Raw genomic sequence first — 71,398 nt, forward strand, 5'->3', positions numbered from 1 at the left:
ATTACTGCTTGCTGTGTGCTCCACAATATCTGTGAGAGTAAGGGGGAGACGTTTATGGCGGGGTGGGAGGCTGAGGCAAATCGCCTAGCTGCTGGTTACGCGCAGCCAGACACCAGGGCGGTTAGAAGAGCACAGGAGGGCGCGGTACGCATCAGAGAAGCTTTGAAAACCAGTTTCATGACTGGCCAGGCTACGGTGTGAAAGTTCTGTTTGTTTCTCCTTGATGAAACCCCCCGCCCCTTGGTTCACTCTACTTCCCTGTAAGCTAACCACCCTCCCCTCCTCCCTTTAATCACCGCTTGCAGAGGCAATAAAGTCATTGCTGCTTCACAGTCATGCATTCGTTATTCATTCATCACACAAATAGGGAGATGACTACCAAGGTATCCCAGGAGGGGTGGTGGAGGAGGGAAGGAAAATGCCACACAGCACTTTAAGCACAGCACTTTAAAAGTTGACAAGTTTAAAATTTATTGAATGACAGCCTTCTTTTTTTTGGGCAATCCTCTGTGGTGGAGTGGCTGGTTGGCCGGAGGCCCCCCCACCGCGTTCTTGGGCGTCTGGGTGTGGAGGCTATGGAACTTGGGGAGGAGGGCGGTTGGTTACAGAGGGGCAGCAGTGGCAGTCTGTGCTCCAGCTGCCTTTGCTGCAGCTCAACCATACACTGGAGCATTCTGGTTTGGTCCTGCAGCAGCCTCAGCATTGAATCCTGCCTCCTCTCATCACGCTGCCGCCACATTTGAGCTTCAGCCCTCTCTTCAGCCCGCCACTTACTCTCTTCAGCCCTCCACCTCTCCTCCCGGTCATTTTGTGCTTTCCTGCACTCTGACATTATTTGCCTCCACGCATTCATCTGTGCTCTGTCAGTGGGGGAGGACAGCATGAGCTCGGAGAACATTTCATCGCGAGTGCGTTTTTTTTTCTTTCTAAGCTTCACTAGCCTCTGGGAAGGAGAAGATCCTGTGATCATTGAAACACATGCAGCTGGTGGAGAAAAAAAAAGGGACAGCGGTATTTAAAAAGACACATTTTATAAAACAGTCGCTACACTCTTTCAGGGTAAACCTTGCTGTTAACATTACATACATAGCACATGTGCTTTCGTTACAAGGTCGCATTTTGCCTCCTCCCACCGCGTGACTACCCCCTCAACCTTCCCCCCTCCCTGTGGCTAACAGCGGCGAACATTTCTGTTCAGCCACAGGCAAACAGCACAGCAGGAACGGGCACCTCTGAGTGTCCCTGAAGAAAAGCACTCTATTTCAACCAGGTGACCATGAATTATATCTCACTCTCCTGAGGATAACACAGAGAGATAAAGAACGGATTTTGGTTGAATGCCAGCAAACATACACTGCAATGCTTTGTTCTACAGTGATTCCCGAGTACGTGTTACTGGCCTGGAGTGGTAAAGTGTCCTACCATGAAGGACGAAATAAGGCTGCCCTCCCCAGAAACCTTTTGCAAAGGCTTTAGGACTACATCTAGGAGAACCGCAAATGCCAGGGCAAAGTAATCCTTTCACATGCTTGCTTTTAAACCATGTATAGCATTTTAAAAGGTACACTCACCAGAGGTCCCTTCTCCGCCTGCTGGGTCCAGGAGGCAGCCTTGGGTGGGTTCGGGGGGTACTGGCTCCAGGTCTAGGGTGAGAAACAGTTCCTGGCTGTCGGGAAAACCGGTTTCTCCGCTTGCTTGCTGTGAGCTATCTACAACCTCCTCCTCATCATCATCTTCTTCGTCCCCAAAACCTGCTTCCGTATTGCCTCCATCTCCATTGAAGGAGTCAGACAACACGGCTGGGGTAGTGGTGGCTGAACCCCCTAAAATGGCATGCAGCTCATCATAGAAGCGGCATGTTTGGGGCTCTGACCCAGAGCGGCTGTTCGCCTCTCTGGTTTTCTGGTAGGCTTGCCTCAGCTCCTTCAGTTTCACGCGGCACTGCTTCGGGTCCCTGTTATGGCCTCTGTCCTTCATGCCCTGGGAGATTTTCACAAAGGTTTTGGCATTTCGAAAACTGGAACGGAGTTCTGATAGCACGGATTCCTCTCCCCAAACAGCGATCAGATCCCGTACCTCCCGTTCGGTCCATGCTGGAGCTCTTTTGCGATTCTGGGACTCCATCATGGTCACCTGTGCTGATGAGCTCTGCATGGTCACCTGCAGCTTGCCACGCTGGCCAAACAGGAAATGAGATTCAAAAGTTTGCGGTTCTTTTCCTGTCTACCTGGCCAGTGCATCTGAGTTGAGAGTGCTGTCCAGAGCGGTCAGAATGGAGCACTCTGGGATAGCTCCCGGAGGCCAATACCATCGAATTGTGTCCACAGTACCCCAAATTCGAGCCGGGAACGTCGATTTAAGCGCTAATCCACTTGTCAGGGGTGGAGTAAGGAAATCGATTTTAAGAGCCCTTTAAGTCGAAATAAAGGGCTTCACTGTGTGGACGGGTGCAGGTTTAAATCGATTTAACGTTGCTAAATTCGACCTAAAGTCCTAGTGTAGACCAGGGCTTAGAATCATGAAATCTATCACTTAAAAAAACCCAATGTGGGTTACACCTGGAGTGTACAAAACGTTCAAGATAGGTCAAAGGCATGATGATCAACAGCGGCTGTAGGAAGGACTCTGGCAATTTTCTACGGTTGTTGTTACTGCTGTTGTCAAAACTAAGGTCACTTCTGAACGAGAGCATCCACTCAGAGGTTAAAGGTGCTGTAACTTATGTACATTAACTTCACACTTTTATTGTCATACCATGTAGACAAGCCCTTAATAAGTAGAGATGGACATAAGGAAAATTGAAGGAAGGGGGAAGCCTCTGTATATTCCTTTAATTTAAAATGTTTGAATGGTTTCCCATGACACCCGCTCCAAAGGGGCTGCGGACATTTAGAGGCAAATCTTTCTGATGATAAAGGAACAGTGTGAGCCCAACAATCCATTTCAGAGTCATCAGACCATGAACAATAAATGTTCATTTAACATCAGAGTCAGCCTTATAGACTGTGTCCTCAGTGCTAAGAAAACATGTGTGTTTTTAATGCAGGGTAACTAACATGCATTGATGATCTCACTGTAAAAGCAGAGTGGCAAGAAGGCACATTAGTTTAATCAAAAGGCAAACTAGGTGAAGTTAGCACTATGCCCTCCCACCTGACCCATGCAAAGAATAATTCACTGTAAAAAAAATCTTTGATTTTTGGGAGTACAGAACAAGAAACCTGTCAGAATGAAGAACATCCTCCAAATGTATCAGAACAAAATATGTAGCATACATAAAAGGCTATGAACCTAAAATATGCTATTAGAAGTATAAACTGTGCAGCAGAAAAATCAACTCTTATGCATGCCACAGGTGATGTAACAGAATCATAAAGTGTGTAGTTCAGAGATTGCAGGATGGGGGTTTTCTTGCAGAATCAAGGATTTTTAATACATTTTCAATTACAAATGAGAGAAGGAGAACCACTTTACTGGAAGTCCAAAATGGTATTGAATGTTGTAGGAATGTAAAACCATTTTAGGTATATGGATTCTTTGGGAAATGTAACACAAAAGTACAAAGCTAATTCACCTTAAAGACTCAAACAAAAATGCAAATAAAAAATAACTCATAATTCATTTTGTTTCAGTGTTATGACTTTTGGGTACATAGCTCCATGATTTTTTTAATTCTTGGGGTTGTCAATCTGTTTTGGGGTTGCATATATAAATGTTCAGAAAAATAACAGGACGAATTTTGGCTTTGAAAAAAATTTCACAGAAAACAGTATAGTGCCTTTAGGGCTAGGTTTTTAAAAGGTTTGACGCAACTAATGAGATTTTCAAAAGCACCTAGGGACTTTCAACCTTTAAAAATGTGACCTAAAGTGAATATTGGGAACCAAGCTCTGTTAGTATATAGGCCTATTTGTTAGCCTGAGGTAGAATTTTGGGTTTGACTCTTGATACTGTTACATCCTTACTAATATGTGTGAACAAAGACACTGCATGTTGTGTTTCCCACAAACAGATGGGGCTTACAGCACAATGAGAGAAGATAAGGAATAGAGTTAAAAGTGTTACTGGGTTTGGTGGGAGTGTAATATATGATCATACACTGGAAGGCTGCCTGGCTCCTATCTCAAGCCAAGGTCAAACAACCAGTTAGGAGGGGCAAGTTGGGATGTTTGGGGCGGTGGGTGGAGGGGAGGAAGGGGAGGGAAGGCATAAGACACACTAAAAGCGAAAGAAAGGCCTGGCCTTGGGCAGAGCACAACTTCACTCTTTACCCCTCCCATGGGATACAAAAGAGGTGGTACCAAACCCCCAGACTCATGACCCTCCAAAATAAATATGACCATAAATGGTAAGGGGAGGGACGAGGGGCGTGCACTACTAAGAAGGAGTAGGTGGGAATGGGGACATGGGTAAAGGCTCTGTGGCATCAGAGCTATGGATATGTTTGCTTGAAACTAACCGCAATAAACATCACATTGCCTGCACTTCAGACTTCTGTCTTCTGCTTTCTGCCTGTGTGACCAGAACAAGGGGAGGGGTGAAGGGAAAGCCCCTAACAAGCTCCAAACACAAGTGGTGACACTTTTTGAAAAAGTAGGGTGCTAGCTAAAGAGGAAGTCTATGGACTGGAGTGAATGGGACACATCCTCAGCTGGTGTAAATTGTCCATAGTTGAATTGGAATCAGTAGAGCCAGTCTGATTTACACCAGGTGAATGTCTCTCCATTGGCCTTTTTAAACAGTCCCTGCAGCAGAAATGATATTTAAACCGATTGTGGCCATTTAAACTGCAGCTCTGGAGCCAGTTTCCTGCAGTAGCTCCCAGGGCTCCCCTGGTTCCTGTCACACAGACAGAAAGCCCTTGACATCGATGAGGATGATCTTTTTCTGGGCTTCGTTGGTGACTACCACATCAAGTTGCAGCTGGCTTTCGGTTCTGGGGATGGCACAGTTCACGGCGACGTCCCCCAGGTGCAGTGCGATGGCTTTCACCAGGCGGTTCTGGATGGTGTTGTGGTGCAGCTGCTAGGCTCTGGAGTGGGGCTTGCAGCTGCACAGGACGTGGGGCAGGGTCTTGTTGGAATAGCTGCACTTCCTGCAATGCTTGTCTCGGTTCCTGTGGTGGATGGCTCCGTTGAGTGGAACGCAGTTGAGCCGGGCATGGTGGATGAACCGCCAGTCAGTGAAATGGGTGAAGCCACCCCCGGTGAGGAAGTAGTTGGTGGTGTCCCATTTGCTGGTCAGCTCAAAGGCTTTACCCTGGTCCAGTTTACGCTTCAGGGTTTCCACATACAGTGAGTGGATGGCTGTCCCTTGGGGTGATAATGGTGTTGTCATCAGACCTCATCTGCAGCACCAGGACTCCCAGCTCCTGGCACTCCTCGCACCACTCTGAGTGGCAGCCGATGCGCTTCCCCAGGTGACACGTGGCGTTGCAAGCGTGGGACCACAGTGAAGCAATGTCGCACCCATCCCGTCCAAATTCGCCATCCAGGGAGCCATTCAGGAAGGTGACAATGTCTTGGTTGGAGGGGGCTCTGCTGATCTGCTTCTTTGTCACGTCACGGAGGGCGTTCACTGCAATGTTCCTTACTGTGGAGTCGGGACACGTCAGCAGGTGGAAGGTGTGGGTGATCATCGGAACGTCGCACAGGTCGCCCTTAAGGGGGACGTTGGCACCTCCATGCCTGTGGGCTATGTAGACTAGCTCGTTGCTGGCTCTCTGGGGAAGGAAAAGCCACTTCTTCACCAGCTGCCAGATGATCTTGTCTGCCTTGTTGAGGGGTACCTTCGCCACGGCAGATTCACTTAGGACAAACGAGATGCAGAGGATCAGAAAGGTGTTCAGCGTGTTTATCTTCTGCCACAGTGCCAGCAGGGAGGTGTCTATCTTGGCGGTATTCTGCAAGATCTCCTGGATGGCGTCCTCGGGTGTCTGCCGGACAGGGAAACCCGTCAGCAAGCCGAGGTGCTGGTATGGCTGTCCATCTACCAGGGGGATGACAGCCTCAACCTGGATCTGGAAACCCATCTCCCTTTTGCTGTCATCGATGTGGAGAGTTGTGCACTTCTTTGCATTGAAGTGGAGCCCCATCCAGTCAGCAGCTCGACTGGTGGCATCTAGCATACCGTGGAGGCTCTCTGGATTGTTTGAGGTCAGGACCGGGTCATCCGTGTAAGCCAGGATGCTCACCCTCTCACGGTGGAGGTTGAAGCCATCTGTACCATTGGAGATCGCTCACAGCAACGGCTCCATGTGAGGTTAAAGATGATGGGGCTGAGGGGACAGCCATGCTTAACTCCACTCCGGATCAGGATCTCGGTGGTCTCCCCTTCGACTGAGCAAATGGTGGTGCTGCATCCCTCGTACAGCTCTCGGATCACATGAAGGAAGTTCTCTGGCATCCCAAATTCCTGGAGTGTGGCAAAGTTGTGATGGTGGGGCATGGACCCAAAGGTGTTAGCCAGGTCAAGCCACTCTACTGCGCACTGCCTCCACTCCCTTCTGGCCGTTTGGATGGCAGTTTGGAGGATGAAGTTGTGTTCATAGCAGCCCTCGCAGGACATGAAGGCTTTCTGGATGGAGCTGATGGGTCCCCTGCTCACCGACCACTCCATGATCCTCGATGCCAGGCAACTGGCATACAGCTTGTACATTGTGGAGCAGAGGGAGATGGGCCTCCAGTTGCTGGGGTCATCCGGCTCGCCCTTCTTGTACACCAGCACCATCATGGCCTTCTTCCAGGTGCTGGGAGTCCAGCAGAATCGCTTGCACTGGTTGAAGAGCGTGGCGAGGACCAGGCAGCCAGAATCTTGCTTTTTCAGGAGGCTGTAGGGGATGCCGTCTTTCCCAGGAGTTGTGTTTTTTGTTTTTGAGAGTCTGGCCATCACTTCCTTGGGTGTATAGTCAGTCTGCAGGACACCTGCTTCGTCAACACGGGGCAGGGGGCGGAGGCACTCTGGGTGCTGCATGTCATTTCGGGCTATGCGGTCAAATACATCATTGAAGTAGCTGTAGAGACGCTCAGATGAGATCGTGCAGTAGGGCGAGGGCCCATCTAAGATCTCCCTCATGGCCTTGGAGTGGTTCGCCCTGTACAGCTTTCGGATCCTGGAAGCTGCTTCTGGATCGTAGCGGCGGCTGGTGTCTCTACTTCTGGCTCCCCTGGTGGTGGTGGTGTTGTGGTTCACAGCTGGCATTCTGTGGGCAGGCGAGGCGTTCTCCTGGTTCATACTCCTCCCTGGGATCAATTTCCAAGGACAGTTCTCAGGTGAGCCTGTTTACAAGGAGGTCAAAGCCGTCAAAGGAAGCCGTTGCTTGTAGCTCCTCGGTCCAGGCAGTCTCCCACAGCGTGGCAGCCCTCACCATTGACCGCTGGTCCTCAGGGTCCTCGACCTCGTCCGGTGCAGGCTTTGAGCCTGCTGCATGGTTGGCCTGCGGTCTCTCTTGTGGGTCAGGATTCCCATCGGTTGGGTGCTGGGGCAGGATCTCTGGCGGGATGCTGGTAGTGGTCAGAGAGATGCGGTCCGACTCGGGGGTTGCTGGGACACCGCCGGTCCTTCTATGAGTGGCTGCTGCCTGGGAGGTTGCTGCTGGAGCGTGAGATCTCCTGTAGGCCGTGTCCCGCAGAATGGACTTGGGGCCATGCTGGTCTGTCTGCAATGAAGACCTGGTGCTTTGGTGTGGCGGTGGGGCTGGTTCCTCCAGTGATGCCTGGAGTTTGTAGGGCAGTCTGGGGCATGGCTCTGGCTCCTCCGGTGGTTGGAATTCACAGCGTGGTCCGAGGGGCGGCGCTGGCTCTTCCAGCGACAAGATCTCGAGCAGCTATGCGTGGTGGGGCGCTGATCCTTCTGGGGACGGAGACATACTGGACAGGTGGCAAGGCAGCACTGAGTCGTCTTAGCATGGAGATCTGCTTGGCGATATGCAAGGGTGAGACAGGCCTCCTGCTGGCAAGGACCTGGGTAATGTTCCCCGAGGCAGCAGGTACTTTCTCAATCACAGCATCCCGTTCTGTGGGCCTGGCGATGGGGCTTCTTGATGGCAGCTTATGAGGTTGGCTTTCTTTGTTGAGGCTCAGGAGAAGCGGGTCAGCAGGCAACAGGAGGGCTGGGAGCTGGGGCAGGAGACTGTGTTCCCTTGAGGTGTTTCCTGCAGGTGACTTGGTGCATCTTGCATTGCTTCTGCGTCTCAAAGGGCAGGCTGCAGAGGGTACAGCTGAAGGCGACCCGCTTGCTGTGGCATCTCTTCAGGTACCTGGTGATGCCACCAAGGAGGTGGAAGCTTCAGGGCAGAGAGCAGATGGGGCAGATGAGCATGTCCGCAGCAAGGGGGTACAACAGGTAGATGGTGTGCTCAAAGTAGCAGTAGCTCCAAAGTAGCAGCAGTGGAATCCATCTTCACAGCAACATCAATTTTTTCAAAAATGGCAGCAGCAGAATCCATCTTCAGAGCAGGTGTTGTAGACATCCATCAAATAAAAAATTAAACTGATAAGAGCAGGTACTACACTCGATCTGAGCTCCAAGGAGCCGAGAAGCTTGAGAGAGGAGGTAGGCAGCCTGCCAGTGTATGCTCATATATTACACTCCCACCATACCCTCTAAAACTTTCGTTTTATCTCTTATCTCTTTCCATTATACTAACAAACCCATCTGGCCAGGCAGAAGCAACACACACAAGTGTCTTGTCCTTTGGTCAAACATATTAGGATAATATAAGAATATCTAGATAAGAGTATCTAAAATCAAATGGGCAAACAAGATGCAAAATTCTATCTCAGGCAGGGCTGGCCTTACCATGAGGTGAACTGAGGTGGCCACCTCAGGTGCCAGACTGTGGGGGGAGGGGGGGAGCGCCACAAGGACCCAGAGTGTAGAAAATTGTCTGCTGCTGGTGCATCTGTATTCTCTCTGCTCTAGATGCCCAGAGATGGGGGAGTGCTGTGCTGGGGGAAGGACGGCACAAGAGACATAACAGGCAGGCAGGAGAAAAGGTGAGAGGGAATAACAGAAAGCAGCAGGGGCTGCAGGGAGAGAGAGGAGGGGGAGCAGGCTTGTCCCCTTGTCTGCCCCAGCCCAGCGCCTGGAGCAACAGCTTGGATGTACTTCCCTCACTACCTGATCCTGCACCGCAACCAGTACTATGGGGAAACTTTGGTTCCTGAGTTCCTACTAGCGCTATATTGCCTTCAAAATCAACTACACACGGGTTACAATTTAGCTGCATTTCAACTTTTTTATTTAACTGCATCAGTTTAATTAAGCATCACTCAATCTAATCTGAATCCCAAATAATCCAGAGCAATTCATTTGTGTATCTGGCCGGTGGTCTTATTACTCTATCTTCAGAGGCAGTCCCATGGCCCCATGCTATTGTTTTCCGACTGACCACTTGAGATTCAGTTGTGGCGTCTGGTATTGTTAGCATTTCTGGGTTGGATGTTGACACTCTTGCTGTTTGTATTGTCTTTTCAGGTTTTAGACCTTCTTCTGTCAAGTGATGCACCACATATTTTATCTCTGTTAGAGCCAATTTGCATCTCCTTTTGTTCAGTTTCAGGTTCCTTTCACAACGCTTGTCAAGTAGTCTCTTGAGTCTTTCATCACGTTCTCATATGGTGTTCCCCCACACCAGAATGGCATCTGTATTATAACATTCAACACCCTCCAGATCTTCACAGGTCTGTTGGGTCACTGTTGGGTATTCTTCAGGAGCGGAACAGATGCCAGAAAGGAATTTTGGTAAATCTGTACCTGTCAAATGGTATGTCAAATATACAAAGTCTAGAACATTTTTTCATCCAGCTGCACTTGTCGAAATCTACTACGGCATCTAAAATAGTGAAAACGGTAGCTTTTACTAGCTTGCTGGCAATTTCTTCTACTTTAGGGAATTGAAAATGTTCCCTTCTTATTGTTTTGTTCATATCTACATGTCTACAACCCCCCGCCTCTTTCCCGATGCTCCCCGCACAAGCCGCCCCAGCAGCGCCAGGGGCCGGTTTCTCGGGGACTCTCTCGGCTTCGGTCGCGCCGGGGGTGTCACTGGGCTCCGGACGGGGAGCAGGGCGAGGCTTGTGGCTGGTCTCTGGCAGCGGAGGGGTTAACCCTGTGGCCCGCTGCTGAGGGCGGGGAAGTTGCTCTGGCTCTTGCTGCTCCGCAGCTCCGGGGCTGAGCTTCCCGGGTCAGACGCTGCCGCCGCCTCCATCGTGAGCCGGAGCCCGGGCTAAGCCGCTGCCGCTGCCCAGCGGGGTGTGTGCGGGGAGAGCCCTTCCCCAGCGCCCCTCGGGGCCCAGCCGGGGGGACTTTCTCCGGGGGCTGGAACCAGCCCCGGGCTCTGCCGACACCAGCCCCTGAGCCGGAGCCTGCAGGGGAGGGTGCAGGGCGGGTGGGATGTTACAGAAGCACAGAATCCCTGATCAGCTTGTAAAAAGAAAAGGAGGACTTGTGGCACCTTAGAGACTAACCAATTTAGTAGAGCATAAGCTTTCCTGAGCTACAGCTCACTTCATCGGATGCATATCGTGGAAACTGCAGCAGGCTTTATATACACAGAGAATATGAAACAATACCTCCTCCCGGGGTGGGAGGAGGTATTGTTTCATATTCTCTGTGTATATATAAAGCCTGCTGCAGTTTCCACGATATGCATCTGAGGAAGTGAGCTGTAGCTCAGGAAAGCTTATGCTCTAATAAATTGGTTAGTCTCTAAGGTGCCACAAACACTCCTTTTCTTTTTGCGAATACAGACTAACACGGCTGTTACTCTGAAACCTGATCAGCTTGTGTGTCCGCACAAAGTGGCCTCAGATGTGCCCGAGCTGCTGTTCTCATGGCCTGGCTTGCGCTGCCTTCTTGTCCTGAGCCCTGTAAAGTCGTTTCGCTCCTTAAGTCATTTACTTTTCAAACTGTTTTTATTGCTCTGAGACTTTCATCCTTTCCCTTCATTAACATTGTGCAGAGGGCTGTTCTTATGCATCATTCTGTGTATTTTTAATAGCAAGAGATCACTGAAAATATTCTGGTGCTGGTCGTTACAGCAATCCCATCACACACTGTTTCTAGTGTAGCACTTCCTGTTGGTACTGCAATTGTAGTTTTTCATTATAGTTTTTTGTTCTTTTTTTCCTACACAAGTTTATTCTTTGGGACCACGTGATATCAAGGCTGACAGATTTCTTGGGTTAGTGTCAGAACACTCCCCCCCCCCCATAATAGCTCACCTTAGCTCACTGATCACTCTCTTTATAGTGGGTATGGCAACACCCATTTTTTCATGTTCTCTGTGTGTGAATCATAGAATGTCAGGGTTGGAAGGGACCTCAGGAGGTCATCTAGTCCAACCCCCTGCTCAAAGCAGGACCAATCCCCAACTAAATCATCTCAGCTAGGACTTTGTTAAGCCTGACCTTAAAAACTTCTAAGGAAGGAGATTCCACCACCTCCCTAGGTAATGCATTCCAGTATTTCACCATCCTCTTAGTGAAAAAGTTTTTCCTAATATCCAACCTAAACCTCCCCCACTGCAACTTGAGACCATTACTCCTTGTTCTGTCATCTGCTACCATTGAGAACAGTCTAGAGCCATCCTCTTTGGAACCCCCTTTCAGATAGTTGAAAGCAGCTATCAAATCCCCCCTCATTCTTCTCTTCTGTAGACTAAACAATCCCAGTTCCCTCAGCCTCTCCTCATAAATCATCTGTTCCAGTCCCCTAATCATTTTTGTTGCCCTCCGCTGGACTCTTTCCAATTTTTCCACATCCTTCTTGTAGTGTGGGGCCCAAAACTGGACACAGTACTCCAGAGGAGGCCCCACCAATGTTAAATAGAGGGGAACGATCATGTCCCTCGATCTGCAGGCAGTGCCCCTACTCATACATCCCAAAATGCCATTGGTCTTCTTGGCAACAAGGGCACACTGCTGACTCATATCCAGCTTCTTGTCCACTGTAACCTCTAGGTCCTTTTCTGCAGAACTGCTGCCGAGCCATTCGGTCCTTAGTCTGTAGCGGTGCATGGGATTCTTTCGTCCTAAGTGCAGGACTCGGCACTTGTTGAACCTCATCAGATTTCTTTTGGCCCAATCCTCCAATTTGTCTAGGGCCCTCTGTATCCTATCTCTACCCTCCAGCGTATCTACCTCTCCTCCCAGTTTAGTGTCATCTACAAACTTGCTGAGAGTGCAATCCACACCATCCTCCAGATCATTAATGAAGATATTGAACAAAACCAGCCTGAGGACTGACCCTTGGGGCACTCCATTTGATACTGGCTGCCAACTAGACATGGAGCCATTGATCACTACCCGTTAAGCCCGACAATCTAGCCAACTTTCTACCCACCTTATAGTGCATTCATCCAGCCCATACTTCTTTAACTTGCTGACAAGAATACTGTGGGAGACCATGTCAAAAGCTTTGCTAAAGTCAAGGAACAATACGTCCACCGCTTTCCCCTCATCCACAGAGCCAGTTATCTTGTCATACAAGGCAATTAGATTAGTCAGGCGTGACTTGCCCTTGGTGAATCCATGCTGACTGTTCCTGATCACTTTCCTCTCCACTAAGTGCTTCAGAATTGATTCCTTGAGGACCTGCTCCATGATTTTTCCAGGGACTGAGGTGAGGCTGACTGGCCTGTAGTTCCCAGGATCCTCCTTCTTCCCTTTTTTAAAGATGGGCACTACATTAGCCTTTTTCCAGTCATCCGGGACTTCCCCCAATCGCCATGAGTTTTCAAAGATAATGGCCAATGGCTCTGCAATCACATCCACCAACTCCTTTAGCACTCTCGGATGCAGCGCATCCAGCCCCATGGACTTGTGCTCATCCAGCTTTTCTAAATAGTCCCGAACCACTTCTTTCTCCACAGAGGGCTGGTCACTTCCTCCCCATGCTGTGCTGCCCAGTGCAGTGGTCTGGGAGCTGACCTTGTTCGTGAAGACAGAGGCAAAAAAAGCATAGAGTACATTAGCTTTTTCCACATCCTCTGTCACTAGGTCGCCTCCCTCATTCAGTAAGGGGCCCACACTTTCCTTGACTTTCTTCTTGTTGCTAATATACCTGAAGAAACCCTTCTTGTTACTCTTAACATCTCTTACTAGCTGCAACTCCAGGTGTGATTTGGCCTTCCTGATTTCACTCCTGCATGTCCGAGCAATATTTTTATACTCCTCCCTGGTCATTTGTCCAATCTTCCACTTCTTGTAAGCTTCTTTTTTGTTTAAGATTAGCAAGGATTTCACTGTTAAGCCAAGCTGGTCGCCTGCCATATTTACTATTCCATCTACACATCGGGATTGTTTGTCCCTGTAACCTCAATAAGGATTCTTTAAAATACAGCCGGCTCTCCTGGACTCCTTTCCCTCCCATGCTAGTCAAAGTCTGCTTTTCTGAAGTCCAGGGTCCATATTCTGCTGCTCTCCTTTCTCCCTTGTGTCAGGATCCTGAACTCGACCATCTCATGGTCACTGCCTCCCAGGCCTCCATTTGAGAAGCATTTCCAGCTGGGGGCAAGCCAACAGACAGCCTGTGCAGATGGAAACTACAGGCTTTTTCTTTGCCAGGATGTAGATTTTTGTCCCGCCCTGTTTCTTGCCAAAGAATGGCCATGTAGCAGGTAATGATCCAGCCTTGTTTTCACCTGGCGGAGGCATCAGTTTGCTCTTTGTCTCTGAGGAACTGGTTTGGCCATTTCAAACTTACTTGTAAAGCATATTTTTAGTTATGATTGCAGCTTATGTTTATAACTTCACATACAATGCAGCTACTTGCATTTTGCCATGATGATGATATTGATCAGCAAATGATGAGTTTTTCAATGATACCTCACAAGGCATACCTTGTCATCAGTTGTTGGCTACGTGTATGTTCTCTCTGTGTTCTGCACCAGCTCTGTGCAGATATCTGACGCAGGAGACCTCGCTGAAACTGCCCAAAAACATCACAGACTCAGGTCATGGGAAGGTGCTCAGCCAGGTTTATTGCCAACAAAGCACTGTAGTATTGCCCTGGTTACATGTACACTAATACATGAATGCCCATGACAATGGACCAGCTCAGTGAGTGTTGGGACTTTCTGCTTTCCCCTTGGCTAAAAACACCCCTCTGTGACCTCTCTTTTATACACTGAGACAAACAAGCTATGTATTGCCCCTCTGACATGGTTAGTTACCACCCTTTACCTGGCATCTGTAGGCTCAATCAAAACATCCCTATCCATCACCTTGTCATGCTGACCTTATTCTTAGGAGGGGTCAGTGTGTCCCTGTATCATCTTCAGGGAGTGTGTTTACACCATAACCTTGTATCTGAGCAGCAATAGTGAGTGCCAACTCCTCAGGGCTTGGAGGTCCCTCTTCTCCAGCAGCAGGGAGAGCACAGCCCACCTGAATGACAGGAGGAGCACCATGCTGCCCAGGGGCTCTGCCCAGATGATGGCAAGGTCTGCGGCAAGGACATCCCAGAATGTGCAGTAAAACTGCATGGTCAGCCATTGATGCCTGCAGATTTGTTAGTGGGCATCAAACAGAGGGCTTCTGAGAGCTTGGCCAGAGTGAGAGGAAGCTGTAGTCAGTCTCGGTCACCCAGGCCGACCTTCAGGAGCTCATCCCACAGGGCCACTCCAATGTCAGTATTGGTTGATCCAGAGAGAATGTTGGTGTAGAAAGCTCTCACCCTTTATCACATGTGCTCCAGATCCACAAGAGGGGTGCCATCTTCTGCTAGGAGATAGGTGATATGGTTTTTTTGCTCTTCTGCTCTTCTCCAGAGCACAGAAGAAGCAGGAGCCACAATACATCTCCTAAAGGGGTCCGATACATGACCAGACAAAAGCAACTTGGACCTAGTGTTTCTCCCAACACACACTGTGCAGGGACAGATTTTCAGGGTTGGTAGCCATGCATCTCTCCACCTCCATGACCTTCCATTCCAACTTATCAATCATGGTTTCCATCACTGCTCCATCCCTTCTTCAGCTGCTTGTCAGTGGACCAGTTCATAGAAGGTCAGATCTTGTGGTCGGAATGGGAGTCAGGCCTAGTCATTGGAATCCAAATGCCAGAGCCAAAGGTCGAGACGGTTGGAGTGAGGAATCAGAGCCGAGGGTTGGAACTGGATTACCAGGAGTCAGGGAAGGCAGGACCAGGGCTGGTTCTGATCAGGAGAGGAACAAGACTGGGTGCAGGGTAAAAGCTGGACTGGAGCTGTGGAGGAGTGAAGCAGGAGTAGGGCTTGGAGAGATGAGCACAAGGAGGCAGACAGTCCATGGCCATGTGCCTTGAGCAGTGAGTGAGATACTACTGCTGCTGTGCTTAAGAACCGGCTTTCTAGCTTCCTCAGCCAGTCAGGCAGGGCAGGTCATCAGGCAGCCTAGCCAACTCGTTAGGGTGTCAAGAGCACAGAGCAAGTGCAGCTGCAGGGTCCTACTCCTGACACTGGTCTGGTGGGGTAGTCTCAGCAAAACAGCTTGACACTCACCTTGACCACTTCCCAACATCTCTGTGCCTCTACAGTCACCAGTCCAGCCAAACCTCCCAGAAGGACTCCACAAAGCCAACATCCTCTTACATGGTATTATTACAATGCCAGTAAGCTGGCCTGAGCTGCTCAGCTATGAGGGGGTGTCACCGTGCCTCAGTGGGTCACAACTGAGAATACCAAATTCAGGACAAACGGCTAAGCAATAGGGCAGACACCCCCCAAAACTGGTGATTATTCTTCCATAAGATATACCAAACCAGCAACAAAAGTAAACTTCTGTCTCACCATACTGGCTAACAAGAAGTCAGAAATGCAGCCTCCTTTGATATTCCAGTCCTCCTTTCAACACGCAGACTCTAGACTTATTGATGAGTGCTTATTTAAAACCAATTTAATCAACCAGAGGGTTCTTCTGTTTCCCAAGGACAAGCCATGTACCCAGGTCAATATATAACTCAGATCTTACCCAATAATCATGCTGTTGCCAATCCTTTAGTATCTAATATCTAAAGGTTTATTTATCAGAGAAGAGAAAGAGGGCAGAATTAAAATCGGTTAAAGGAATCAAATACATATGCACATTGCAAAGTTTTTGTATCAGGTTTGAGGCAGTAATGACATAAACTACTGGCTTGTTAAGTCTCTGCTTCCTTCCAAAAGATTGGAAGGTCAGAATGCTCCCATTAGTATAAGTCTATAGTCCAGAGATCAGAGCAGGGAAGACACAAAATGGAGATGTTTCCATTGTGTTTGTTGATGGGCCATCAATTGAATACTCCATTCACAATGTGCAGGCTAGACTAGATGTAAACTACCTTGAGGGTGTTACCACAGGAGCAAACATATTTGAAATACAGGTACATAGTCAATATTAATAACTGGAAATACAAAAAATGATATACACATACAAACAGGATAAACATAGTCAGCAAATCATAACTTTTCCCTTGATACCTCACATTACATTTTGCACAAGATTTGGTAGCAACAATGATGTACATGGTCCTATTTTAATCATGTAATGTCACAGGGGGACCTTCCCAAGGACTAAATGATGGTCCAAGAAGGGGTCTGGCTGAATGTGTGAGGAATGGGCCCACAAGATATAAAAATGTGAAAGGTAGATTCTTTCCAACCGAGGGGTGTGACTGAGCCACCTGCACCCAGAAAAAGGTGAAGGAGGTGGAGGACTGGGCACCTGAGGAAGGTTGGGAAACAACATAAAGAGGCTGCTGCTGGCAGAGTAGAACCAAGGCAGCAGAAGGAGAGCTCAGCTGTAGCCATAGCCACACACGCCCCCGGAGGATCAGCACAGCCAAATGCCACCATGGCCAGCTGCAGGAGCAGAAGCTAATTTGGGCAGCCTGAAGGCCCGCATAGGCAGTAAGGTATCAGGAGCGTCGGAAGGGCCTGAAGCAGCCAACCAAGGATTCACCTAGTTGCTCAGAGAACTTTCTCTGTCTCCTTCTGGATTAAGTAGTGCATCCAAGCCAAATAGTAAGGTTAGCCGTCGCCTCCACTCAGGAGCTTTGTGAACAGAGCCCTTGGGGAGCTACAACTCTGCTAGATCCTTTCTCTACAAGCTCTAAGTGACCTGCCAGGCAGCAGCTGCAATCTGAGCACTGCCTCTGGGCCTTGGTTTCAGACCTGCAAGCCCTCACAAGAGCTCACGTTTTAAGTAATGTGTTCCTGTTCTGGCGTGGGATGCGGGGAATGGAACTGGCCATGATGGAGATTTAGTTGTACCCTGGAGAGTGAAGCAGAATGCTCAACTCCCCTGGGCAATAAGCTGGGCCATTCCCGAGGCAGAGGTAATGCACCTTTACTCCAGATGAGTGTCATGGGATCTTGTATGGTCTATAGCCCAGTCTCTGTAAGATTGGGAAGAAGCCTCTCTGGGTGGGTGTCAGGGTTCCCTCTCCATTCTGAACTCTAGGGTACAGATGTGGGGACCTGCATGAAAGACCCCCTAAGCTTATTTCTACCAGCTTAGGTTAAAAACTTCCTCAAGGCACAAATCCTTCCTTGTCCTTGGACAGGTACTGCCGCCACCACCAAGTGATTTAACAAAGAATCAGGGAAAGGACCACTTGGAGTTCCTATTCCCACAAAATATTCCCCCAAGCCCTTACAACCCCCTTTCCTGGGGAGGCTTGAGAATAATATCCTAACCAATTGGTTACAAAGTGATCACAGACCCAAACCCCTGGGTCTTAGGACAATAGAGAAATCAGTCAGGTTCTTAAAAGAAGGATTTTATTTTATTTTTTTTTTAAAGGTAAAAATCCCCTCTGTAAAATCAGGATGGAAAATAACTTTACAGGGTAACAAAAGATTCAAAAACACAGCAGAACTTCCTTTAGGCTTAGTTTCAAAGTTACAAAAAACAGGAATATACCTCCCTCTAGCAAAGGAAAAATTCACAAGCAAAACAAAAGATAATCTAAGATGCCTTGCCTTGCTTTTACTTACAATTTTTGTCAACCTTTTAGGATGGTTTATAGGAGAAGGAGTTTTCTGACCTGATGCTTCTCTGCTTCCCGAGAGAACACGCACCACAAAGCCTTCCCCCACCAAGATTTAAAAGTATCTTCTTTCCCCATTGGTCCTTTTGGTCAGGTGTCAGCCAGGTTATTTGAGCTTCTTAATCCCTTACAGGTAAGGAGGAATTCTAGGCTACCCTTAGCTGTATTGTTATGACAGTGGGTGACTCAGATCCTGGGTCCTGAAGTAGTAATAGGGCTGACCTTAATAAACAAGATCAACACATGATAAATTGTTTCCCAAGCAGGATTTCCAATTTCCAAACCTAATGTGAACTCCTGGATGAAGCGAGGGGAGGAGCTGCACGTCCCGAATCTCCAAGGCTATGAGGAAGAGGCGATCATCAGCGACACCCACACAGATGAGGAATCAGCTAAACTGACTCAGAAACCAATTACTGTATCCTCATAGCAGATGTCACTTAGACTTGATGAAAATGCCCATCTGACCCTTCAGCCTGTCTTCATCTCCAGTGAGAGGATGTGGAGGAAGGATGGATTCTCTCTTCTGGGGAGGGGTTGTGAGGAAGGAGGATGAACTCAGCTCATGATATTTCAACTTCCCCAGCTATTATATGGGTGTGTTTTCCCCTTTTCCTGTTTCCCTTTCAGAGTTTTCCTTTCCCCCCAGCACAGAGAATGACTCCTGTCTGGATTATCTCTCTATCCCACAGGGGATGGGACGGTGAGTGAGAACAGCGAGAAGAGTCTTCAGCAGGAAGGTCCTGAGCAAATGGCACCACATGGGATGTTATGGGGAAGATCTGAAGGGAATGTTTCCCAGAATCCTGAGCAGAGAGAAACTTGTGAGAGTCGGCACAGGTCAGATAGGCAGCAGGGAAACCATCCAGGAGAGGGACATAGTAAATCCACCCACAGGAGCAGAGTGGTCAAAAGAAACTGATCAACAGAGAATACACGATCAAGAGGGAGCCTACACTTGCAGTGACTTTGGGAAAAGCTTCCAATGGAGACCAGTCCTTATATTACACCATAGAATCAACACAGGCAAGAAACCCTTCAACTGCTGTGATTGTAGGAAGAACTTCAATGAGAACTCAAACCTTATTATCCATCAGGGAATACGTACAACTGAGAATCTGTAACTGCCCTGACTGCGGGAAAAGCTTCCCTTGGTGCTTAAGTCTTATTGAACATCAGAGAATCCACACAGGAGAGAAGCCCTTCAACTGCTGTGACTGTGGGAAAAGCTTCAATCGGTGCTCAAATCTTAACATTCATCATGGAATCCACACAGGAGAAAAACTCTTTAACTACTCTGACTGCAGGAAATGCTTCAGGGAAAGCTCACACCTTGTCACACATCAGAGAATTCATTCAGGAAAGAAACCCTGTAAGTGCTCTAACTGCGGGAAAAGCTTCAGTCAGAGCTCAGACCTTATTAAACATATAAGAAAGAGACCCTATAACTGCTCTGATTGCGGAAAAAGCTTCCATCGGCGCTCAAGGCTTATTGATCATCAGAGAATCCACACAGGAGAGAAGCCCTTCAACTGCTCTGACTGCAGGAAAAGATTCAGGGAATGCTCAAACCTTAATGCACATCAGAGAATTCACACAGGAGAGAAACCCTATAACTGCTCTGACTGCAGGAAAAGCTTCGGTCAGAGTTCATACCTGTGACGAAGTGGGACTGTTCTTAATGTTTCCTCTGAATAGTGTGGGGGTGCCTCAGTTTCCCCTAGGCAGCTGTTAAGTATCTAGGTGGTGGGATAAGGGTGTATGATCATTGCAGAGCCCTAGAGGGCACGTGTGTGCAGGGGTCTGGACACAGAGAATGGCCGACACCCTGTTTCCTGGCAACTGATGGCCTGGGCCCTTTCCCCCCTGCAAGGTGAGAGCTAAACGGTTGGAGAACAAAGGAATCAGGTGACCTCATGGCCCAGAAAAGGGACAAAGCCCAGGGGAGGAGGGGCTGGAGGGAGTTTCAGTTTTGGGGCTGGCTGGAGACATGGAGTGAAGGGCAGACGTGGTTGTCTGGCTCACAGCCCCCCAAAATGGACCCAGCTGAGGGGTCTGGTTCTCTGCACCTACAAGCTCTGTGTTAGACCATGTTCCTGTTGTCTAATAAACCTTCTTTTTTACTGGCTGGCTGAGAGTCACGTCTGACTGCGAAGTTGGGGTGCAGGACCCTCTGCCTTCCCCAGGAGCCCCGCCTGAGCGGACTTGCTGTGGGAAGCGCATGGAGAGGCAGAGGATGCTGAATGCCCCGAGGTCAGACCAAGGAAGGTGGAAGCTGTGTGAGCTTTGTGTCCTGAAGACAGGCTGTTCACAGAAAGGCAACTGCCCCAGAGTCCTGACTGGCTTCATAGGGAGCAGTTCCGGAGCATTGCCCAGGGACTCCATGACAATACCTTATTAAACATCAGATACTACATACAAGAGAGAGACCCTATAATTGCTCTGACTGTGGGAAAAGCTTCCCTTGGCACTCAAATCTTCACAATCATCATAGAATCCACACAGGAGAGAAACTCTTTAACTGCTCTGACTGCGGGAAGAGCTTCAGGGATCGCTCATACCTTATTGCACATCAGAGAATTCACACAGCACAGAAACGCTATAGCTGCCCTGACTGCAGGAAAAGCTTCAATCAGAGCTTACACATTCTATCAGATCAGAGAACCTAAAGGGGAGAGAGACCCCATAAATTCCCAAGGACAAGAAAAGCCTCAGTTGGAAGTCAATCCTTGTTGCCCATCAGAGAATCCACCCAGGGAAGAACGCTTTAAATGCCCAGAATTTGGGAAATGTTCAATGAGAGCTCAGCCCTTAATAAACCTCAGAGAAGCTATGGGGAAGAGTGCCCAAGAGCAGAAATGCCTTTCAGCATAACTCATCTTCCATGAGATGTAAGAGAATCCACCCAGGATACACCCCGTAAAAGTGTGCTGGCTAGGGATGGGCAAAGAGAATAACATTTTTGCTTATTCCTACAAATCTTAGCGGGTCCAGCATGGCTACAGTGGCCATGTAGTGAGGACATACAACCTTATTGAAGCAGAGAATGAAATCTCCTCCCTAGAACAGAGCCATGCAGAACAAGAGGCTGAGATAAGATTCCCACATTATGATGGGACTTGATTATGACTTCTTGGCAAATGTGAATGTTTTGTGTTCAGCCACTTCATTTAAGTGTGATGTTATACACCTAACCCCCTCTTTTTCTTGTCTGCTGTGACTTCTCATTCATCCCTGATAGTGTTTTTAGGCTAGAATCCATCAAAGGACTTAAGAGTTGTGACGAAGTGTTCCAAATGCCAAACTTTTGGGTACATAGAATATCGGAGGAACAGCAGTGGGATCCACAAAGACTGAGTTATGTGACCAAGCCCCTTATAAAATGAATGAGGAGAGATGGGTGCCTTAGAATGGAATCCCCAAATCCCCACACATTACATGGGGAGCTATGTAAGCTACCTAGTGTGGCATCCTGACAAGAGTGTATGACCTAAGCCCGTTCCTTTTATGGGAATAGGCGTATATCTCTGCTTCCAGTTCATGAGTCATGGAAGTGAGACGATGCTATGATGATAGGGCCCAGTCCAATAGACATTTTCAGAGGCTGCCTAACTCTTCAGTGAGGGAATCTCCCTCATAATCTTTTGGTCAGAGGTTAGGGTACTCACCTAGGATGTGGGAGACCAATTCAAGTCCCCTCCGCACCTAATAAAGCCAAGAGTTTAGAACAGGGATCTGCCACCTCTCAGGGGAGTGCCCTAGCCTCTCAGCTCTCAGATATTCTGAGGTGGGTGTCTCAATATATCCTAGAACCAAGAGTTGGGTCAAGACAGAGAGTGAAAATGACCATATAGACTGGTGGTTAGGGCACCCATGTGTGAGGTGGATATCTCTGAGTCCAGTCCCCTGGCTCCAATTACTCTTTAAGTGTGCCTGAAGACAAAATCCTAAATCCTGCCGCGAAGAAGATTGTGAACTTCATAGCAGCTGGAATTTCTGTAAAGGTTTAAGAAATCAATTGTTGTTGCTAAAATTCTATAGGGAATTTCTCTTCTTTAGGGAAGTTGGAATTTGGCCTTGGAGAGCATAATTATTGCTTCCCATTGGAGTTCAGTTCTGTTCCCTAAAACTGGACTCTTGGGCTGGTAGGTGCTGCTAACTGAAAAGTACCCAGTTCATATAAACCCAACAACTTCCATCCAATTCTGAAAAAGATCCTAATTTCAAATGGTATGAAAGAAAAGAATTCTGCTAGAAATAGTAAAAAGTAAGCCTTAAAACTGCTTCAGATTGCGGAAAATTCTTCTAAAACAAAACTGGAATGGGTTATAGGATTTGAATGTGACACTATTGTAACTAAAACTGACTTAGTGCTGATTGAAACTGCATGCTTTCACATGTAACGTCCACATCCTGGGTAAGCACCCTAACCACTGGGCTAAAAGCTATGAGGGAAACCATCTCCTTTCACCCTCCCCCAGCCTCCTGCCTGTTTTGTGTGGAGCAAGGCAGCCTCTGATCATGCTTACCAGATTGGGCCTCCACCTACCTTCCCCTGGTTTGTGAGTTGCACTGTGGCTTAGAGGAGAGACAAGGGCTTGGGTGCCTAGAATGAGGCAGCTGGGTGCATGCCTAGAAGCAGGAACATAGGCATCTAGAGGATTTTTACCACAAAAACGTAGGTGCTGAGTGAGGTTAAGAGCCTACAGGGATAGATGGAACCTGAGTGGGAGTGCTGTTACCACAGGGGTGCCTAGTAAGGAGTCTAAGAACCTTTGTGAATCCCCCACCCCACCTTTAGTACAATGGATACATACAGATAAAGAGATGGGCTCCTTTGGATTGTCAGTGTGATGTCCTGACTTGTCTCTGGGCACTGAGGTAGGAGAATGGTTTATTTGTGACTTTCTTGCTTTGAACCAGGAAGAATTGGTGATTCATGTACCCCAACTTTTGTATGTATTATTCTAACCATTTTCAGCTAGAGACATGTCTAAATGCTGCTGCATTTCAAGCTGTAGTAATCATATGACTCTGAATTTCATTTAAGAATCATGCTGTGCCTAAGATTACTTCCTTCTTAAGACAAAGTAAGAGAAGTATTAAAGATTTTGCTAGATTTTGTTAATTTGACACTGATTTAAACTTGATTGTCCCATTCAACCTATTAGATTTGTCTAATTTCATTTTTTGTTTGAAAGTTTTAATACCAAGTCAAATTATAGTTTTAAATCGAGTTACTTCATTGAATTTATAGTTGGTCATTTGATACTAAAGCCATGTTTACATTAAAAACTTTCATCAGTGCAAGTTAAATCAACAGAAAGATGCCCCAGTTAGCATATCACTTGTACACATGCAAACTTGGCTCCCTGCATCAGTGCTGCACATATTCACCAACATGGCACTTTTCACTATCCACCATCTTTGACAGAAGCATGGAGCTTGCACAGCTCCGCACTGTTGTCATGAATGTTGCAAGCACAGGATGAATAATCCTATAGTATTTGCAGACCCACAAGAAGAACTGCAGCAATGGGGGCCATGACGATTTCCAATACCTCCTGTCTACTCTAGGCAGGATCATGTCTAGTTTATGTAATTAGCATGAGCAGTTGCATACAACGACTGAGAGCTGCTAGGAGTGTTTATCAATCTGGGCAATTAGAAAAAAGCATTTCAAAAATATGTGGGGTTTTAAAAGGTTATGTCTGGCATCTGGTCTCCAAGATTCCTGGGCTGTGGAGTTCACAGCTGTGACCAGAGAAGTCAGTGTTGGACATTATGGGACTGCTGATGGAGGACTCTTAGGATGGACATGGGTAACACGGTGTCTACACTCGCACTGCAGCGACCAAACCGGGTCGCCCATGGCTCAACACCATACAAGGAGATGGTGTTATTGTGTCCCTGTAATTACTCCTGGGGGAATTCTGTGCTACTGCGCATGCGCATAATTATTGAGTCGCACATATTTTTAATTTTTTGAGCAGAAAAAAGCTTCTGCTAGAAGCTGCCATAATGGGAGCAAGACCTCTGTACGGATCCTATGTAAGGAGCTGTGTCTCCAGACGGACAATGGTGCCCTTAAGGTCTTGGAGTTAAGGCAGGTCACGGGAGGTGATGTGCCCCAGATGCTCCTTTCAGACAGGAGGCAACTGAGGTTACCTCCCTGTCTGGCCATCTGTGTATTGTGTGCCTGATGTTGGATGTCTCTTTGCCACTGAGCCAGGTGTAAAATTAGAGTGCAAAATCCACAAAAAAGGGAAATCTACAGGAAGAAACTAAGAGCAGGGGGCTGTGTGTGTGTCCATCTGTGGTGTTGAAGCATAAAGACAAAGGATCGGTCTGATCTCTCTCGGTGTGCAGAGACCTACTGGATCCTTCCCCTTGGAGACAAACTGACCGTACGCATGTCTCATGAAAGAAGGGTCTGAGCCTGCCTGGCTGTGAAGTGCTGCAAGGATTTCGGGTGAGCTGTACTTGGTTAGACAGGAGAATATCTTGTTAGTTCAGTCTCAGCTCTAGAACGCATGTTATGACTTTGTTATATGTAACCGTTTGTTTCCAACACTTCCACTTGACTCTTGGCTTTGTTGAACCGAGGCATGATTTCGCTGGGAGCCTATGGAAGTGCTGTGTGTTAAGTGGAGCAGTGATCTGAGCTAGAGCTGGTAAGCTGGGGCAGAGGATGTTACTGTTCCTTTGGAAATAGTGAATCTGTGAATCCTGCCAGTGCCCAGGGGACCAGGGGCTGGAAGCTCCAGACTGATGCTCAGAGGGCTTGAGGGCAGAGTGGGCCTGTTCCTACCCTGCAGTGACTGCAGGCCCAGCAGCAAGTGCGTGTGGCCAGTGGAATTGGGGAGCTGACCCCTGGCAGGCACAGACAAGGCTCCCTCAGGCAAAGGGCAGGTGGTGGCGAGGTGCCTCCCAGCCCTGGGTACCCTGGGAAGCATTGCAGGGTATTAACTTACTGCAGGTTTGGGGCAGTTAAAAATGACACCCCAAGGCCCCAGCCCAGTGAGGAGGACCGAGGAGAGGAACTGTGACTGCGCGGGGCACCTGAGTCCCAGCCCCGCCCAGAGTTCTGCTCTGCCTAAAGCCCCAGTCCTGCCCCGTGAGTAGGGCTTTACCAAATTCATGACCATGAAAAATGCATCTCAGCCTGTGAAATCTGGTCTCCCCTGTGTAATCTGTCTGGGGGGGCGGGAAATATGTCCCAGAACTGCCCCCCTTACGTCTACGCTGCCTTCAGAGCTGGGCGGCCAGAGAGCAGCAGCTGCTGGTCTGGTGCCCAGCTCTGAAGGCAGTGCTGCTGCCAGCAACAGTGCAGAAGTGAGGGTGGCATGGTGGATTGGGGGGGGGGAGGGCCAGCCTTATGCATGGGTGATGCGGGCAACTGCCCCGAGAGCGGTGGTCAGGAGGGAACCCCGCCACCCGCCAGCTCCAGGCCCTTTTAACCTCTGAGTGCTGGACCCTGGAACGGGGGAGGGGAAGGGCTGGGAGTGTCCCGGGCAGGGGCTCCTACCGTGTGCCAGGCTCTAGCTGCAAGTTTGGGCTGGGCTGGGGAGGAACAGGACCTCATCCCCTGCATGGGCTGCTCCCAGGGCCAGATCAGAGCCACCGCCAGGAACCTCCCCCAGCAGCAGAAAGCTCCATGGCTGCCGGCCGGGAGCCCAGCTCTGAAGGTCGCACCACTGCCAGGAGCAGTGCCGATGTAAGGGGAGCAATACCGTGACACCCCTCCCCCAATAGCCTTGAGACCCCCCATGACCCTCTTCTGGGATGGGATCCACACAGTTACAACAGGGTGACATTTAAGATTGAAATAGCTAAAACTGTGAAATTTAAAAGACTTTTAAAAATCTCATGACCATGAAATTTACCAAACTGGATGGGTGAATTTGATAGGGCCGTACCCAGGAAACTAAACAGGGGGTACTTCACATTACAGCTACACAAATGTGGATCCTCAGTTGCACTGTTTCTATCACAGCCGCTTCTTTCTGGCAGATCCATTTGAGCTCTGCGGCACACGTCTCAGACAGAACCTGGCTGCCTTTTATCCACCCGCAGCTGTTCCCATCAGCAGAGCCTGAGAAGCTGCAGAGTGAGAGAGAGTCCGTGTCACTGTGGGTCTGTGTAACAAGGAAAGGCCCAGGGGTGAGTCTTTCCTCCCCCTCCCCGTAATGGGGAGCTTGGCTCTGGTGTTGTCCTTCATCTCTAACTTCCCTGCGGAGCATCAGTCGAGAAGATGTCCCAGGCTGTGAGATGACTTAGGGCAGTGGCTCTCAACCTTTCCAGACCACTGCACCCCTTTCAGGAGTCTGATTTGTCTTGCGTACCCCAAGTTTCTCCTGACTTAAAAATGACTTGCTTAGGGTATGTCTATACTACGGAATAAGGTTGAATTTTCAGAAGTCGGTTTTTTAGAAATTGGTTTTATGTATTCGAGTGTGTGTGTCCCCACAGAAAATGCTCTAAGTGCATTAAGTGCATTAACTCGGCGGAGCGCTTCCACAGTACCGAGGCTAGAGTCGACTTCCGGAGCGTTGCACTGTGGATAGCTATCCCACAGTTCCCGCAGTCTCCGCTGCCCATTGGAATTCTGGGTTGAGATCCCAATGCCTGATGGGGCTAAAACATTGTCGCGGGTGGTTCTGGGTACATATCGTCAGGCCCCCTTCCCTCCCTCCCTCCCTCCCTCCGTGAAAGCAAGGGCAGACAATCGTTTCGCGCCTTTTTTCCTGAGTTACCTGTGCAGATGCCGTACCATGGCAAGCATTGAGCCCACTCAGGTAACCGTCACCATATTTCTCCTGGGTGCTGGCAGACGCGGTACGGCATTGCTACACAGTAGCAGCAACCCATTGCCTTGTGGCAGCAGACGGTACAGTACGACTGGTAGCCGTCCTCGTCATGTCCGAGGTGCTCCTGGCCACGTCGGCTGGGAGCGCCTGGGCAGACATGGGCGCAGGGACTAAATTTGGAGTGACTTGACCAGGTCATTCTCTTTAGTCCCGCAGTCAGTCCTATTGAACTGTCTTATGGTGAGCAGGCAGGCGATACGGATTGCTAGCAGTCCTATTGCATCATCTTCTGCCGGGCGGGCAGGAGAAGAGGATGGCTAGCAGTCCTACTGCACCATCTTCTGCTGAGCAGCCATGAGATGCGGATGGCATGCAGTCCTTCTGCACCGTCTGCTGCCAGCCAAAGATGTAAAAGACAGATGGAGTGGATCAAAACAAGAAATAGACCAGATTTGTTTTGTACTCATTTGCCTCCTCCCCCGTCTAGGGGACTCATTCCTCTAGGTCACACTGCAGTCACTCACAGAGAAGCTGTAGCGACGTAAATCTAGCCATGTATCAATCAGAGGCCAGGCTAACCTCCTTGTTCCAATAAGAACAATAACTTAGGTGCACCATTTCTTATTGGAACCCTCCGTGAAGTCCTGCCTGAAATACTCCTTGATGTAAAGCCACCCCCTTTGTTGATTTTAGCTCCCTGAAGCCAACTCTGTAAGCCATATTGTCAGTCACCCCTCCCTCCGTCAGAGCAACGGCAGACAATCGTTCCGCGCCTTTTTTCTGTGCGGACACCATACCAAGGCAAGCATGGAGGCCGCTCAGCTCACTTTGGCAATTAGGAGCACATTAAACACCACACGCATTATCCAGCAGTATATGCAGCACCAGAACCTGGCAAAGCGATACCGGGTGAGGAGGCGACGTCAGCGCGGTCATGTGAGTGATCAGGACATGGACACAGATTTCTCTGAAAGCATGGGCCCTGCCAATGCATGCATCATGGTGCTAATGGGGCAGGTTCATGCTTTGGAACGCCGATTCTGGGCTCGGGAAACAAGCACAGACTGGTGGGACCTCATAGTGTTGCAGGTCTGGGACGATTCCCAGTGGCTGCGAAACTTTCACATGCGTAAGGGCACTTTCATGGAACTTTGTGACTTGCTTTCCCCTGCCCTGAGGCGCATGAATACCAAGATGAGAGCAGCCCTCACAGTTGAGAAGCGAGTGGCGATAGCCCTGTGGAAGCTTGCAGCGCCAGACAGCTACCGGTCAGTTGGGAATCAATTTGGAGTGGGCAAATCTACTGTTGGGTCTGCTGTGATGCAAGTAGCCCACACAATCAAAGATCTGCTGATATCAAGGGTAGTGACCCTGGGAAAAGTGCAGGTCATAGTGGATGGCTTTGCTGCAATGGGATTCCCTAACAGTGGTGGGGCCATAGACGGAACCCATATCCCTATCTAGGCACAGGAGCACCAAGCCGGCGAGTACATAAACCGCAAGGGGTACTTTTCAATAGTGCTACAAGCTCTGGTGGATCACAAGGGACATTTCACCAACATCAACGTGGGAAGGCCGGGAAAGGTACATGACGCTCGCATCTTCAGGAACTCTGGTCTGTTTCAAAAGCTGCAGGAAGGGACTTTATTCCCAGACCAGAAAATAACTGTTGGGGATGTTGAAATGCCTATATGTATCCTTGGGGACCCAGCCTACCCCTTAATGCCATGGCTCATGAAGCCGTACACAGGCAGCCTGGACAGTAGTCAGGAGCTGTTCAACTACAGGCTGAGCAAGTGCAGAATGGTGGTAGAATGTGCATTTGGACGTTTAAAGGCGCGCTGGCGCAGTTTACTGACTCGCTTAGACCTCAGCAAAACCAATATTCCCACTGTTATTACTGCTTGCTGTGTGTTCCATGATATCTGTGAGAGTAAGGGGGAGACGTTTATGGCGAGGTGGGAGGTTGAGGCAAATCGCCTGGCTTCTGGTTACGCGCAGCCAGACACCAGGGCGGTTAGAAGAGTACAGGAGGGCGTGGTATGCATCAGAGAAGCTTTGAAAACCAGTTTCATGACTGGCCAGGCTACGGTGTGAAAGTTCTGTTTGTTTCTCCTTGATGAAACCCCCCGCCCCTTGGTTCACTCTACTTCCCTGTAAGCTAACCACCCTCCCCTCCTCCCTTCGATCACCGCTTGCAGAGGCAATAAAGTCATTGTTGCTTCACATTCATGCATTCTTTATTCATTCATCACACAAATAGGGGGATGACTACCAAGCTAGCCCAGGAGGGGTGGTGGAGGAGGGAAGGAAAATGCCACACAGCACTTTAAAAGTTTACAACTTTAAAATTTATTGAAGGCCAGCCTTCTTTTTTTTGGGCAATCTTCTGTGGCGGAGTGGCTGGTTGGCCGGTGGCCCCCCCACCGCGTTCTTGGGCGTCTGGGTGTGGAGGCTATGGAACTTGGGGAGGAGGGAGGTTGGTTACACAGGGGCTGTAGTGGCAGTCTGTGCTCCGGCTGCCTTTGCTGCAGCTCAACCATACACTGGAGCATACTGGTTTGGTCCTCCAACAGCCTCAGCATTGAATCCTGCCTCCTCTCATCACGCTGCCGCCACATTTGAGCTTCAGCCCTCTCTTCAGCCCGCCACTTACTCTCTTCAGCCCACCACCTCTCCTCCCGGTCATTTTGTGCTTTCCTGCACTCTGACATTATTTGCCTCCATGCATTCGTCTGTGCTCTATCAGTGTGGGAGGACAGCATGAGCTCAGAGAACATTTCATCACGAGTGCGTTTTTTTTTCTTTCTAAGCTTCACTAGCCTCTGGGAAGGAGAAGATCCTGTGATCATTGAAACACATGCAGCTGGTGGAGAAAAAAAAAGGGACAGCGGTATTTAAAAAGACACATTTTATAAAACATGTAATACTCTTTCAGGGTAAACCTTGCTGTTAACATTACATACATAGCACATGTCCTTTCGTTACAAGGTCGCATTTTGCCTCCCCCCACCGCGTGGCTACCCTCTCAACCCTCCCCCCTCCCTGTGGCTAACAGCAGGGAACATTTCTGTTTTTAGCCACAGGCAAACAGCCCAGCAGGAATGGGCTCGTCTGAGTGTCCCCTGAAGAAAAGCACTCTATTTCAACCAGGTGACCATGAATGATATCTCTCTCTCCTGAGGGTAACACAGAGAGATAAAGAACAGATGTTGTCTGAACGCCAGCAAACATACACTGCAATGCTTTGTTGTACAATGATTCCCGAGTACGTGTTACTGGGCTGGAGTGGTAAAGTGTCCTACCATGAAGGACGCAATAAGGCTGCCCTCCCCAGAAACCTTTTGCAAAGGCTTTGGGAGTACATCCAGGAGAACCGTGAATGCCAGGGCAAAGTAATCCTTTCACATGCTTGCTTTTAAACCATGTATAGTATTTTAAAAGGTACACTCACCGGAGGTCCCTTCTCCGCCTGCTGGGTCCAGGAGGCAGCCTTGGGTGGGTTCGGGGGGTACTGGCTCCAGGTCCAGGATGAGAAACAGTTCCTGGCTGTCGGAAAACCGGTTTCTCCGCTTGCTTGCTGTGAGCTATCTACAACCTCATCATCATCATCATCTTCTTTGTCCCCAAAACCTGTTTCCGTATTGCCTCCATCTCCATTGAAGGAGTCAAACAACACGGCTGGGGTAGTGGTGGCTGAACCCCCTAAAGTGGCATGCAGCTCATCATAGAAGCGGCATGTTTGGGGCTCTGACCTGGAACGGCCGTTCGCCTCTCTGGTTTTCTGGTAGGCTTGCCTCAGCTCCTTCAGTTTCACGTGGCACTGCTTCGGGCCTCTGTCCTTCGTGCCTGGGAGATTTTGACAAAGGTTTTGGCATTTCGAAAACTGGAACGGAGTTCTGATAGCACGGATTCCTCTCCCCAAACAGCGATCAGATCCCGTACCTCCTGTTCGGTCCATGCTGGAGCTCTTTTGCGATTCTGGGACTCCATCATGGTCACCTCTGCTGATGAGCTCTGCATGGTCACCTGCAGCTTGCCACGCTGGCCAAACAGGAAATGAGATTCAAAAGTTCGCGGTTCTTTTCCTGTCTACCTGGCCAGTGCATCTGAGTTGAGAGTGCTGTCCAGAGCGGTCAGAATGGAGCACTCTGGGATAGCTCCCGGAGGCCAATACCGTCGAATTGTGTCCACAGTACCCCAAATTCGAGCCGGCAAGGCCGATTTAAGCACTAATCCACTTGTCAGGGGTGGAGTAAGGAAATCGATTTTAAGAGCCCTTTAAGTCGAAATAAAGGGTTTTATCGTGTGGACGGGTGCAGGTTTACAGCGATTTAATGCTGCTAAATTCGACCTGAAGTCCTAGTGTAGACCAGGGCTAAGACTTTTCAGTGGAGACCAGGCCTCAAACAGAAGTTGGACATTTAACATGAGCAAGTTATACAATGGGAGCTTTCCCCAAACATCTCAAAGAGTAAACGTCAAGCAGCACTCACCGCACTGGATCTAATGGGGAACCGTCCACCCAGGTCCATTTCCCCCCTGGGGGTGTCACTTTAAGGCCAATCCAGATGTAGTTTGCATCTTGTAGAACATCTTGTATGAAATCCTGTGATGTGCAAAGCAGAGGGGGTGGGGATGAGTATCCTGTAACATGCTAGAATTCCCTTAGTGATCCCTGTCACGGAGTGTGGGGGAGTCCAGGCCCTGCACCCCTCTTCTTGGGATTCACTGAGACTCTCAGCCAGCCAGTAAAACAGAAGGTTTATTGGACAACAGGAACACAGTCCAAAACAGAGCTTGTGGGTATAACCAGGACCCCTCAGTCAAGTCCTTCTGGGGGAGCAGGGAGCTTAGACCCCAGCCCTGGGGTTCCCTGTGTTCCTCCACCCAGCCCCAAACTGAAAACTAAACCCTCCTAGCAGCTCTCTCCTGCAGCCTGTCTTCACATTCCTGGGCAGAGGTGTTACCTCCCCCTCACACTCCTGGCTCCGGTTACAGGCTCTCAGGTCTCCCATTCCCAGGACACATTCCCAGGTCAACACTTCACCCCTCCCTGGTGTGTCACATCCTCACAATCCCATGAAGTGCCTGCTCTCTCCTTCAGTAGCTCCGCCCATAATGCCAGCAGGAGACCCCACCAGCCCCTGAGTTAGTTCACCCTCTCCCCTGGGTGGGCAGGGTCCCAGTGCAGGTAAACGTGGCTCTCTCTATGCAGACATGGTAACATCAGCACCAGTCCTTGGTGGCACAGGGTGAGCTGGCCCTTTAAGGGAGTCCTGGGTTGAGCCTCACCTGTGACTAGGTGCCCCTGGACTCAGAGGCAAAGGTGATGGAAGCAGGTGACCAGGAGCCAGGCCTGGTGGGGCTACAAGGGCAGCCAGTCTGGGCAGGGAGAGATTTGATGGGGTAGGTGGTTTGTGTGAGTAGCTCTATGCAGAAGGGCTCTGCTGAGCTCTCAGACAGAGAGCCTGGGAGTGAAACGCCTACAGGAGCCAGCTGGGCAGTCTGGGGTGGGAAAGCTGTGGGGTTCTTGTTCTGAACTGTATGTTAATAAGCCAGACCCCTAGAAGGGGAGAAAACACCCCAGTGTGGAGTTTGATTTGCGGGGGGGGTGGTAGAGTCAGGCTACACTGGGACTGTAACTAGTGACATACGTCTTTCTCCAGCTGGATTTGGATGAGCCTGTATTTTATGTTACCATCTCCTCCCGGTTCTGGATCACGAGCATGCGAGAGCTCTTCCCCGAGCAGTCGTCACGGCTCCCAGTCCAGTCTTTACGCTCCTTAGACAGCCAGTAGCACTTGTCCCCATGCAGCAGCCAGTCCCTGGGGCAGAGTTTGCACCCGGATCCCTCTGGAGGGAGAGATGGGAACCGAGGTGTCATTAATTCTGAACCTTCAAACTACAGCTGGATGAAAACTCTTGTTCAAAGTTGTTTTTTAATGGAAAATGCCATTTTGAGCCAAATGAAAGGTTTTATTTTGATTGCCATTTTTCATTTTTTGATGGGGGAGTGGACTTTGAATGGAAATACTGGTTTTGAGGGTGGGAGGGAGGATTTCATTCAGTTTTGGAGGGGAAATAAACATTTACTCTTAACAGTTCCCTCCATTTGAAAAGTGGCGGAGGACTTTCACTTTTCTACTTCCTTCAAAGGACATCAAACTGTCATTTCTTTTCACCTTTTTCATGAACTAGGCTTACACTGTATCAGCTCTAGTTCTAGACATTGCTGAAGTTTCCCCTACAGTTGTGTAAAAAGCAGGGCTGTCAATTAATCACCGTTAACTCACGTGATTAACTGAAAAAATTAACTGTGATTAAAAAAATTAATCGTGATTAATCACACTGTTAAACAATAGAATACCAATTGAAATTGATTAAATATTTTTGGATGTTTTTCTACATTTGCAAATATATTGATTGCTATTACAACACAGAACACAAAAGGCACAGTGCTCACTTTACATGATTATTTTTGATTACAAATATTTGCACTGTAAAAATGATAAAAGAAATAGTATTTTTCAATTCACCTCATACAAGTCCTATAGCGCAATCTCTTTATCGTGAAAGTGTAACTTACAGATGTGGATTTTTTTCTTACATAACTGCACTCAAAAACCAAACAACGTAAAACTTTAGAGCCTACAAGTCCAGTCAGTCCTACTTCTTGTTCAGCCAATCGCTAAGACAAACAAGTTTTGTTTACATTGACAGGAGATACTGCTGCCCCCTTCTTATTTACAATGTCACCTGAAAGTGAGAACAGGCATTTGCATGGCACTTTTGTAGCTGGCATTGCAAGGTATTTATGTGACAGATATGCTAAACATTCATCTGCCCCTTCATGCTTCGGCCACCATTCCAGAGGACATGCTTCCATGCTGATAATGCTCGTTAAAAAAAAAAAATGCGTTAATTAAATTTGTGACTGAACTCCTTGGGGGAGAATTGTAGGTTTCCTGTTCTGTTTTACCCACATTCTGCCCTATATTTCATGCTATAGCAGTCTCAGATGATGATCCAACACATGTTCATTTTAAGAACACTTTCACAGCAGATTTGACAAAATGCAAAGGAGGTACCAGTGTGAGCTTTCTAAAGATAGATTCAGCACTCAACCCAAGGTTTAAGAATCTGAAGTGCCTTCCAAAATGTGATCGGGACGGGGTGTGGAGCATGCTGTCAGATGTCTTCAAAGAGCAACACTCTGATACGGAAACTACAGAACCCAAACCACCAAAAAAGAAAATCAGCCCTCTGCTGGTGGCACCTGACTCAGATGATGAAAATGAACATGCCTCGGTCCGCTCTGCCATGGATCGTTATTGAGCAGAACCCATCATCAGCATGGACGCATGGCCTCCGGAATGGTGGTTTAAGCATGGAGGGACATATGAATCTTTAGCGCATCTGGCACATAAATATCTTGTGATGCCGGCTACAACAGTGCCATGCGAACGTCTGTTCCCACTTTCAGGTCATATTGTAAATAAGAAGTGGGCAACATTATCTCCTGCAAATTGTAACCAAACTTGTTTGTCTGAGCGATTGGCTGAAGTAGGACTGAGTGGACTTGTAGGCTTGAAAGTTTTACATTGTTTTATTTTTGAATGCAGTTATTTTTTGTACATAATGCTACATTTGTAAGTTCAACTTTCATGATAAAGAGATTCATAGAATCATAGAATCATAGAATATCAGGGTTGGAAGGGACCCCAGAAGGTCATCTAGTCCAACCCCCTGCTTGAAGCAGGACCAATTCCCAGTTAAATCATCCCAGCCAGGGCTTTGTCAAGCCTGACCTTAAAAACCTCTAAGGAAGGAGATTCTACCACCTCCCTAGGTAAAGCATTCCAGTGTTTCACCACCTTCTTAGTGAAAAAGTTTTTCCTAATATCCAATCTAAACCTCCCCCACTGCAACTTGAGACCATTACTCCTCGTTCTGTCATCTGCTACCATTGAGAACAGTCTAGAGCCATCCTCTTTGGAACCCCCTTTCAGGTAGTTGAAAGCAGCTATCAAATCCCCCCTCATTCTTCTCTTCTGCAGGCTAAACAATCCCAGCTCCCTCAGCCTCTCCTCATAACTCATGTGTTCCAGTCCCCTAATCATTTTTGTTGCCCTTCGCTGGACTCTCTCCAATTTATCCACATCCTTCTTGAAGTGTGGGGCCCAAAACTGGACACAGTACTCCAGATGAGGCCTCACCAATGTCGAATAGAGGGGAACGATCACGTCCCTCGATCTGCTGGCTATGCCCCTACTTATACATCCCAAAATGCCGTTGGCCTTCTTGGCAACAAGGGCACACTGCTGACTCATATCCAGCTTCTCGTCCACTGTCACCCCTAGGTCCTTTTCTGCAGAACTGCTGCCTAGCCATTCGGTCCCTAGTCTGTAGCTGTGCATTGGGTTCTTCCGTCCTAAGTGCAGGACCCTGCACTTATCCTTATTGAACCTCATCAGATTGCACTCTAGTACTTGTATTAGGTGAATTGAAATATTCTCTTTCTTTTGTTTTTTACAGTACAAATATTTATAACCAAAAATATGAAGTGAGCACCGTACACTTTGTATTCTGTTGTAATTGAAATCAATATATTTGAAAATGTAGAAACCATCCAAAATATTTAAATAAATGATATTCTCTTATTGTTTAACAGTGCGATTAAGCTCGATTATTTTTTTTAATCGCTTGCCAGCCCTAGTAAAAAGCCTTCAGGCTCAATGTATTAGTGAGGGCTTTTCTCAGGGTCAGCACTCAAACAGCCGGGCATGCTGTAGGTCAGGAAAGCAAGGTGCTGGGAGGCCAGAGAGGAGAGAATTCACTCCAAGTCTTTACACGGAGTTGCTCTCTTACGAATGATCTGCTCTAACTCAGTCACAAGTTCTGGGCTCGATGTAGGAATCACTGGCTGGGAGAAATCTCTGGCTTGGTGCATTCCAATGTAATTCCTGAGGTTTGACGGTGTGAGCTTATAAAAGCTGAACAGGGACAGACCCAGGCTGTTTCCCAATGGGAAACCTCAAGGGAAACTCAGTGTTGAAACAAATAAGATGGATGACACCCCCGACAAAGGCAGAACTGAACCCAGAGACTCAACCTGGCCGCTGTACCTCTGCAGGTGTCAGGATTCAGCTGGGAGTTAAAAGCAAGGTCCCATTATGGTCATTACAAATCCTATGGCTCTTCTTTAATGGGGGAGATCTGAGTCGGTTCAAATGACAGTTCGGGGGACTACAATTTGCCTCTCTCAAATGCCCTGTGAAATTCCAATAGGTGAGTGGATTCTGCTTCAACCATTCCCCTAAGACATCGTCTGCCCGTGTTGTGTGCTGCTGAACAGTTGTGGAGTTTCACTCCAGAGGTGGCTGCATGTCAGTAGTGGGGGGAAAGGATTCCCATAAGTACAACGTGGTTGGTAAAGACCTTTGGGATCCAACCTCTAGAGCAGTTGTATTCTTTATTACACTATTGGAGGATGGTGTGGATTTCACTCTCAGCAAATTTGCGGATGATACTAAACTGGGAGGAGTGGTAGATACGCTGGAGGGCAGGGATAGGATACAGAAGGACCTAGACAAATTGGAGGATTGGGCCAAAAGAAATCTGATGAGGTTCAATAAGGATAAGTGCAGGGTCCTGCACTTAGGACGGAAGAACCCAATGCACAGCTACAGACTAGGGACCGAATGGCTAGGCAGCAGTTCTGCGGAAAAGGACCTAGGGGTGACAGTGGACGAGAAGCTGGATATGAGTCAGCAGTGTGCCCTTGTTGCCAAGAAGGCCAATGGCATTTTGGGATGTATAAGTAGGGGCATAGCGAGCAGATCGAGGGACGTGATCGTTCCCCTCTATTTGACATTGCTGAGGCCTCATCTGGAGTACTGTGTCCAGTTTTGGGCCCCACACTTCAAGAAGGATGTGGATAAATTGGAGAGAGTCCAGCGAAGGGCAACAAAAATGATTAGGGGACTGGAACACATGAGTTATGAGGAGAGGCTGAGGGAGCTGGGATTGTTTAGCCTGCAGAAGAGAAGAATGAGGGGGGATTTGATAGCTGCTTTCAACTACCTGAAAGGGGGTTCCAAAGAGGATGGCTCTAGACTGTTCTCAATGGTAGCAGATGACAGAACGAGGAGTAATGGTCTCAAGTTGCAGTGGGGGAGGTTTAGATTGGATATTAGGAAAATCTTTTTCACTAAGAGGGTGGTGAAACACTGGAATGCGTTACCTAGGGAGGTGGTAGAATCTCCTTCCTTAGAGGTTTTTAAGGTCAGGCTTGACAAAGCCCTGGCTGGGATGATTTAACTGGGAATTGGTCCTGCTTTGAGCAGGGGGTTGGACTAGATGACCTTCTGGGGTCCCTTCCAACCCTGATATTCTATGATTCTATGATTCTATTGTCATGATTGTCTGTGCTCCAGCAATGGGAATTCCTCTTCCCACTAGAGGTCACTGCTGCTCCTCTGCACAAGCGGCTGAGAATTACTTATTATGCTTCTCCTGCACACTCCCTGGGGAAAGGATTGTCTTTCTGTGATGTGTTTTTTATGGCATCTGGCACAATGGTGCCTCCATCCCTGAGGCAGGACTGCAGTGGAAAGAAATAGGGTAGAGCTGAGAGGTTCCTGTCCTGGATCGGGTTAGAGGTTGGTCTAGGGATGCTGCGCACAGATAGTAAGACAATCTCTGCCACAAAGAGCTCCCAGCCTGAACATCTGATGTGAAACGGGTGGAGAGAAAGAGGAGGACGGCAACAAGGAAAGAGAGAGACCAGCTGGGTAATTCCTGTTCCTGGACTAACTTCCACTGGTGGAAGATACAAACTCGGAGCTCCACAGAGCTCTTCTTCAGGGCTGGGGGAGGACATCAGAGGAAACCCGAAGCAGAGCTCTGTGGAGCTCCAGAGTTTGTACCTTTCACCACCAGAAGTTGGTCCAAGAAAAGCTATCAGCTCCCCGCCTTGTCTCTCTCACATTCTGGGACCAGCCCGGCCACAACACCGCTGCCCCCGAGAAAGAAGAGGAACCCGGCCATCGGGGTACAGACAAAGGCAGCCACAGCCTGGGTCTTGCACCCACCACCTGGGAGAGATGAAGTGAAAGAAGACAGGGGCGCTGGGGGTGACAGCGCATCACAACGACACCCAGAGCATTCAAGCAGATTTAAAGGTGTCTCTTCCCCCGCCCCCCCACCTCAACTTTAACATCACCCTGGCGGCGGAACATTGTTCTCCCGCTGGAGTTACGAGCCGAGCGAGTGGCCAATGCAGGGTCAGACACCGCCTGCCCTTCACCCGGAGATCTCCCCGGCCACACGGCCTGTTCGCGGCTCCTGCTCGCAGCCCCCGAGGGGCTGAGCTTCTCTCGCGAAGGCTCCTGCAAAGACCCCAGCTACCCTGTCCCCCAGGAGCCTGCCCGCCCCCCCAGCTGCCGTGACCCCCCCCCCAGCCGCGAGCATGGGACCCCAGAGGTTGGAGGGACCGGGGCAGGAGGCCAAGCGATGCGTGCTGCGCTCTCGGCCAGGCTCCTCGGGAAGGGAGAAGTGACGTCTGCACACGGGGTTGATTTGTCCCCCGAAGGGAGGATTTGCCAGAGAACAGGAGCCCTTTCTGAAAGGCAGGACGTCTCGCCGCCTTGGGAGCAATTCTGGGTGTTTTACTGGGTTTTCTGGCACGTCTAAAAGCTACTGTTCATTTCCTGGAAACCCCCCCGCCCCCAATCTCCCCTTAACCCAACACCTCACTTTGGGGGAAACGAAAATATTCAAGCTCAATTTGTGGCCGAAGAATGGACACACAATTCAACAGCGGCTGCTGTACAAATCGTACGTCATTCACAGACACTGAGACACCCTGCAGCCTGCCTGTGGGGGCTGTAACAATAATCACAGGGCTGCGATGACACTGGGATCTTCAGAATAAGCCCCCATCTCCACCCTAACCCCAGTCCCTCCATTGCAGAGCGGGGGGGTGGGAGTCAGGTTCCCAGGGCACTGCTCTGGAGGAAGATCACAGCTTACCTCCTCCAGGGACTCCATGGTTGCAGCATCCTTTGCAAGGCAGGTCCCTGCTCCATCTCCCCCTCTCTGCGCATTAGCTGAGCGGGAAGCCCCAACTCCCCCCTTCACACACATCATGTCTTCCCCCATTGCTCGTGCAAGGGAAAGCGCCCGAAAAAGCCAGCCGCGAGGAGAATGAAACTACACAACACGGGGGAGATCATACGCCTTATTAGCATATTGCTTCTGATTGGACAAGGGGTGGGAGCCCCGGAGGGGGAGGAGGGTCCACTTGCTCTGGCCCAGGGCCCCAGGAAACCCTCGTCCGCCTCTGCTCGTCTCGCTATTGGCCTAGTTTTACCAGGGGCTGCCTAAAAGCACTGGTGACCTCAGTGCAAACCAACATTCCAGACAGTGACGTCTTCATCTTGCTCTATGGAGTGTACACCGACATGTACATTTCCAGCTGATTTCTTTTATAATTATATGGTAACAAGGAGAGAGTCAGCAATTTTTCCATAATAGTGGCTGTGTGACACTTTTGTATTTTTATGTCTGGCTTTGTAAGCGAATGGTTTTTAAGTGAAGTGTAACTTGGGGTCTGTAAATCAGACTCCTGAAAGGGGTACAGCAGTATGGAAAAGTTGAGAGCCACTGCAATCCTTGGGCGAGCAGGGGCAGAGACTGGTGGGACGGGGGGAGAAGGGGCAAAGAAGGGCCTCTCTGCCCCGGGCACAGACTGGGGGAGGGTTGGAACTGTGACAGAATGGGAATTTTTTGTACTATTTTGTATGAATACTATGTGCCTCAGTTTCCCCTATGTGCTGCATTGGTTAAGTAGGTGGTGGGAAAAGGTTGTTTATCCTTTGTAGAGACCCAGAGATACAGACGTGGCCGACACCTAGATGCCTGGGTCCTGGGGCCCCATGCCCACGGAGACGCCCAGAAGACAATGGCCACTCCAATTGCCCAGACATTTGGCACCCAGCAACTAATGACCATGGATGGCCCACTCTCTGCAGGAAGCCAGTGGGATGGGATCAGCTGGAGAACAAAGGGCTGAGGAGGAAGGCCAGGGGACAAGGTTTGCCCAGGAACAAAAAGAAAGGGCTGAAGAGGAGCCACGTTGGGGGTTGTTCAGTGTGGGGCCACTGGAATCGGGGACGCTCTCCTGAACTGGGACAACAAAGGGGTCAAAGGGCTCTCGGTTGACGCGGAGGGACCATGCCGGAACTCTCAGTTCTAACCAAGGACTCTCTATACTGTGTTCCAGACAGCTAATAAACCCTCCTGCTTTTACAACAGTGGCTGAGAGCCACATCAGTTTAAGGAAGTTGGGGGTACATTGCTCCCTTTGGGGGTACAAGTCTCCCTGATGTAAGGCGACTGTTGTCCACTTACTAAAACTCAGTGGGGGTGTTTGGGTTAGCTTGCTCCCAGTACCAAAAGGAAGGGGAAGGGTCAATGGGAAATCAGGACCCTGAGACTGCCAGTCCCCAGGAACAATGGGGAGAGGCCAATGCGCCAGGTCAGCCTGATTGACAGGGCGGGCAGGTTACTCAGGGAGTCAGGAGGCCAGGGGTGTCCCATCCTCTGTGTGAGCCAGAACTGCCTGGGTCAGAGAGAGAGGGGCCGAGCTAAGGAGAAAGCAGAGGTCCAAGCTGAGCTGGGGAACAGGGTCGTGCCAGCCAGGGGGGCCAGAAAAGCAGCCCAGGGAGCACGTCAGTGCTGGGAACGGAGCCAAGAAGCAGCCAGCCACAAACCCAAGGGAACAAAGTTTCCCTGGAAAATTGTGGAATGTAACTATCACTTGCCATTCATTCTCAACTCTGCCACACGCCTCTCTCCAGAATGGGGCCTCGGAGAGACAGCCCCATAGACATCTGGGGGCAGGGAGAGACCCAGGGGTGCAGGGAAAATGGGGGTAGGATGGAAGGAGCTGGAGAAAAGTAGAGATACATGGGGGGGTGTTATGTGTTGGGACAGGGACTGACCAAGTCTCAGTACATGCTGGGGGGGGGGTGCTGGGGTGCCATTTCAGATGGGGGGCAACTTTAACAGGTACTACTTAGGCATCTGAAAAATCTAGGGGTTTTTTTGCAGATAACTTGGAAATTAGCTGACAGGAGCACTGTATCTAATTCCTAAGTAACTGTAACCCTTCTGCACGTCAGAGTTAGCAGGAACAAGGGCCAGGTTGAGTATCTAGGGGTTTCAATAATGCAATACAAAACCAGCTCAAGCCCCCACCCAGAGACCTGGGAGAATTACAAACCACCCCCGGGTGCCTCCAAGAGGCAATACATCCCCTCTCGCAAGCACAGAGTCTGAATGTAGCAAAAGCCTTTTAATAAAGGAGGGAAACAATGCGGCATTATGCTTAGGAAACACCACCCACGGGATTCATAACACAACCCATGAGCAAAAGACCCACCCCCAAGTAAATCTGGCAGGGTCCTTTTCCCCTCAGGGTCTTGAGCCGGTGAGAAACGTGCAACCCACGCCGGGCTCGCTGGGGGAGCTCCGGGACACTGGGGGGCAGGGGCTGGAACCCCCCCCTCCAGAGCCCCCCCCGCCGGAACCCCGACTCATGGGCTGGGCATCGCCGTTTGGCGACTGCTCCCCCTAAGGGGCCCCCTCCCCCTCTTCGAGCTGGGGGGGGCCTCTGTCTCCCCTTTCCCCTCCTCTTCCCCCTCTCCGGGCTGGGGGGGCGGTGGGCCCTCTGTCCCTCGCCTCTAATTCCCAGGTTTCTGATGCTTGAGTTTTGCTGATGCCCACGTTCTGGAAGGGAAGGAGCTGTCCCTGCCCGGCAAGCCGGACCTCAGCCTGCATGAAGTCTCTGCTGTTTAACTGATTTCAGATTCCTGCCCCTGGATGGAGCTTAATTCACACTGCTGCGGGGTGGTGTGTGTGGGGGGACAGTCTCTCAGAGCCCCACAAGTCTTGTCCATCCCAGCGGCCTTTCAACCCTCTGGCTCTCTTTCTGTGCATGCGCAGTGTAGTCCAGGAGTCCTCAAACTGGGGGTCATGAGGTTATTATGTGGGGGTCATGAGCTGTCAGCCTCCACCCCCAAACCCTGCTTCATCCCCAGCCATTATAACAGTGTTAAATATATTAAAGTGGTTTTTAATTTATAACGGGGGGTTGCACTCAGAGGCTTGCTGTGTGGAAGGGGTCACCAGGACAAAAGTTTGAGAACCACTGAAATGGTTCAATTAATTTTTTTTTTTTCAGAAAAATTGGGTGTTTGATTCAAGGCAACCTTTTGTGGAAAGTGTCGGCTTTAATAGAAAACATTCACTGTCTTCTTGGAAAATTCAAAAACCAAAAATTGTTCTGTTTTCAATCATTCTGGATTAATTTTTTCTGATTCTGGTAGAAGATTTTCGCGGGGTTGGCCATTTTTGTCAGAAGTTTTTCTTGTTCTAGCCCTCCTGGATGGGGAGAAAAGCTTGAAAAGGTGACCCCTAAAGGCTCCACCACCAGGAGATCAAGAACAGAACCCACAGTTGTTTTCAAAATCTCCTCTTGTTTAAGCCAATCTGATGGTTTTGGGGGGCTCTGACTTGTGATTTTTGGTCACTGGGGGTTGGCCACATGGGCTAGAACCAGCTTGGCCAGGATCCAGAAGTTAACTCCAGTGTAGAGGACCCTGGCAGTGGCCCAAACCCATCAGCTGTGGGGGACAGGAGAGAGATTTGATGTGTTCCCTGAGGTTCAAATTAGCAAGAGAAGCGGCCGGGGAGACGCATTCTAAACTGGAGTACTTGTGGCACCTTAGAGACTAACCAATTTAGTTGAGCATAAGCTTTCGTGAGCTACAGCTCACTTCATCAGATGCATTCAGTGGAAAATACAGTGAGGAGATTTATATACACACAGAATGTGAAAAAATGGGTGTTATCATACACACTCACTTCAGATGAGCTATTACCAGCAGGAGAGTGGAGGAGGGGAAAGAAAACCGTTTGTAGTGATAATCAAGGTGGGCCATTTCACTCTCACAAATCTTGGGAGACAGGCCAGTCCTTGACTACAGACAGCCCCCCAACCTGAAGCAAATACTCACCAGCAACCACACACCACACAACAGAACCACAAACCCAGGAACCTATCCTTGCAACAAAGCCTGTTGCCAACTGTGTCCACATATCTATTCAGGGGACACCATCATAGGGCCTAATCACAACAGCCACACTGTCAGAGGCTCGTTCACCTGCACATCTACCAATGTGATATATACCATCATGTGCCAGCAATGTCCCCTGCCATGTACATTGGCGAAACCGGACAGTCTCTACGTGAAAGAATAAATGGACACAAATCAGATGTCAAGAATTATAACGTTCATAAACCAGTCGGAGAACACTTCAATCTCTCTGGTCACTCGATCTCTGACCTAAAAGTTGCTATATTACAAGAAAAAGACTTCAAAAACAGACTCCAACGAGAGACTGCTGAATTGGAGTTAATTTGCAAACTGGATACAATTAATTTAGGCTTGAATAAAGACTTGGAATGGATGAGTCATTACACAAAGTAAAACTATTTCCCCATGTTTATTCCCCCATCCCCACCCCCGACTGTTCCTCAGACGTTCTTGTTAACTGCTGGAAATGGCCCACCTCGATTATCACTACAAAATGTTTTCTCACCCCGCCCCTCCTGCTGGTAATAGCTCATCTGAAGTGAGTGTGTATGATAACACCCATTGTTTCACGTTCTGTGCGTATATAAATCTCCTCACTGTATTTTCCACTGAATGCATCCAATGAAGTTAAGTGAAGTGCATCCAACTATACTCTTAGCCCAGCAGAAGAATCTGTCCTATCTCGGGGCCTCTCCTTCTGCCCCTGCACTTATTCCCTTCACCTGGGGATAGGTTCAGTTCAGCTACTACCCCTTTCATGGCCATCTCACCCTGGGACAGCCTGAAACTGGTAACCTGTGCTCGAACAGGAACTGTTTGCAAGGAAAGGTGCTGAAGACACAATGGAAGAGGAAATCCTTTGGACTGGATTGAAATTATTCCAAAGGAAAGTGAATGAGAGAAAATGTCCAGCGTTACCCTCCTAGCGAAAGAAAACAATTAAGGTCAGAAAGGACCATTCTGTCCATCTTCTTTGTAACACAGGCCCTAGAACGTCACCGAGCACTTCCTCCAGAAAACCTACGACATGGGACTGAGGCAGAGCACGTCTTCTGGAAAGACATCTCCATGCATTAGAGCCAGCTGGTCAGAAACAATCTTTCTTCTGCAGTGACGTGAAGTTAAAGGACATGGAGACGAAGAAAACCTCGACTTGGGTTGTTGCTGGAGCTGAAGCAGAGAGGCCAGGACAAACACGGCTAGGGCCCAGGACTGACTATCAGCAGATCTGCCGTTTTCTATTCCTGGATTTTTGACCATGAGCGAATCTCTTTGCTTCTCTGTGCCTCAGTTTCCATGACTATAAAATAAAGCTAATCAAGGTTCTATATTTTTCTCTACTCTTTTTCAAGGCGGGACACTTAGATACATTTGGGGCCTGTCTACGCTACCGGTCTAGTATTTGTAAGCTGATGACCCCCACATGTTGTTCAGAAGCTATGGATGACACAAGCTCCTAAGGTTGTTCTGTGCTTAGCCCCTATGGCACAGCTGGGCGGGCGGCCTTTTCTCACTGTGCTGTGTGGAGCAGGTTCCAGGCACTAGGGATATGAAGAGGCTCTCAAGGACTAATTCTTGAAAATCAATATCAATGAACTGCAACCCAAATAAAAAATCACTGCTGCTAACATTGGTGGGTGATAAAATAGTAGCAGAGTGGTAACTAATGATGAGGACAGGGCAGTGACACAGAGAAATCTGATCCCTTGATAAGCTGGACCCATTCAAAAAATCAAGTTTGAAAATAACCAAAGGAAGGGTCCTATAGCTAGCAACAAAGCATGGAGGCCACACCTACAGAGTGGGGAAGTGTATCCAGGAAAGCACTGACTGTGAAGAGGATTTCGGGGCCATGCTGGGCAAGCCATTCAACATGAGCACCCAGGGTGATGCTGTGGTGAACGGGGCTAAAGCCATCATTAGATGTATGAAAAGAGGAGTGAGGCGTATAGGGAGGTGACACACCATGAGGAAGACTGATCATGGAATACTGCATCCAGTTTTGGTGTCCACCTTTGAAAAAAGATTTTGAAATATTGGAGATGGGGCAGCAAAAAGCAATGAAACATTTTGAGTGCTGGAGAAAAATGACTGCGAATGAGCTATTGAAAGAGCTCATCCTGTTTAGATGATAAAAAAGATCGGGAGGTGATGTCATTGAAGTGTTGAAGTGACTTCATGGAGAGAAAATATCGGGTATTAAAGGGCTCATTAATCTAGCAGAGAAAAGCATAACAAGACCCAGTGGCTGGAAACTCAAAAGAGACCAATTCATATGAGAAAGAGGGCACACATATTCAACACTGAGAATGAATCACCAAAGGAACAAACTAGAAAGGGAAGTGGTGGGAATTCCCCACCTCTTGATGTCTTCTAATGAAGACTAAATGCCTTTCTGGAACGTGTGTAGTCAAATATAATTGTATAAGTAGGGGCATAGCGAGCAGATCGAGGGACGTGATCGTCCCCCTCTATTCGACATTGGTGAGGCCTCATCTGGAGTACTGTGTCCAGTTTTGGGCCCCACACTACAAGAAGGATGTGGATAAATTGGAGAGAGTCCAGTGAAGGGCAACAAAAATGATTAGGGGTCTGGAACACATGACTTATGAGGAGAGGCTGAGGGAACTGGGATTGTTTAGTCTGCAGAAGAGAAGAATGAGGGGGGATTTGATAGCTGCTTTCAACTACCTGAGAGGTGGTTCCAGAGAGGATGGTTCTAGATTATTCTCAGTGGTAGAAGAGGACAGGACAAGGAGTAATGGTCTCAAGTTGCAGTGGGGGAGGTTTAGGTTGGATATTAGGAAAAATTTTTTCACTAGGAGGGTGGTGAAACTCTGGAATGCGTTACCTAGGGAGGTGGTAGAATCGCCTTCCTTAGAAGTTTTTAAGGTCAGGCTTGACAAAGCCCTGGCTGGGATGATTTAATTGGGTATTGGTCCTGCTTTGAGCAGGGGGTTGGACTAGATGACCTCCGAGGTCCGTTCCAACCCTGATATTCTATGATTCTATGATTCTATGAAAAACTAGGTCCTATGCTCTACAGAAAGCATGTGATATGCAGGGGGTCGGATGACATGCTCTAATTGTGTCTTCTGTCCATAAAGTCTGTTATTTTATGAAAAACTGAGCGTAGCATGGGGAGAAGCCTCTGATGTTTTACTGTGTTTGGCTTGAGCCCACAATGAACGCTCATTGAGAGGGGTGATCCAGGGGAAGCAGCTCAAACATCCAATGTAGCTGGACAGGGACAGGACATCAGCACTGCAGGGGAGGGGTAGGTGTGGCAGTGACATCACAAGGGCCTTTGGCAGGACCTCAGCCTATTGGACAAAGGTGGTGGGGAGGCGATGACCTCACAGAGAAATCTTGACATCAGCCAGGCAGGACAGGGGTGCAGGACAGGGGCAACCTTGGAGATCCCTGTGGCTTTGCTTCAGCACGTCTCCTTCTCGAGGTCTCTCCTGGAGGACTGAGAGAGCATTGACTTTCACATTCGTGAGCGCAAGGAGGACCCTCTTCGGAGTTTTCTCCTTTTCTTTTAGTGGTTTTGCTTGAAAACAGACGTCCCTGTATAGAAGGTAAGAGCCTCGGAGAGGTTTGGAACCTGTTCAGTCTGATCCATGAGGTGCCGGCTGATTTTTAAGAATGGAAAACACTAGATTGTGGGGGCAGCATTTTATTTACAACCTAGGACTTTGTCCCTTAGAATTACTGGGGACATTGGGGTTTCTCCTTTTTGTTTTCCCTTTCCTGTCTCTTCCTCCTTTCTCGTCTTCTCTTGCACCTTTGTCCTTTTCCCCTGCTTTCCTTTCACCACCAGGACCTGTCTGTGTGTCTGGAGTTGGGGACGGAGGGGGGGGCGGGGGAGGTTGCACTCCAACTCTCATTGCGGGAGGCCCTCCCAAAGACATGTGGCTGGAATGGTGCTCTAAGAGTGACTCCCTCCGGTGGTGACCCGGGACATCTGGTGAGAACTCTCAGCTTTCTCCTTCTCAGAGTCTCAATGCTGATTGGGGGAGCTTGGGGCTATTGTGAGGGAGGAGGCTCAGGTCCTTGTTACCCTCTTTTCAGACCAAGGAAATAGGCCATAACCAAATATGTATTTGATTGCTCTTGCCGCTTTTCTCATTCATTGTCTTTGAGTAATTCATGATTCTCTCTCTAATGGGCTAGTTCTTCTAAAATACTTACTAAATAATTAGGTTTTAATCAAGCCAAATGCAACCCCATACCTCCAGTAACAAAGGAGTCAGGCGGCACCCTACAGAATTGGGGACAATCCGCTGGAAAGCAGTGACCCTGAAAAGGATTTTGGGGCCATAGTGGATGAGCTGCTCAACATGAGCTGTCAATGTGAAACTGTGTTTCATAGATTCATAGATATTTAGGTCAGAAGGGACCATTATGATCATCTAGTCTGACCTCCTGCACAATGCAGGCCACAGAATTTCACCCACCACTCCTAAAAAAGACCTCACACCTATATCTGTGCTATTGAAGTCCTCAAATTGTAGTTTGAAGACCTCAAGGAGCAGAGAATCCTCCAGCAAGTGACCCGTGCCCCATGCTACAGAGGAAGGCGAAAAACCTCCAGGGCCTTCCAATCTGCCCTGGAGGAAAATTCCTTCCCGACCCCAAATATGGCGATCAGCTAAACCCTGAGCATATGGGCAAGATTCATCAGCCAGATACTACAGAAAATTCTTTCCCGGGTAACTTGGATCTTACCCCATCTAAAAACCCATCACAGGCCATTGGGCCTATTTACCATGAATATTTAATTACCAAAACCATGTTATCCCATCATACCATCTCCTCCATAAACTTATCGAGTTTAATCTTAAAGCAAGATAGATCTTTTGCCCCCACTACTTCCCTCGGAAGGCTATTCCAAAACTTCACTCCTCTGATGGTTAGAAACCTTCGTCTAATTTCTAATCTAAATTTCCTAGTGGCCAGTTTATATCCATTTGTTCTTGTGTCCACATTGGTATTGAGTTTAAATAATTCCTCTCCCTCTCTGGTATTTATCCCTCTGATATATTTATAGAGAGCAATCATATCTCCCCTCAACCTTCTTTTAGTTAGGCTAAACAAGCCAAGCTCCCTGAGTCTCCTTTCATAAGACAAGTTTTCCATTCCTCGGATCATCCTAGTAGCCCTTCTCTGTACCTGTTCCAGTTTGAATTCATCCTTCTTAAACATGGGAGACCAGAACTGCACACAGTATTCCAGGTGAGGTCTCACCAGTGCCTTATATAACGGTACTAAAACCTCCTTATCCCTACTGGAAATACCTCTCCTGATGCATCCCAAGACGACATTAGCTTTTTTCACAGCCATATCACATTGGCAGCTCATAGTCATCCTATGATCAACCAATACTCCAAGGTCCTTTTCCTCCTCCGTTACTTCTAGTTGATGCGTCCCTAGCTTATAACTAAAATTCTTGTTATTAATCCCTAAATGCATGACCTTACACTTCTCACTATTAAATTTCATCCTATTCCTATTACTCCAGTTTACAAGGTCATCCAGATCCTCCTGTAGGGTATCCCTGTCCTTCTCTAAATTAGCAATACCTCCCAGCTTTGTATCATCTGCAAACTTTATTAGCACACTCCCACTTTTTGTGCCCAGGTCAGTAATAAAAAGATTAAATAAGATTGGTCCCAAAACTGATCCTTGAGGAACTCCACTGGTAACCTCCCTCCAACTTGACAGTTCACCTTTCAGTAGGACCCGTTGTAGTCTCCCCTTTAACCAATTCCCTATCCACCTTTCAATTTTCCTATTGATGCCCATCTTATCCAATTTAACTAATAATTCCCCATGTGGCACAGTATCAAACGCCTTACTAAAATCTAAATAAATTAGATCCACTGCGTTTCCTTTATCTAAAAAATCTGTTACTCTCTCAAAGAAGGAAATCAGGTTGGTTTGGCACGATCTACCTTTTGTAAAACCATGTTGTATTTTGTCCCATTTACCATTGACTTCAATGTCCTTAACTACCTTCTCCTTCAAAATTTTTTCCAAGACCTTGCATACTACAGATGTCAAACTAACAGGCCTATAATTACTTGGATCACTTTTTTTCCCTTTCTTAAAAATAGGAACTATGTTAGCAATTCTCCAATCATATGGTACAACCCCTGAATTTACAGATTCATTAAAAATTCTTGCTAATGGGCTTGCAATTTCTTGTGCCAATTCTTTTAATATTCTTGGATGAAGATTATCTGGGCCCCCCGATTTAGCCCCATTAAGCTGTTTGAGTTTCGCTTCTACCTCAGATATGGTGATGTCTACCTCCATATCCTCATTCCCATTTATCATGCTACCATTATCCCTAAGATCCTCTTTAGTCTTATTAAAGACTGAGGCAAAGTATTTGTTTAGATATTGGGCCATGCCTAGATTATCCTTGACCTCCACTCCATCCTCAGTTTTTAGCGGTCCCACTTCTTCTTTCTTTGTTTTTTTCCTATTTATATGACTATAGAACCTTTTACTATTGGTTTTAATTCCCTTTGCAAGGTCCAACTCTACTTGACTTTTAGCCTGTCTCACTTTATCCCTACATATTCTGACCTCAATAAGGTAGCTTTCCTTACTGATCCCTCCCTTCTTCCACTCCCTATATGCTTTCTGCTTTTTCTTAATTACCTCTCTAAGATGCTTGCTCATCCAGCTTGGTCTACAACTCCTGCCTATGAATTTTTTCCCCTTTCTTGGGATGCAGGCTTCCGATAGCTTCTGCAGCTTTAATTTAAAATAATCCCAGGCCTCCTCTACCTTTAAACCCATAAATTCTTCAGTCCAATCCACTTCCCTAACTAATTTCCTTAATTTTTGAAAGTCAGCCCTTTTGAAATCAAAAACCCTAGTTGCAGATTTATTTTTGTTAATCCTTCCATTCAATTTGAACTGAATTAGCTCATGATCACTTGAGCCAAGATTATCCCCTACAACCATTTCCTCTATGAGATCCTCATTACTCGCCAAGACCAGATCTAAAATGGCATCCCCTCTAGTCGGTTCAGCAACTACTTGTTGAAGGAATCCATCAGCTATCGCATCTAGGAAAATCTGAGCCCTATTATTATTACTAGCACTCATCCTCCAGTCTATATCTGGGAAGTTAAAGTCTCCCATGATCACACAGTTTCCATTCGTATTTACTTTATTAAAAACATTAAAAAGGGCTCTATCCATATCCAAATTAGATCCCGGTGGTCTATAGCACACCCCAAGCACTATCCTAGGGGAGGCTCTAATAGTTTTCTTCCCCAATTTAATTATTGCCCAGACAGACTCAGTCATATCCATTTCATCGCTTCTTATTTCTTTACATTCTATCTCATCATTGATATACAGTGCTACTCCACCACCTTTACCTTTATTTCGGTCTTTCCTAAACAGCACATACCCTTCAATACCTGTAGCCCAATCATGACTACTATTCCACCAGGTCTCTGTTATACCTATAATATCTGGTTTCACTTCCTGCACCAGTAACTCTAGTTCCTCCATTTTGTTACCTAGGCTCCTTGCATTAGTGTACAAACATCTTAATTTTTGCTGTTTGGCCTCACTCACATTCTGTACCCTATTAGGCACGGTTATTTTACTACCAGTATAACCTATTAGACTTGTATCTACACTGCCCTTCCTCCTACCTACAGCTGTATCCACTCTTACTTCATTTTCTTTCCACTCTATGCTAAATTCTGGCGTGGAGATTACCTGGACATCTCCCAACCATCTCCCCCAAATTCCTAGTTTAAAGCTCTCTTAATCAGTTGTGCCAGCCTCCATCCTAGAAGTCTATTTCCTTCCCTACTCAGATGAAGTCCATCCCGAGAGAACTGTCCTCTATCCATGAATGCCTCCCAATGGCCATACATCCCAAAGCCCTCCTTATAGCACCACTGCCTAAGCCATCTATTGATAGTCATAATCTTGTCACACCTTTGTTGCCCTTCTCTAGGAACAGGCAAAATCCCACTAAAGATCACCTGAGCCTCAATTTCCTTAAGCGTCCTCCCCAGCCTAACATAGTCTCCCTTAATACTTTCCAGTGAGAATCTAGCCGTATCATTTGTTCCCACATGAAGGATAATTAGGGGATTCTTTCCCGCTCCCTTTAGAATCCTTTTTAACCTCAGGTCTACATCCCGTATCTTAGCACCTGGAAGACAGCACACCCTCCTATTTTCTGGATCAGCTCTGGTTACAGGCCTATCTATTCTTCTCAATAAAGAGTCCCCAATCACATAGACCTGCCTTTTCCTAGTGACGGTGCTATTCTCCAGTCTATCCCTGTTCCCTCTGGCTGCAAGTTTTTTCCATTCCCATTCTCCCTTGTAATCCTTTTTAACCCATCCTGTATCCTCCTGGGGCTCATATTTGGTGTAATCTCCATTAACTCTTCCCCTTTTCCTATAGGACTAACCGCTCTTCTCTTCTTCCTTGCCCTGTCACCTTCAGTGACTACCTGCTGAGCCCCTTCTTCATTTTCCAACTCTGCAAACCTATTCTGAAGCTCTATTTCTCCTTAAAAAAGGTTAAAGCCATTCTTGGCTGGATAGAGTAGTGCAGATGGAAAGGGAAGTGAAAGAGCATTGGTGAGACTGATGTTGGAATGTTGAATCCAGTTCTTGTGTCCACATTTTGAATATTAAGTTAAAACAATTGGAGAGGGTGCAGAAAAGATTCATAACTGAGTGATGGGGATGATGCCCTATAATGAGACATTGAAAAAGCTCAATCTGTTTAGTATATACAAGAGAAGAATGAGAAGTGAGTTGCTTGACTTCATGGAGAAAAAAATGTTGAGTATAAAAGGGCTCTTTTATGTCGCAGAGAAAGGCATGACAAGACCCCATGGATGGAAGCAGAAATCAGAAAAAGTATAATGACAATAAAACCCAGATTTGTAAGAGGGTGGTTCATTATTGGCACAAAGAACCAAGAGAAATGATGGTTTCTCCATCTCTTCGAATGAAGACTAGATGCCTTTCTGGAAAATGTTTGAGTAAAAGAAAAGCCCAGCTCTTCTGACATACAGGAGGCCTTAGGATACGCAGGGGATCAGATTAAATGCTCGAACGGTTCCTTCTGGCCATAAAGTCGACTAACTTGTGAAACCTAATTGCAGCCTGGGGAAGAACCTCTGTGTTCAACTGTGTAGTCGGTGTCACCTCACAAGGAAGAGTCATTGAGTGGGGTGATGCAGGGGAAGCAGCTCAAACATCCAATGTAGCTGGACAGGGGCAGGACATCAGCACTGCAGGGGAGGGGTGGGTGTGGCAGTCACATCACAAGGGCCTTTGGCAGGACCTCAGCCTATTGGACAAAGGTGGTGGGGAGGCGATGACCTCACAGAGATCTTGACATCAGCCAGGCAGGACAGGGGAGCAGGACAGGGGCAACCTCGGAGATCCCTGTGGCTTTGCTTCAGCACGTCTCCTTCTCGAGGTCTCTCCTGGAGGACTGAGAGAGCATTCACTTGCACGTACGTGAGCGCAAGGAGGACCCTCTTCGGAGTTTTCTCCTTTTCTTTTAGTGGTTTTGCTCGAAAACAGACGTCCCTGTATAGAAGGTAAGAGCCTCGGAGAGGTTTGGAACCTGTTCAGTCTGATCCATCAGGTGCCGGCGGATTTTTAGGAAAGGAAAACATTAGATTGTGGGGGCAGTATTTTATTTCCGACCTAGGACTTTGTCCCTTAGAATTACTGGGGACATTGGGGTTTCTCCTTTTTGTTTTCCCTTTTGCTCTGTCCCTCCTACCTTTCTCTTCTTGCTTCCTTTGTCCTTTTCCTCTGCTCTCCTCCCACCACCAGGAGCTCTGTGGGTGGAGCGGGGGCCGGGGGGGGGGGTTGTGGGAGGCCCTCACAGAGAGGTGAGATTGGACTAGTGCTCCGAGAGTGATCCCCTCGGTGGTGACCAGGGCCATTCTTTGGGCTATTTGATGAGAACCCTTAGCCTCCCACCCCTCAAAGTCTCAACCTTGATTGGCTGAGGAGGGGGCTATTGACAGGAAGGAAACTCTGGTCTTTGTTGTTCTCTTTTATGACCAAGCAAATAAGTCACAACCAGTTATATGTGTGACCAATGTTGACGCTGCTCTCCATTCATTGTCTCGGAGTAGTTCATGATCCTCTCGAACATTCCAATTCTTCTGAAATAATTGCTGAATAATTACTAGGAACAATTCTTGGTCTGAAGCTCATTTGAGAGCAACTTTGCTACTGACTGGCGGCATCAGCCAAGACAAGTCACTGCTCCTTTCTCAGCCTTCGTTTCTCATTCTGTCAAGTACAAATAACAATCCTCTCCCACCTACCTCGCCATGGGTGGATGCTGGGGATCCACTGAAGAGTGTCACTCGGAGCAGTGCAGACTAAGGGGTGTCCTATCACACTGAGCCATAGCAGATTATGACCTAATATTCAATCTCATTTGTATTTTATTGTTTTGAAATTGTGAAGAACAGCAACTACTTAGCTCAGACTGAAGCATCTCATCTAATTTTCTAGAGCATAGTGTCTCCCCTTTGTGTACGATGAGATAGTTTAATGTGCTGTGATGGACAGGAGATGCTCTTGTTTTGCAAACAAATATTTTTGCAAAGAATTTTCCTCCTACTTGTTACGATTTCAAGAAACAAAGTGGTTTCGTCTGAATGGATTTTCTGACAGAAAACGGTTTCCATGCAAATGTTCACACCTTATTTCCTGGGCTTTATCCCTGCCTCCGCGGGGGGTTGTTGTCTGTTAGAACAGGAGTCAGGACTGTTGTCTTCTCTTTCTGGCTCCGTCACCGCTTTGCTGTGTGACACCTTGGGTAGGTCCAATGGGAACAGGGTCAATTCTCTAACTCCAGGCAGCAGGGAGCCTGGGTGAGATAAGGGATCTTAAGGCCGTCTGCGAAGGAGAAAGGGATGTTTCCAGGTGCTGAATGTCAAGAACTCTGAACTTTGCTAAAATGGCTAGTCTAGAGAAACAAGAATTAGTTGGGTCCAAACTTTAACCATTGTCTTTTTTAAAGCCCATTCAGGGATGTGAGTCCCAGAGAGCCATAGAGAGGAGGAGCAACTTGCTCAAAGTCCCACATATCAATAGGCAGCCATGGAAGCAGGAGTGACCCTCCCTTTCAAAGGCAGGGGGACCAGCCATTAGGGCTTGGTTGCAATTGCCAGCTGTGGGAGGGAGTGTGCGGCAGTGGTTAGTGAAGGGGTCCATCCATGGCTGTGACACCCAGTGTGACCGTGAGCTGGTAGCTGAGGCCCGTTTGCCTAGAGTAGGGTTGGGGTCCCATCGCTCCAGCCCAGCGGGGTTGGGAGGCTCCAGGAAGGTGTGTAAAGTGCTGGGATGTCAGGATCCTGGAGGCGCTGTCATCTCAGCACGAGGGCAGTGCTCTGCACCCCCCTGTTGCTGGCTGAGTTTCTCTGTCCCTTGGCAATAAGACAGACTCTTGTTTTCACAGCCAGTCGATCGCCCTCGTGTCATCACCCTGCCTGCTGGCTGGGCAGGGTAACTCCTGAGGTCACCACCCTCTCCAGCCTGCCTTGGGCTTGGAGAGTGAGGAGGAGGGCGAGGGACGTCTGCTGACCCTGAACATCCGCCATCCATCATATCATCACTGAGAGCAAGTGAGTGGCATTCGGGTTCCTCCGTGTCTTCCCCTGTCTGTCTGGGGAGAGGAGAAACAGGGGGAGAGACTATCTCCAAAGGGGGATTTCATTTGCAAAAAGCCCCCAAGAGCCCCTCACTCTTAGGCCAGGCAGGAGCTTCTCCAGAGCCGTCTCCAGTGTGTTTGGAAAGGTTCCAGCAATGGGGCTCCCAGCCCTTCCCTTGTGGGACACTGTTCCGCAGGCTGACAGTCTCTGAGCTGGGCCAGACCCTGTGAGCTCCTGAGACTGGAAATCAATGGGGAACAAGGAGGGCCCTGGTCTTCCTCTGCTTAGGGTCTTTGTGACTTTGACGTGGAGAATGGTTTCGCAGGAGAAGTCCGGGCTCCTGGGTTCTGTTCCTTCTCTAGCCTGGGCGGGAGAGTGGCCTGGGACGACAGGAGGGGGCTGCATGTCCAGAGTAACCGATGGTCTTTGGGACTGACCCCATTGCTGGAAAAGGATGAGACTTCCTGGCTATTGCAACAGCAGGGATTACGAGGGGGAACGTTGGGAGCAGATCATGCAATGAACTCCTGCCCGTGTGTGTAGATGGCACTCCCTGCACTCCTGTGGGGGCAGAGGGGGCAGCTGTGGTTGGAGCAGGGAGGAGGAGGGACGGAAAAGGGCCAGGAGTGAAAGGCTGCTTTGAGCCCAGACTCACCCCTGCTCCCCGCTCGGTTCCAGGATGGCCAGGCTCCTGCGGATGTTGCGGAGGAAGGCTCTGCAGGTGGCCCCAGAGCCTGAGGGAAGCAGCTGCCGTCTTCCCAAGGGGCAGAGCAAGCCCTGCGTCCCCGCTGGCGGGGAAGCAGCTCCCGTCCAGGCCAGACGGCGGAAGTGCCCGGCCTTCTGGAAAAGGACCCCGGCTCCCGGCGCAGGCGCCGAGCTGGGAGAGGCCCCGACCAGGCCCCAGTGGAGCTGGCCCAGGCTGCGGTTTGGCAGACGGGACCCAGCCCAGGAGGGGCGCCGGGCAGGGTGGCTCTGGGGCTTGTTGTGTGGGCAGCAGCGGCCCCAGGAGCCCAGCCCTCCTTCCCATCAGGAGGCCTCGCCCTGCCCGGTCTCTGAGGCCCTTCCAGCCCCCGCCGGCCAGGAGGAGGAAGGTCCCTGTCCCAGCACCGGCAGCTCAGCCTGGGACAGCGGCAACACCTGGGCCTCTGGCAGCAGCCAGGCCGATGGAGGCCACTGCTTTGTTCCAGGTGAGGAGCCAGGCTGGACTCCGGGAGGGCTGAGGACGGGATGTGAACACCCTGGGCCCAGACGCTCTCCCAGGGATCCGGGGGGGGGGTCCCCAGCCCAGGTGTCTGGCCTGAGCCCCGCGAACCCCACGGACAGCAGCAGCCGTCACACAGCTGCCCCTTCCGCACGGGGACCTGGGGGTGGGGGCGTGAAGAGCTGCTGCCAGTTGGTCCTTGCTGCTCCGGGCGGGGGGAACAAGCACCTCCCCTGGAGTCCTGGGCAGGGGAGGGGGGCTCTGCTCTGGGCTTCGGCAGCTGTTGGGGGCTGAAGGCATCCCTGAGAGGGAGGTTTGGGGCCCGATCTGCCCTGGGGGCCTGAGGTGGGAAGGGGGGTCTTGAATCCTGCTCTGCCCACCATGCCCCTGTCCTTCCCTCCCTGCTGCAGGGACCCCCCTGGATTCGGAGCAGGAGGAAGGGGTGGACATGGCCAAAGATGAAGATGATCTCAAGGTCATCCGAGAGCAGCTCCAGTGCAGAGATAAGGTACAAATGTTCCCCACCTGGGCTGGAACCAAGATTGCCCTGTCCCTTCCCAGCATCCCCACCCCCTGCCGAGGGTCTTGTCCCTCCTGATCCACCACCCCTAATGGGGCCCTTTTACATCCATGATGTGGGACCCCCAGATGGGGGTCTTTGTCCCACAACAGCCGAGGTCGTTTCCCCCCACAGCCACTGTCCTGGTTCCTGATCCTGCTTGCGTAGGAGTGGTGGGGGATTTGGACAATCGGCGGGTCCCCACAATCCCCCATTGAGGCCTGAGCCCTGGAGCTGGTGTGGGTGGGGCAGGAAGGTCCCTCGCTAACAGGTTCTCTCTCACTATACCCCACTTCTGGTGGGTCCAGGATGAGGGGCAGCAGCTCCTGTTCCTTCAGGCCATCTACCCCGCATGTCTGGCTGCACGGGAGAGAGGGGAGGACACACTGGAGCCGCGCTGCTGCAAGGCGGCTGTGGTGAAGAGGATCATGGTGAGTGAGACACGCCATACGGCAGCTGGAGGGAGGAGAGAGCCATGGGATTGGCAGGGGTATGGCCGGGCTAATGGGTGGGGGCTGGGTGGTGTGGGAGGGGGCAGCAGAGGGCAGGGATTGCTGGGGCTCAAGACTTGGGAGAAGAGAAGGGAGAAATTGTGAGATTGGTCAGTAGTGGGCAGGGGGGGAATTGTGCGGCTGGAGGGCAGCTGAGAGTGGGGGACAAGGAATCACATGGTCCCAGCTCGGTCGTTGGGGTGGGGCTGAATGGGGGCAGTTTTGACAGGGAGGAGGAGAGAAGGGGATTGGGAGTGAGCTGGGCAGGAATCCGGGAAGGGGGACAAGTCTGAGGGCAGGAAGGAATGGGAGGAGCGGGAGGTGGTGGGGGATTCTGCTGGCCATGTGGGGCACTGGCTGTGTCATCTCCTCACTGGGAGGTGTCAGTCGGGCCTGAATCTTACACGCTCCTTTGTCTCCTTCACGTCTCACAGGAGCTCATCGAGGAGCTTCCCGATGACTCGTCACCCAGCGCCATCCTCGCCCACTCCCTGGCTGCAGTGGGCAACCTCTGGTACCGAGACAGCCCCACTCCCACACCCCGCCGGCTCCCCTCACCCCAGTGCTGCTCAGGCCCAAGGCTGGGAATCACTGTCACTGTCCCGCCCAGGTCGCCTCCCAAGAGTGGCGCCTCTGGCAGAGATGGTGGGGTGGGAAGGGTCACTCTCTCCTGGCGGGGCTCTTCTTTTCACTCCCATAACATGACAGGGGCCTTGGGGAGGGCGTTACTCCCGGGCTCAGATACAGGATGGGCAGCAGGCTCCAGGGAATAGGAGCTATTCCTGTCCTGCCACTGTCTGTCTAGGATGCCTTGGCCTTGTCATTCCCTAGCTAAGTGCCTCAGTTTCCATTCTCGCCAGCCTGTGCCTCTATCCCTGTGGGTTGGTGTCCGTGTTGGCGACAGTCCCACCCCCGTACTGCACAGTCTAATAGCAGCTCCTCTCTCTTGCCAGCACCATGAAACCTGCCCTGGAGCCAGCCCTAGAGACCCACCTCTTGCGAGCTGCCCTTCACTCCGTCTTCACCCTGGGCACGGAGAAGGACACCACCGACATCCAGGTACATCCTCCTCCTCCATCCTCCTCCTCTTCCAGAGTGCTCCTTGGTCCTGCTCCCTTGATTCGCTGGAGCTCCAGCTTTAGGGGTGGGGTAGCGGAGATGGAACAAGCTGCAGGGTTAGATCCTTCCCTCCAGCAGTGAAGAGATTACCCCTCCCTGGGGAATTTCTTTCTTTCTTTCTTTCTTTCTTTCTTTCTTTCTTTCTTTCTTTCTTTCTTTCTTTCTTTCTTTCTTTCTTTCTTTCTTTCTTTCTTTCTTTCTTTCTTTCTTTCATAAGCCGTGTTTTGCCCAAAAGCCCAGCTTCCATCCATAGCAACTTGGCTGTTTCATACTCTTCTGCCTACAAGGCCCTCTGCAGAGACCTGCTAAGTTCATGGATCAAAGGTCCAGGGGTCATCAATTCTTGCGAATTGCCTGCCGTGGGATGTGAAGGAGAGAGGCCAGGAGATGTGTTTTTGGGAGTCTCCCCAATGCTTCCCAGAGACCCCTCTTCCCATCCTGTGGCAGGTGTAGACTCAGGTTCCCTAACTCTGACCCATGCTTTGCAGGCTCTGCACAAAGTCATCCCAGAGGTCCTGGATGCCATGCTGGGGAACCTGCTGGCAGAGTCCCCAGACACAGACAGGCTCCACTTCATCTTGGAGGTGAGCCCCATTTCACCTGACCTCTTTGGGGGACTGGTAAGTTGAGACTGGAAGATCCATTTTCTACTCTATCCTCCCAGCTGGGTCCCCAGTGGGCCGTCCTTGGTTGGGGAGGTCAGTGCAATGCAGTGTCAGGTCCTTCCTTCTTGAGGGACAGAGGAAGGAGCTGGGACTTGAAGCCAGAGCTCTGCCTGGTTCTGCTGAGCACTAACCACAGGGCTCCTGGCTATCTTGGGGAGTGAGAGTCTGAAAACCCACCCTTCCCCCACCCCTCCAACACACACACCCCATGAGATTCGGGAGATGGTTCTCAGAGAAGAGGTACATGCTCCTTCCTAGAGAAACAGGAGGAGCCCAGGGAATCAGTCCTTCCCTCTGATCTGCTCTGAAATTCCTGGGGGGATTGTGTTCTCAGTCACTCCCTCCATCCCCGCAAGGATTTTCGTAGCAGGGAAGGGCCGAGGGTTCAGTCTCCTTTCTGGTGAACTGTTCAGGAATCAGGAGTTCTGGGAGGAGGGGACCAGCCCTGACCCTGAACATTGTCCCAATCTAGAGAGACGCTGACAAGTTGTGACCTGCAGGGTACAAGCTGCATCCTGGGGGAAAGAATCCCCTTCTAAAGCTCTGCCATCAAGGCCTCAGCTATTCCACCCTGCGCAGAATGTCTCAGGCCCCTGGGGCTGGGGGCGTGGGGGGCTCATTTGCAAAGCAGGTGCACCTGGCCACTGAGTCTGACCTGCCTCCTTTCCCCACAGGATATCAACTTGTGGGTCGTGTCCAGGGTGTCGCAGGAGCGAGCCAGGGCCATCAGGAGCAGCACAGCCCTGCTGAGATACACAGTCACCCTCCCTGAGTTCGACTTAAGTGACCTCCGACCCCAGCTTGCTGGCTCCAGGAGGAGGCGGGCTGGCTCTAGCGGGCTGCAGGATCTGCTGCTGCTGCCGGGGCTGTGGCTTAGGAGGGTTCTTTATGGGGAGGCAGAGTCAGAGCAGGGACTGAGCTCGGCTTGAGTCAAGTTCTTCTTGTCCTGGTTCAGTGTTGTCCCTGGGCCTTTAAGGAGCCCATGCTCCACCCCTGCTTGGCATCCCAAAGCAGCTCCGGGCTCCCTTGGCAGCAGAGCAAATGAAGGGTTGATCTCAAGCTCCTCTCCCCCAGCATCTCCTGCAGAGGAGCCAAGGGGAAGGAGCCCTCTGGCCCAGGGGAGCTGACAGGAAAATGCTGATGGAGTCCCCTCTCCTCTCCCTTCCATTAGATCTCAGCCGAGTTCCCTAGGATGGGTCACCATGTGGCCCAGCTGGCTCTATTTGTCAGCGATCCAGACAAGGACATCAGCCGGCAGGCCAGGGAGGGGACTTACCGGCTCTACCAACTGCTGCTCCAACAGAGGGGTAAGGAACCCAGCTGGGACACGGAACCCAATAGGGACTAAGAGTGACCACAGGTGGATAATGGGACCCCAGACCATTTCTCTCCGACTGACCCCAGCTGGAGGACAAGTCTCTCTCTGCCTCTGTTCTTCTCCACTCCACTGTGGAGCCACCAATGGGATTGGAAGGACACAGAAACTGCAACCAGAATGAGGAGAAAATTCTCTCTCTCTCTCTCTCTCTCTCTCTCTCTCTTCCAGGCCTGACCATACATGACGCGGAAGATCTCTGGTGCTATGACTGGCACCAGGACAGAAGGCTCTTAGGCTACAAGAATACAGCCAGAGTGGGGGAGGTAAGGGCACTGTGCCAGGGCATGACACAGCTCAGGGGGTGTGGCTGGCTGGGTTCCCTTCAGTGGATGCCTCCTGGAGACAGGAAAAGAGCCCACTCCTTATTTCCAGCTCAGAGTTCCTCATCCAGCAACCAGTGGGACAGGCTGGTGCTAAAGGTCCCACATTGGAACCTCGCTAGTTGCCGTGATTTGAGTGTCTTACATGGCTGCATTGCTCCGTGGCATAAGGAAGATCCCCGGGTGGGTGAGTTAATATAGGATTATGGCTCTGGGTGTCTCTCTGCTCCTTGTCCCCCTGGCTGATCCCCAAGTGTCTGAGAGGAGAGCCCTGAGTCAGTCAGTCACGATTGCTTGATCAGACCCTTGTTTAATTCCCTGCACCCTGTAGAAGCAGAGAAAGGAGGTGGGCTTTGCCCAATTCCATTGCTGGTCAGGAAGCAGAATGCCCCAATCTGGAAACTGGGTTGGGGACATAGTGAGCTCCAGAGCCAATATGGACCACATGCGCCCCCCTCATGTCTCCAGACCTGGCCAGGGAATGGCAGAGTATCTGGACCTCAGCCACTGTTGCAAAAAGCACATTGTGACTGACCCAAGTTGCGGCTACTTGCTGCACAAGTAGAAAATCAAAGACACCCCCCGGCCCCGTCTCACAACTGTGGTGAGAATATCCAAACCTTCGAACACACCGTAACATAGTGCCCCCAGCCTGGAGTCAAAGGTGAAATGGGTGATTGCCACAACATCACAGAGGAGGCCCTGGAGCGGCTCCTGGATCGACAAGGGCATCGACAGAACGCTGCTCCACAGATGCCCCATGAGAGAGACTGTGTGAGCTTGTCCCGCCTCCCACAAGCTGAATTGCTGCAGTGGAAGAAAAGTCTCCGAGGAGCGTCTGGGATGGGGACTGGGCCATGAGTCTCCTTTTCCTTGTCAGGCTGCAGGTTGGATTCCCCTTGAAGAAACCGAGGAGATGCAGAGGCCATTCCCAGCAACGAGACAAATCACTAAGCTGGGGTGAAGAGACCTTTGGTCTGTCAGCTCCAACCCCCTCGCCCCCCACAACACACACACACTCTCCTCTAGCCGCTGAGGTGCAGGAGATCTCTCTGCTGGAAGCAACACAGGGTCCCCTGTCATCTCTGTGCCCTGCACAGCAGAGTGGGCCTGCTCACACACATTAGAGATCCATTTCCAGCCTATCCTGGCCCCTGCCAGAAATTGCCCTCCCAAAAGAGCCAGTGGAGGCTTTGGTCTCTCAGCATCTGCGACCTTTTAATAAAGGGGCTTCCCTGAGCCCTGGGACCCTGAAAGCCTCCTGGGGAATGAAAGGCCTTGGCCACAGCAGCTCTCTTCCCCGCCCTTTGGGGCACTAGACGCCATTGTACCGCCAGGACTTGGAGGCTGGCTCTGGCCAATCTGCTCGAGCCTTGTGTCCTCTTGGTTTTAGGTCTTTGGAAAATTCTTCTCCATCGGTCAGAAAAGATCCTTCCTTCAGACAGCAGTTCTGGCCATCCACGACCCCGTGCTACGTGTCAGCCAGGCTGGGCTGGTGCTCGTCTACTCCCTCCTGGGGGAAGCCCAGCAACTGATGGGGGTCACGGTAAGCAGCTGCAATTGACTCAGGAGCTCTGGGTGGGGGCCAGGGCCTCATTCCCATCCTATCGCCATTCGCTGGCCTGGTGGCAAGGAGCCTAGTGGGGACTTCTGGACTTCATGGACTTCTCTTCTTAGGATGTGGTGCTCTGCTATCACTCCTGGAAAGGACAGGAGAGTCCCCTAAGAGCCCTCTGGGACTGAGCCTTTCCTGCCCCACATAGCTGCACCCATTTCCCCATAGCCTAGTGTCCATGTCACCTGAGCCACCATCAAGAGTTGCTCCCTTCCCCGGCAGCCTGGGAGGCCAAGGACTGACTGGTGCTGGCGACCGAGCAGGAAGGGCTGAGGCACATGGGCGTGGGAAGCTGGTCTTGCTGCTGGTCGGGCTGGACCCGCTCTCGAGAGATTGGGAGGATTCAGTCAGCAGGGGCTGCTGACCTGCCTCGTTCACCAGGGCTGCCATCCTGTGGCTTCAGCTTTTGTCACTGGGGTGACTTGGGAAAAGGTCTCAACCTCTCCCCATCCCACTTCACTGCTTCCAGAATCCCTCCTACCCCCCGCCACCCTGCTAGAGCCCCCTCCCTGCCCTACCTGGGTGAGGATGGAGGTGGGGGTGGTGGAGAGGGTTCTATGAACTTGAGCGGTGTCCCCAGGTGGGTTGGAGGTGGAACAGCTGTCAGGGGCACGGATGGGGAGGTGGCAGGAGCTCACCCGACAAAGAGGGGGGTTGTCACTGGAGGTCACTAGAGAGGACAGCAAGCCTCCATCCTGGGGGTCGGGAGGGTGAATCCACCACTCAGACATGAGCAGCTGCTGGGTGGAAATGATGGTGCTAATTCCAGGTGCCCTTAATCCTCCCTGATTCCTGGGGAGTGTCTCAGTCTCTGACAGGTTCTCGTTCCCCTGCAGCACGAGGATGTCACAGCCAAGGTCATGGGCCAGCTTCACATCATCAGGCACTTGCACCAGATGCCCAAGGCGCTGCAAGGGCTGTGGCTCATCTGATGCTCTTAAAGGTTCCCCTCCCTGTTCAGCAAGTCCTGCTCCCTGCTGCAGGTACTGCTCTGTCTCACTGTAAATGCGGGGCTAGTGGAAGCGGAAATGGAGGCCCCTGGCACTCACAGAAATTCTCTGCCCTCTCTGTGGAGCCGGGTCCTTCCCTTGGCCCCCCAAATTCCTTCCTCTGGGGCAGGAGCTCTTTCCCTCCCACCCATACCCTTCCCCTCTTTCCTTGATCTCACCCCCATCCCATTCCCCGTGCTCCCAGGCAGAGATCTTCCTGCCCCATATGGCGCAGAAGGACCTTTGTGTCAGGGTGACAGACTGTCTGCCCAACTGAAGCTCAGGAAGCTCCACATTTGAGGAGGTGAGGATGGGACAGAGGCTCAGGGCTAGCTTCATCTCCTGCCCTTTATTCTTCTTTGGGCTCTCAGAGTCTGACATGAAGAGGAGCCTCCTCCCCCCGTGTCTTCTAAGCCATGGGGTGTGTGACAGCCTCCCAGATGGCTGCAGTCAGAAGCTGAACCACCTCAGGGAGCAGTGGGGGCAGGTCCCTTGTCCGAGGAAACCAAGCAGTGGTAGTTCTCAAAGAGGCTGAGAGGGAAGACCCACTCCCTCATGGAGGTAAGAGCCATTGACTTCTTTGGGCATCTGGGTTTCTTGGGGGAGAAATGGGATCCCTGCTGCATAGCCTGGCTGGGAGCTTCCCCCATCCCTGGGACAGAGACATCTCCATCAATGTGCCACCCTTGTTTTTTTCCTAGCAAGAGACTCCCCAGCGAACTCCTCAAACCTGTTCTCCTGGGAGTGTTTCTGGGAGGAGGCTCCTATCCCTCAGTCTCCAACTCCATCATGCAGTCTCTTTCACCTAACTTCTCCGCTCTCCAGCTCCACTTCCCGCAGCAGGACAAACGGACCTTCAGCTCCTAGAGAACAGACTCTGACCTCCTTCTGATCAGCAATGGGGTTTCACCATCCCCTCAGCAAACCTGTCAGCCAGGCTGGACCGGATTTGAAGGAGGAGGGTATCTAACAGGGTGGCTTGGCCTATGGCTTCCTAGCCTGAGGCTAGGCCAAATTGATGACCAAGTGAGCCCCACCTGAGAGGAAACAAGGGAAAACAGCAGCAAAAGTCCAGAAGCAGAGCGAGCTGTTCAGTCGACGGCCTTGGGTCAAAACCTGGAGTCCAGGGTAGGACTGGGTTCTCTCACCGTCCCTAAGGAAGGGGACACAGAAGACCATGGAAACCCAAGAAGGGCAGGCCGAGCCAAAATCAGGCAGAGGAAGAACTCCCCACGAGGGTGGAAGGCCTTGTTTCTGTTCAAGACATTTTTGGACTTTGTTTGGAAGGAGCACGACCCAGGAACGAGTGGAGTAAAGCCCAGTCACCTGGTTGGAGGGCTGAGTTCCCAGCCAACAAACTGCAAGAGTGAGTATCAACGGGGTTGCTAGCCCAGCTAGAAAGCAGTGACACGAGGCTCACACTTCACTCAAACACACAAGGCTGAGGTGCTTTGGGAAGCACAGTAACAAAGAAGAGATTTAAGTGAAACTAAGCAAGAGAAAAAGACAAATTTCAAACAGACAAAGAAAACACAACACACTTTGTAGTGACTTAAACTGAACCTTAACAAGTCACAATCTTTGCCTTAGCTGTTTCCAGACTAACATCTCAGCTTTCCTAACAGACCTTCTTTGATGTCCCTGTAGGGTACAAAACTTCTCTGTCGAATCCGCAGATTTGATTGCTTCGTCTTCTGGTTTCAGACCCTCTGTTCTCCTTCTGGGCTGCCTGGTCCCTGACTGTAACACCTCTGTGGCCCAGCAGCCAGCCCAGCACAGGGAGCAGTGGGGACTAACTTGAAGGGGAAAGGAGTCCAGGAGAGCTGGCTGTATTTCAAGGAATCCCTGTTGAGGTTACAGAGACAAACCATCCCGATGTGTCGAAAGAATAGTAAGTATGGCAGGCGACCAGCTTGGCTTAACGGTGAAATCCTAGCAGATCTTAAGCATAAAAAAGAAGCTTACAAGAAGTAGAAGGTTGGACATATGACCAGGGAAGAGTATAAAAATATTGCTCAGCCATGTAGGAATGAAATTAGGAGGGCCAAATCGCACCTGGAGCTGCAGCTAGCGAGAGATGTTAAGAGTAACAAGAAGGGTTTCTTCAGGTATGTTGGCAACAAGAAGAAAGCCAAGGAAAGTGTGGGCCCCTTAATGAATGAGGGAGGCAACCTAGTGACGGAGGATGTGGAAAAAGCTAATGTACTCAATGCTTTTTTTGCCTCTGTCTTCACGAACAAGGTCAGCTCCCAGACTACTGCACTAGGCAGCACAGCATGGGGGAATAGATGGCCAGCCCTCTGTGGAGAAAGAGGTGGTTAGGGACTATTTAGAAAAACTGGACGTGCACAAGTCCATGGGGCTGGATGAGTTGCATCCGAGAGTGCTAAAGGAACTGGCGGCTGTGATTGCAGAGCCATTGGCCATTATCTTTGAAAACTTGTGGCGAACGGGGGCAGTCCCGGATGACTGGAAAAAGGCTAATGTAGTGCCAATCTTTAAAAAAGGGAAGAAGGAGGATCCTGGGAACTACAGGCCAGTCAGCCTCACTTCAGTCCCCGGAAAAATCATGGAGCAGGTCCTCAAAGAATCAATCCTGAAGCACTTACATGAGAGGAAAGTGATCAGGAACAGTCAGCATGGATTCACCAAGGGAAGGTCATGCCTGACTAATCTAATCGCCTTTTATGATGAGATTACTGGTTCTGTGGATGACGGGAAAGCAGTGGATGTATTGTATCCTGACTTTAGCAAAGCTTTTGGCACGGTCTCCCACAGTATTCTTGTCAGCAAGTTAAGGAAGTATGGGCTGGATGAATGCACTATAAGGTGGGTAGAAAGTTGGCTAGATTGTCGGGCTCAACAGGTAGTGATCAATGGCTCCATGTCTAGTTGGCAGCCGGTGTCAAGTGGAGTGCCCCAGGGGTCGGTCCTGGGACCGGTTTTGTTCAATATCTTCATAAATGATCTGGAGTATGGTGTGGTTTGCACTCTCAGCAAATTTGCGGATGATACTAAACTAGGAGGAGTGGTAGATACGCTGGAGGGGAGGGATAGGATACAGAGGGATCTAGACAAATTGGAGGATTGGGCCAAAAGAAATCTGATGAGTTTCAATAAGGATAAGTGTAGGGTCCTGCACTTAGGACGGAAGAACCCAATGCACAGCTACAGACTAGGGACCGAATGACTAGGCAGCAGTTCTGCAGAAAAGGACCTAGGGGTGACAGTGGACGAGAAGGTGGATATGAGCCAGCAATGTGCCCTTGTTGCCAAGAAGGCCAATGGCATTTTTTGATGTATAAGTAGGGGCATAGCGAGCAGATCGAGGGACGTGATCGTCCCCCTCTATTCGACATTGGTGAGGCCTCATCTGGAGTACTGTGTCCAGTTTTGGGCCCCACACTACAAGAAGGATGTGGATAAATTGGAGAGAGTCCAGCGAAGGGCAACAAAAATGATTAGGGGTCTGGAGCACATGTTTTATGAGGAGAGGCTGAGGGAACTGGGATTGTTTAGTCTGCAGAAGAGAAGAATGAGGGGGGATTTGATAGCTGCTTTCAACTACCTGAGAGGTAGTTCCAGAGAGGATGGTTCTAGACTATTCTCAGTGGTGGAAGAGGACAGGACAAGGAGTAATGGTCTCAAGTTGCAGTGGGGGAAGTTTAGGTTGGATATTAGGAAAAACTTTTTCACTAGGAGGGTGGTGAAACACTGGAATGCGTTGCCTAGGGAGGTGGTGGAATCTCCTTCCTTAGAAGTTTTTAAGGTCAGGCTTGACAAAGCCCTGGCTGGGATGATATAATTGGGTATGGGTCCGGCTTTTGAGCAGGGGGTTGGACTAGATGACCTCCTGAGGTCCCTTCCAACCCTGATATTCTATGATTCTATGACAGATGATCTCATCCTGTCAGACCAAACAACAGGGGTCCCAGTGAGGCTTAGATGGAAGATCCCAGGCATCTCCTGGAGGTAAGAACCGTCCACTCTTCTGGGCACTTGGGGCTGTTGCAACAAAGAGGGGGCTCCTGTTCCATAGCCTATTTGTCCTCATGACTGTGTTTTTTTATTCTCAGAGGATGCGTCCGGGACCCTGGAGACTGTTTCGTGCAGGAGGTTTGAGCGGGGAGAGATCACTCACTGTCATGACCCATGGGTCATTAACCCAGGTCTGCAGGGTTCCTGGGAGCAGCCACCCTCCAGCACGCCACCTGGAAGCCTACGAAAAACTGCTTACCTAGGACTGACGAAGTCCAGACCCAGTTTGAGGCTCTGTTGGCAGAGTCCCAGAGCAGCTAATCGGCCCCCAGGACCTCCTTAAACCAGCAGCAGGAACAAGAATCTGTCTGAACACCCGAGCTCCCACCCGCCCCCTCTGGACCGTGTGTTAGCTGTCCTGCTCCCGCTCCCCAGGCTTGATTTCCTGGCATGCGGACTCGGGGTGACTCATCTGACTTGAGGTGCTGAACACAATTTGGTCTTTTGCTTCTGCTCTTCCAGTGTCCTGACCCAGCTGACTCTCGACTCCTGTCTCGTGAGTGTGGACTCTGCCTCTGACCACTAGATCTGGCTGCCCATGACTCAGCCATGACACTGACTTTTCTACAATTCCTCCAGTGCCCTTTTCTGCTCTCCAGCTCTGCTCTCCCAGCAAGACACACCGATCCCTGGCTCCCAGAGTCCTGCTTGCCAGCTAGTCAAGGGCTTGGGGAAGAGCTTGTCTTGCCCCCTCCCCCACCACAGCTGCTTTTCCTCTGGGACTCTCCCTAGTGCAGAGGAGAATCAGTTCTGGCAGCAATTCAGGAAGTCACAGAAGGGACGGTCTGCTCAGCTCCCTCTGCAATGCCACTGCCTGAGACCATTACGAGTGGGTGGCCAGTGACTGCGCTGGCAGCTCCTTGAGAGACTCCTGGGGCAGGGTAGTCGTGTTTCCCGGTGACCGCGGGAAGCCATGCAAAGAGTGCGGCGTTGAGGAGACTCTCCTGCTGTCCCAAAGGGTTTCTGTTCTCCTGCACGGTCAGACCGTGGGGCCGGCTGGCAGAATGGGGAAGAGCTGGTTGGTGATGAGTTGGAGGAATCACCATAGAGGTGGCAGCAGCTGCAGATCCTGGAGTCCCTGTGGTCGGGTTACCATGCGTCCGGATTTTCCCGGACATGTCCGGCTTTTTGGGTTTTAAATCGCCCTCCGGGAGGAATTTGTAAAACTCTCCAGAGGGCCGGGATTTCCCTCCCAATGCAGCGCTCTGGGGGCAGGGGGTGGGGAGCTGTGCGCTCTGCGGGGGAGCACGGCACTGTGTCTGGCTCCGCACCCCAGACACACTGCTCTGAGCAGCAGGGTAAGGGGGCCGGGAGGCTGGAGAAGGGGCATGGGGTCCCAAGGGACAGTCAGGGGACAGGGAGCAGGAGGGGTTGGATGGGTCAGTTGCTCTGGGGGGAGCCTGTCAGGGGGTGGGCATATGGAGAGGAGTCGGGGGAGACAAGGGACAGGGAGCAGGGGGGGTTAGATGGGTTGGGGGTTCTGCGGGGGCAGTCAGGGGACAGGTGGTGGTTGGATAGGTGTGGGAGACCTGGGGGTCTGTCAGGGGACGGGGGTGTGGATAGGGGGCGGGGCAGTCAGGGGACAGGTACGGGGGGGAAGTTCTAGGGGGGCAGTTAGGGTGGGGGGGTCTAAGGAGGAGGTAATTGGAGACAGAGAGAAGGAAGGCTTAGACAGAGGGCGGGGTCCAGAGGGGGTGGCGATCAGGGGACAAGGAGCAGCAGGAGTTGGAGGGGTTAACAGTTCTCTGGGGGGGCAGTCATGGGGCAGGAAATGGGAGAGAGTAGATAGGGGGCAGGGATACAACTCCCCCCCCCACCCCCGGAGTGTCCTCTTTTTTGAAAGTTCAAATATGGTAACCCTACCCTATGGGCCAAGCCTCCTGAGAGTTCAGGGAATCTTTGGCTTTCGCGGCTGGGCCTGCCTGCCGAGACAGAGGACTCAGTGTTTCCATCAGGCTGCTCAGCTGCAAATGCAGCCACCCAAAGAGGTGAAGAATGGAAGCGAAAGAGCAAAGCTGGACCCTCCGCTGAGCTCCTGCCATCAAGTGAGCCCAGCCTGGGAGAGACGAGGTAAAGCTCCAAGGTGGCTGGTGGCTGCAGAAATCCAGGGGAGGAGAAATAAATAGTTCATGATGAATCCTACGGGCTTTGTCTTGTGTGGTGAAGGGTTTAAAATGGGTCTAGTTACACAGAATCACAGGGTTGGAAGGGACCTCAGGAGGTCATCTAGTCCAACCCCCTGCTCATAGAATCATAGAATCATAGAATATCAGGGTTGGAAGGGACCCCAGAAGGTCATCTAGTCCAACCCCCTGCTCAAAGCAGGACCAATTCCCAGTTAAATCATCCCAGCCAGGGCTTTGTCAAGCCTGACCTTAAAAACCTCTAAGGAAGGAGATTCTACCACCTCCCTAGGTAACGCATTCCAGTGTTTCACCACCCTCTTAGTGAAAAAGTTTTTCCTAATATCCAATCTAAACCTCCCCCACTGCAACTTGAGACCATTACTCCTCGTTCTGTCATCTGCTACCATTGAGAACAGTCTAGAGCCATCCTCTTTGGAACCCCCTTTCAGGTAGTTGAAAGCAGCTATCAAATCCCCCCTCATTCTTCTCTTCTGCAGGCTAAACAATCCCAGCTCCCTCAGCCTCTCCTCATAACTCATGTGTTCCAGTCCCCTAATCATTTTTGTTGCCCTTCGCTGGACTCTCTCCAATTTATCCACATCCTTCTTGAAGTGTGGGGCCCAAAACTGGACACAGTACTCCAGATGAGGCCTCACCAATGTCGAATAGAGGGGAACGATCACGTCCCTCGATCTGCTCGCTATGCCCCTACTTATACATCCCAAAATGCCATTGGCCTTCTTGGCAACAAGGGCACACTGCTGACTCATATCCAGCTTCTCGTCCACTGTCACCCCTAGGTCCTTTTCTGCAGAACTGCTGCCTAGCCATTCGGTCCCTAGTCTGTAGCTGTGCATTGGGTTCTTCCGTCCTAAGTGCAGGACCCTGCACTTATCCTTATTGAACCTCATCAGATTCCTTTTGGCCCAATCTTCCAATTGGTCTAGGTCCTTCTGTATCCTATCCCTCCCCTCCAGCGTATCTACCACTCCTCCCAGTTTAGTATCATCTGCAAATTTGCTGAGAGTGCAATCCACACCATCCTCCAGATCATTTATGAAGATATTGAATAAAACCGGCCCCAGGACCGACCCCTGGGGCACTCCACTTGATACCGGCTGCCAACTAGACATGGAGCCATTGATCACTACCCGTTGAGCCCGACAATTTAGCCAGCTTTCTACCCACCTTATGGTGCATTCATCCAGCCCATACTTCCTTAACTTGCTGACAAGAATACTATGGGAGACCGTGTCAAAAGCTTTGCTAAAGTCAAGAAACAATACATCCACTGCTTTCCCTTCATCCACAGAACCAGTAATCTCATCATAAAAGGCGATTAGATTAGTCAGGCATGACCTTCCCTTGGTGAATCCATGCTGGCTGTTCCTGATCACTTTCCTCTCATGCAAGTGCTTCAGGATTGATTCTTTGAGGACCTGCTCCATGATTTTTCCAGGGACTGAGGTGAGGCTGACTGGCAGTAGGGTGTCTGTTTGTTTGCGACAGGGAAGCCTGGCTGTTTAAAAATAGCCAGAGCTTCGCGAACCAGCTGAGCGGCGGAGAACCAGCTGAGCAGCGGGGACAGCAGAGCAGCACACAGCAGGAGTTTGCCTGGGACTGGTAAGTATCCGAGTCTGTGTTTGTTTGCTTGCTGAGGAAGTATCCGAGCGTGTGTTTGCTGGGGGGGCAGTGTGAGAGCCTGAGTGAGTGTCTGATTGGCTGCTAGCCTGCAGGGGGCGGGCAGTAGGGTGTCTGTTTGTTTGCGACAGGGAAGCCTGGCTGTTTAAAAATAGCCAGAGCTTCGCGAACCAGCTGAGCAGCGGGGACAGCAGAGCAGCACACAGCAGGAGTTTGCCTGGGAGTTTGCCTGGAGGGAGCCCAGTGAGGCTTACGTCTTGCAAACTGCTCTGAGGAAGCTCATAGTAGGAAGGTGATATGGAAGGGGGGGGTTCAGCTGTTGTGACCTGCACTGGATGTGCCATGTTTGTCTTTCTTCCACAGGACAGAAGCGACTTTGTCTGTACAAGGTGCAAGCTGGTCTCCATATTGGAAGAGAAGATTGAAGGTCTGGAGCAACAGATAACAACCCTGCGTTGCATACGGGAAACTGAGGATTTCCTGGACGAAACTCAGGATAGGCTTCTAGGGGCACAAAGCTCTACAGATATAGAGCAGGTTGCACAGAGGAGCCAAGAGGCTAGTGAAGAAGCTTGGCAAC

At 50.0% G+C, this 71,398-nt stretch overlaps 1 long non-coding RNA gene and 1 pseudogene across 1 annotated transcript; one reads left to right on the top strand and one right to left on the bottom strand.

Annotated features, from left to right (window-relative positions):
- Positions 1–7,740: 7,740 nt before the first annotated feature.
- Positions 7,741–20,680, top strand: LOC140898108 (uncharacterized; annotated as a pseudogene).
- Positions 20,681–29,128: 8,448 nt separating this feature from the next.
- Positions 29,129–38,978, bottom strand: LOC140897615 (uncharacterized). The gene is made up of 4 exons (XR_013634539.1): positions 38,858–38,978; positions 32,523–32,677; positions 31,318–31,430; positions 29,129–29,687 (listed from the first exon to the last, which is right to left on the bottom strand). It is a non-coding gene; the product is annotated as an uncharacterized LOC140897615 (long non-coding RNA).
- Between the last annotated feature and the right edge of the window lie 32,420 nt (positions 38,979–71,398).

Source organism: Lepidochelys kempii, chromosome 14 (genome assembly GCF_965140285.1).
Source record: "Lepidochelys kempii isolate rLepKem1 chromosome 14, rLepKem1.hap1, whole genome shotgun sequence".
NCBI classification, from domain to species: Eukaryota; Metazoa; Chordata; order Testudines; family Cheloniidae; genus Lepidochelys; species Lepidochelys kempii.